Raw genomic sequence first — 61259 nt, 5'->3', positions numbered from 1 at the left:
ATTTAATTTTCTTGGACACGAAAATGTTGGCCAGGAAGTACTGTATATAATATACATGAAACTACTAACCTATCTCCGCTAAATGAGTTCTGTTTATGACTTTTTTTTTCTTGTGTGAACTCTTAGCATGTCTGAGAAAGAGGATGAGAGAATGAGAGGGTGAAAAAAAGCAGAGTAAATAGAGAAGACAATTTGATGAAATACATGGTAAAAAAAAAAAGATTATAACACACCATAAACAATAGTTGGACATTAGATGTGACCTTGCATCATGAAAACATAGCTGCACAGAACTTTTCTCTCTTTTCTTTAGGCGAGTTCAAAATTACAAAAAATTGCATTGCTTTTGGTTATAATGGTCATTTTCTTTTTTAGTTTGATGTAATTGACTTCAAAGGAGTAATCCATAAATCAGTGCAGTTGATAAAAATGGAACAACTGATTTTGCACTGTGTTCATGTTTTTAATTAGTATAGACCCAAGTTTTGTGTCTGACAAGCATCAATTTCTTTTTTCTACTTTTTACAGAGCTATTGCAACTTTATAGCCATATTTTTTCAGAACCATCGTGCAAAGTACTTAGATACCATGTTGGTTTGGAACGTCTTATGTCGGTTAATCATACAAATACCACTTTGACGCTATTCCCCGTGTTATCTTGCACATTCTCATTCATAGTCTGCCCTACAACCACAAACACAGCGATTTTTCTTCTGTTTTTCTTTTTGATGATGATTGGCTACATTGTGCATTAGAAAGGAAACTAAGAGGACCTAATGTAAATCACATTGGCATCTTTTTTTTTTCTCTCTCTATTTAAATTTTCTTCCTCTGACTCGAGTGAACTGATGAGTGATTGAAGAAAAAACTTTGTTGGTTGTAGTGCCCTTATGACTTGAAACAAAGCAATTTAGCTTTAGGCTTCCATGTATTCTAATATAAATGATTTTACCGCATGAACGACTGCATGAACAATATTTGAAGAGTTTGTTTGCAAAAACCGATAAGTCCATTTTTGACGATTTTGAAGTATGGTCTCTGTCATAAAGTACAAAATAATACCTTTTAAATGACATATTGGTCACTACATATAAAGGTACATTTTTAAAGTTATGGTCAAAAGAAGCAAAAATGTTCTTATTATTCTTTTTATTTTTCTTGATCTTTAATGGCAAATATCTCCATTTGACAAATATGGACTTATCGGTTTTTGCAAACAAGCTCCTCATTTTATTCTTTGCAAAAGAGAAAATAGAAATATAAGGAGAGGGCAGTGTCAATTCTCAGACCCTTTTTTGTTATTGGAACCTGCAAGAACGTACCACATATGATTGTACACATGGCTCAGTTTGGAAAGCTATCTAACAAACAGAAAAAAGACACTTAAAAGACTAATCAAAAGAAAAGGCAAAATAAGCAATGCATGCACAAATAAACGCACATTGGAACCTTCAAGGAGATAAACACTGGAAGGAGGGAAGGAAGAAGAAAGGAAAGAGAGAAAGAAGGAATTGAGTAATGAAGGGAGAAATTATGAATGAATATTTAAATGAAAGAGTGAGTGAGTGAACGACTGAATGAGTGGATGGCTGAATGAATGGATGGATGAATGAATGAACGACCGTCAGAACGAATGAATGAATGAACAAATGAATAACGTAAATAAGTTAAATTAATGATGAATAAATGTAAGGATGAACAGATAAATAAACGAGTGGAGAACTTATTATAGATATTAAAAGAGTTATGAACAAATAGATGGATGCATGGACAGATGAATCCACAGAATGTGGGTGTAATAGTGAATGAATTATATCAGGTATGCCATTATAACAGAACATTAACTCTCATATAACACCCATTTTGTGTTTCTTGTGATCTATCCGGCGCAGTTCCAGTATTATTACTACAATGTAGTATAATTCTTCAGTCAGTTCATGCAGAAATCAAATTTTTTCTTGACCAACCCCACGACCGACGTGTGCGACGCTCGAGTCTACTGGAAGTGCGCCATCTTGTGGCAAGATCTCAAGCAGTCTAGGTAGATCATACTGTGTTACAAAGATGGCGAATCCCATCTACTCACAGTCTCGGCCAGACAAGCGGCCTCCGGCAGGGACAAATCCTGCCTTACCGGAGTGGGCCAAGGGCGATTATGTCCTAGAAAGATGGGTGAAGGAAGAGAGACAACGAAGGAGAAACTGGCTCATGGACCAGAAGCTCCATCCGAGTGAACCACGACCAGAATGGAGGCCTGCAAATGCACTGATGGAGCGGATCAGAAGTCCGTTCAGAAGCCTGATCGCTCCCATCGACAGGGTGACGGTAAAGACTTCAGTTAGACTCTACTGTAAAGTTGTATCTTGTTGTGTGATGGGCAATCCAATACCAACCAATCCAAGCCAAGGGACCACCCATGCCATGGCTTTGACCTTAACATGTTTGTCTCTCATTGATATTTGGGTGACGGGATTATATTTTCACATGTTTCAGCTTCTTTACGGTGATGTTGTTTTGATGCAACTTTGGCCATAAGCCATAAAGGATATTATATCACAATACTGTAAAAGTGGAAATTTTCGCGGTGTTGAAATTTTCGCGCATTTCGCGCAACCAGAAACTAGCGCGAAAATAAAAGCCCGCGAATATTTTTGCTTGCAATATGTTCCTGTGCGTGACGTCTAGATTCCGTGGAATTAAAAACACGCGAAACTCTTGTGACCCGGCCAAGCGCGAAAAATTAGTCGCGCGAAAATATCCACTTTTACAGATAGGAATAAACATTGCCAAGACTCAAGAGCATGCAAAAACATAGAAAAGGAAAAGCAGTCTGACAGAGAGTCAGAGAGCGCAAACCTTCGCCAAGCAGCGCATTTCCACCTGTACATGCATGCTGAAAATCGCTAAATTTCCCAATGTAGTAGCCCAACCAGACGCCGTGCTGTGTGGAGCAGGTTTTTACAGCGACTGGGCTGTTGCGTACTAACAAATTAGACTAGACCCTACGGATTCTAAATTCTGGTGACCAACAATAGAAGCTTTTTGTTTACATCATACAGCTTCCTGCATTCTGCACAGCACCTTGAGCAGAGCACACACTTAAGTGCGCGTGAGCAAACCTCAGATAAGTTTACAAGCGCAACTTGAACTCCCAGTTCCCTGACCGTAGGTCTGCCTACCAAAAGATGAAAAAAATCCTTCAAAAATTAATTAATAATTCCAGGATCACTACCAAAATTTAATCACTGTTCCTTTTGTGTCATTATCAACCTTTCCTGTAAGTTTCTTCCAAATCTGTTTACAACTTTATGAATTATTTTGCACACAAACAAATAAACAAGCAAACAAACAAACCAACATTCAACAAACTATGCAACGTTGGCAAAAGCATTTAACCTCTTCGGCGGAGGAAATAAAGGATACCGGTTTGTAGTCATACTTGGAAACTCACTACTCGTCATCGATGCATCACACGTAACCCGGGGGTACTGTAGTACCCCAGGGTACCATGTTGTGTAGCGCCACCTCACGTCCACTCGAGGACAGCCGCAGAGAAATGCATGCACTGTGTGTGGGTGTACATCTAGTCATTCCCATACCACTGCATGTTATACTGTGCATGCATGGCACGCTGTAATAGCAATAGCGCGTGCTTCAGTGCAGTGCAGTGCAGTGCCATGGCTGGCGCCCCCTATCTCCATCACCAAAATAATTTCCACTTTTTGGGAACCCAGGGTACAACCTTTAAAAAAGAAAAAATAGTAATTCAACAAAATGGCTGATTTTTATTTGGTACCAGGGTCCAGGTACTCCGGCATACCATTTATGTCATCATATGTGTATGCCTGTTGATGTAAATTGCAAAAGCACCTGTTCTTTTGAAACTAACTAGCAAATGTGATACAATGTATTGTTGCTGTCGAGGTATGCTGACTTTTGTATTTCTGATGCTCACTGTGTGCATAGGCATGGCCCCATAGCCTTGAGAAACTCAACTTGCAATGGAACTTCACGTCTAACGACATAATATCAGTAGAGTCTATGCACGTGTTAGAGAAAGCTCACCAAAATCTGGCAGCTTAAGCTTTTGCTCCATTATTTATTCAACAAAAAATAATTCATGCAAAAATCATATACAACAATGTAGGGTAGCACCTATATTGAATATAGATCTATTCAACTACTTTTATGGCAATGTTGATTTGATTAAATACATGTACGTCATAGAATGTCAGAAAATACAAAAATACATATCGCTATTTATAACCAACCAGAATTCGACTGCCCCCTGTCAGAATGCGGACAGGCAGTTACATAATTTATGCACATTCTACGTCATTGCACGTACAGCGCCAATGAAAATGCGCCACAGCATACCTTGTTGGCGTGAGGTTACAAGGGGCACGTATTGCGGTGGCTGTTGGTGGTCTGAATTCTGGCAAGTCAGCACTGGCATTCAACTTCTCTACATTGATTTTAGTCGTTACATCGGCGTGTACAGAGGTTTTGTTTTTCTTTTGTGCTTTTGCCGATGCCATCACATTCTGAGCTTTCCTGGATCTGGAGATTGGAGATCTAGTATCAGTAGTACCGGGGTACTAGTACACTGTTGTATGTACTGCTTGTGTACTTGCTGTGCACCACTACACAAATACCAGAATTATACTGCCCTACTTTGGCAAAAGGAAGCAAGTGACATCGAGTACAAATGCTACAAATGAAGAAAATATGTTTTTGGGTAGGCCCTTCAACATGGAAATTTGTGGTGAGAAATAATGTCGGTATTCGTTCAAGTCATATGGTGATGCATTGATGACAATTCAAAGAATTTTGATATTCCCATAGAAACTCATTAAATTATGTAACTTGCTTCCTTTTGCCAAAGTATTATAGACTTACAGCAAACATGAAAAATCTGGCAAAAGGAAGCATGTGACAATCATATCATGAGTACAAATGTGTTACTTGCTTCCTTTTACCAAAGTATTATAGATTTGTAGCAAACATAAAAAATTGGCAAAAGGAAGCAAGTGACAATCATATCATAGGATGGCACTTGCTTCCTTTTGCCACAGTATTTAGATTGTGTGCAAATATAAATAATTTGGAAAAAGGAAGCAAGTGACAATCATATCATGAGGTTGTTTACTTGTTTCCTTTTGCCAAAGTGTTTCAGATTTTTAGCAAACATGAAAAATCTGGCAAAAGGTAGGAAGTGACAATTATATCATGAGAATATGTTACAATGTACTTGCTTCCTTTTGCCAAAGTATTATAAATTTATAGCAAACATAAAAAATTGGCACAAGGAAGCAAGTGACAATCATATCAAAGGGATGTTACTTACTCCCTTTTGCCAAAGTATTTTAGATTGTGTATAAATATAAATGATATGGCAAAGGGAAGCAAGTGATAATCATATCATGAGGTTGTAATTTGCTTCCTTTTGCCAATTTTTTTTTCATGCAATTTTGTGCACTTGCTTCCTCTTGCCACCCGAATATCTCAGAAATGGGCCAAAATTGTAACTTTTGGATTTTTCAGTAAGTAAACCATACCTAGAATATGCCAAATCAATAAAAAAGTCAATATCCATAAAAATGTCACTTGCTTCCTTTTGCCAAAGTAGGGCAGTATAGTTGCAGGACCAGGTACTGCTTCATTTCGATAACTTGGCAAAAACTGTAGAACCCTGCATTTTGTCGGTAGATAACCTTGTTTGATCAATGTATATGCTTGAGATAGTTCTGCAATAAGCAGGGTGCTACATAAGCACTTGCCTGATTGCCCGGGGCAAGTGAAAATCAAATTCGGACAAGTTTATTGAACAATGAGAACAAATGCTTGCCCGAGAATTGGGTAAGCAAAAAGTTTTGAAGCCACTTTTTTTTTTTCACTTATTCCCCCCACAAACCCACAAAATCAACCATACAGAAGCTGTTTAGGCTGTTTAGTGATGCAACACACTTTATATTCATTTCAGCCAAGTACTTTCCAACTCTTATGTGAAAAAGCCCCAATGCAATGCAACGTGAACACTTCGTCGGACCAAGTTTGTTACTCCATTGTGTTTAAGCGTGCGAATCAGTGTGAGCTGTTTTATTAAGTCCTGGACTTACACATGATTTCCTGTATTATTTCTTTATATTTTGGACCTTTCTTTTTGGGCAAGTGAAATGAATGTTTAGGCAAGTGTTATGCATCAAATGTGAAAATCTGATTGCCCAACTGGGCAAGTGGTAAAATAAAGTTATGTAGCACCCTGAATAAGATTTTTTTTAAAAAGTAATTTACATGTGTATTTATTTTTTGATACATTTGTGTACTATAGACTCACCCCATTCAGTGTTCACTGCCGGCACTGAATTGGAGATCTCTAAAAGCTGAGTCAATTGAACATAATCAATTGTTTGAACTTTTCAGCACAGTAATTTTATCGATTGTCATTGCCATTGTGAAGGAGTGTCTACAAAATGTATGAGTGTATCTCCAAACATGTTTAGAATACTATTTCTCTCAAAATTGTTATGACAGTCTACATAACCAGTTATGTACAGTGTACACAGTATTTTGTTGTCTGGAAAAAAAAAATGGGTGTGATATTATAACCATTACTAAGTAACTGTTTTTTTATGTGTTTGTTTTCTTAATCATTTGACAGGGTAACCGACTCGCACCTCTGCTTTGGAAAGGGGGCATCATTTTCAAATATTTTGTCCTGCCTATGTGGGTCACGCACTACGTGATCAAGTACCATATTATGGTGAGTATACACAGTTTATTCATTGTATAGTACTCCCATGTTGTGTATTGAATCATACTACACTCCATGAATGTCCGATTTGAAACTGCTCAACTCGTAATGTGATGATCCATAAAATATGCAGTGCATGACTAAAGAAAGTTTGTCTACACATATTTTGGCTTAGACTATATTCTTTGAGCGAATGGTGGGGGAGGGATTCACGTACACTGTATAATCAGTTCCTGCAGTGTAATGAGAGTGTGGTTTGATATAACCCAACGATTAAAGGTAAATAACCAATCTTACATTCAGTCAGACTTAGCAGGAAGAGTAAAGTGAAGCACACGGAACAGTGACAGTTTCACTAATAATTCTAATAACACTGACAGTTCAGACATATTTATTGGACAGTAATCTCAATGTCAGTATGCATTGAGATGAGGGGAAGTTGTTGACATTCCCTTTCACTGTGGTTTTCAAACAGCTCTTCACTATAGTCATGTTGAAAATGAATTAGGAAGAAGAAATTATGTCATTCTTGATTATTAAAACAATTCAGCTTTAATGATTTTGCCTGAGAGAGGCAATTTATGGATGAAATTATCATATACAATACATTTTATTAACCTGTTGAGGATGGTTTGATTTTGCTACAGCACGCATTTCCCATAGACGCTTGCCCGAGTATGCTCAGGACTCGTCCTAAACGGTTAATGAGAAAGTTGTTAATTGATAACATTAACACTTCATGTATGTGAGATACTGTTTACGCCAAATATTTTGAGAGGTTTTTATTTTCACAAATTTTGCGAGGAAGGTGCTATTCGGAAAAAAAGAGTGAAAATGATTATTAACTCTGATCCGGACATGTGCATGAGCACGCATAATTATATGCCATATAATTATCTCTCTGTTCAGTACTGTACTCCATGATTGTGAATTTAACCACTCGTGAAATTGTCACCAAGTCCCAAATCGACTTTGAATTTAACTTTGCCTTCGATCGATCACAACTACAGTATATCATATGTGTAGCATATGATTTTTTGTTTCTTGTTGCATTTCAGTAAACAGATAGGCAATATAATGCGCACACCTGAAACTGCCTTAAAAATCAAGAACAAGTTGTTGAACTTACCAATGATTAATATAAAAGTGAGAGATATTTGTTGTAAAATACTCGATGTGGAGATGTTGTCATTATGATATCTGTACAGTACATTTTTTTCTGTATCATAATCTTTTATATACCAAGGTTTGTACATTGGGTTGACTTTGGCCAGTTTTCTGCAATTTTATGGCTTGTCCTAAGCATGGAAAAAACATGTATTGCAGTATCAAATTTACTGGTCTGATTTACTGCTAATTTGACATGTGTTCAAATCTTCTTATTCTGCAGACAAAGCCTGGGTTTTTTGTTGTGTCAAAGCGACCAGAGTATCCTGCGGACCCTTTGGTAAGAAGAGAAACAATGCTTCTTGTCCTTCTCAGTATAAAGCTAATTGTTCCCCAAAGTAAAGAAGGCAGTAGTGAAATGCAACTTTGACTACAATCGAAGGCTGATAGCAATTTCTGTCCCTTGAATATGTTAAATCCGATCAATTTAGGAAAATTTATTGCCATTATTATCAAGTGTCCTTCTTGCCATCGTTCTGAAAGATACAGTTATCAAATGTCAGACCTGTAACGTGTTACATTTTACCTGTCAGAGAAGCCAGATGTTACTTCTTTCCATTACATGTATTTTTATGCTGGTTTTTTTTTTTTTTTTTTGCCAAAAATACTGCAGGTTTCATAGAAAATACACATTTTCCAAGATTTGAATACTCTGCGTGTCTATTGCTGGAAAGAAAAAAAAAATACTCCATTTTGCATCAAAAATATGCCTACATTGCCTTCAGGATACTGCAATGCTGCTTACAGGATTGGCATCCCTGCTGTGTATCTGTATTGTACTCCTTGGTACAGTTCCATTTGGTTCTTGTAGACATTTTTGGGAAAATATTTTGAACATTTATGTAATTGTCCCCGCCGAACGAGTTCGAGCAGGGGACTATGAAACGGGCTCCGTACGTGTGTGTGTCCGTCCGTGCGTCCGTGCGTCCGTGCGTCCGTGTGTCCGTCCGTGTGTGCGTCCGTGTGTGATCAAAATGTTCAAAATGCTACTCCTTCGCCATTTCTAACCCGATTTTGATTCTGTTTGCTTTATATGATAGCACTACATGGGAGCTTTGAAACTTCTATACAGAATTTCAATTGTGACCTTTGACCTTGACCTTTGACCTATATTGTACATTTTGCTTCAAAATGCTACTCCTTCGCCATTTCTAACCCGATTTTGATTCCGTTTGCTTTATATGATGGCACTAGGTGAGGGCTTCAAAACTTCTACACAGAATTTTTACCTTTGACTTCTTTGACCTTTGACCTTGATTTTTGACCTATATTGTACATTTTGCTACAAAATGCTACTCCTTCGCCATTTGTAACCCGATTTCAATTCCGTTTGCTTTAAGTGATGGCACTAGGTGAGGGCTTCAAAACTTCTACACAGAATTTTTACCTTTGACTTCTTTGACCTTTGACCTTGATTTTTGACCTATATTGTACATTTTGCTACAAAATGCTACTCCTTCGCCATTTGTAACCCGATTTCAATTCCGTTTGCTTTAAGTGATGGCACTAGGTGAGGGCTTCAAAACTTCTACACAGAATTTTGACCTTTGACTTCTTTGACCTTTGACCTTGATTTTTGACCTATATTGTACATTTTGCTACAAAATGCTACTCCTTTGCCATTTGTAACCCGATTTCAATTCCGTTTGCTTTAAGTGATGGCACTAGGTGAGGGCTTCAAAACTTCTACACAGAATTTTGACCTTTGACTTCTTTGACCTTTGACCTTGATTTTTGACCTATATTGTACATTGCCTACAAAATGCTAACACTCCTTCGCCATTTCTAACCCGATTTTGATTCCGTTTGCTTTATGTGATGGCACTAGGTGAGGGCTTCAAAACTTCTACACAGAATTTTGACCTTTGACTTCTTTGACCTTTGACCTTGATTTTTGACCTATATTGTACATTTTGCTACAAAATGCTAGGGGAGAGCGGGGAGAAGTGGGACATTATTTCAAGTTCGCCGATTTTCTTCTTATATCTTTTTATAGAAGAGATGATTACACTTCCTTTCGGGCTTGCATGAAGGTTCATATGGTAGGTAACATAAAGAGCTATAAACTGGGGGTGGCACTGTTTTCAATTTTCTGCAGTTAATAAAAAGAAAAAACCTTATTTTGGGGGAGAAGTTGACCCACCCGTGGGTCAAGTGGGACAACGGCAAGGGAGAAATGGGACGGTGTTTGTAAAGTGTGACATCCTATAGAAATGTCGGAAATGCCAAAGTTGGAAGGCGTAATGAAACATTGGTAATGAAAACAGTCAAACATGCTTTAAAATGATCTTTATTTTAACAAAACAAGTTTGAACAACATGTTTGAAAATCTGAACTGTTTTACATGTAATACTATTATTAGGGACAAATGGGACACGTTGTCCCAACTGTCCCTCACATGGCATATACATGAATATGTACGACTGCTCAGTAACCACGCAGGCATTTGTCAAAAACAAGTTATATTAGTTGCATATCAATAAGGCTCACCACCAGCTTCAATTGTGTCCTTGAAATCATGAATACAAAGACAACAGGTTAATTAGCCTGATTTCAAAAAAATGTCATATTTTGGGGAAAATTTTCAATAGCAATTTATACATACTTAGAATTTGCCGAGCTGCATGGCTTTCTTAGTGTGATGTATGGTTGCTAGGGGCTTATTGTAGATATAAGCCAATCGCTGATTGGTTGAACAGTTTTTGATTCAGAGAACGTGTCCCACTTGACCCGCGTCCCAACTCACCCCGCTCTCCCCTACTCCTTTGCCATTTGTAACCCGATTTCAATTCTGTTTGCTTTAAGTGATGGCACTAGGTGAGGGCTTCAAAACTTCTACACAGAATTTTGACCTTTGACTTCTTTGACCTTGATTTTTTTACCTATATTGTACATTGGCTACAAAATGCTACTCCTTCGCCATTTCTAACCCGATTTCGATTCCGTTTGCTTTATGTGATGGCACTAGGTGAGGGCTTCAAAACTTCTACATAGAATTTTGACCTTTGACTTCTTTGACCTTTGACCTTCATCTTTTTACCTATATTGTATATTTTGCTACTAAATGCTACTTCCGGCGGGGACATATATTACGCACCGCGTAATTTCTACTTTTCCTTGTTTTCATTAGACATAAATTCAAAGCTTCAAGGGTTGCAGGGCCGATGGAGCAATTTCAAAAGTGGTGGTGGGGGGGCACTTCCGGGTTTCATGAGCCAACCGCCGCAAGCAAAAAAAGAAAGGTCTTCAGCTCATCTCTCCCCTTCCACTTCCGAGTTCTATGAGCTAACAAGCCAAAAGAAAAAAAAAAGAAGGTCTTCAGCTCATTTCTCCTCTTGCACTTCCGGGTTTCTTCAGCTGACAGGCAGCAAAAAGAAAAAAAAAAGGTCTTCAGCTCATGTTTCTCCTTCCACTTCCGTGTTTCTTCACCTGACAAGCAAAAAAAAAAAAAAAAAGAGTCTTCAGCGCAAAAACTTAACCTTACTGCGCTCACACTTCAAGATCTCTATCTATTTCGTTTTAGTTCCTCTTACGTACTTCCGGGTTAAAAAAAGTGGGGGGCCCAAAGCGATGACACCTTATGTATTCCTTTGTATGGTGCACAAAAAGTGGGGGGGGGGGGGGGGGGGGGCAAGCCCCCCTGGCCCCCAGGTTCCGCCGGCCATGGGTTGTACTTAATCTACAGAAAGTGAATTTTTCTATCGCAAATATATTTCCATCAATAATGCAAAATGTATGACTTACTACATGTAGAAGTAGTACAGTAGTACTTGTAGGGCGTTTCATGAATCATCTACCCTCATCTACTTTGGAACAGTCCAAAACATACTCTTCTTACCCTTGTATGCTTCAGACTGTTCCAAAGTTAACATCGATGGATAATTCTTGCTAACGCTCTATGTAAAAATATGCATTATCTATACCTATACAGTGTAGCAATATCTTAACCTGCACTGTTCTTTTTATACTGAAGTTAAATGACTTCGTTTTAGCCATGTGCTCTTTATAATGGTTTGCTATATTGTAGCATATATTCAACCACAAACATGTATCTGTTTCATACTAATGTTTATTTCCATTAATTCCCCCTTTTTCTCGTAGCATGGGGGAGAAAGCGGCCATCACTGAGGTCAAAAGACTGACGTCATATGTCAACACAGCGTGGTCATCACCGATCCGATGATGTTGGTTGTCACTGGACGTCAGCTCTGGGCAGCAGACTAGCAGAGATACGGGAATATTTTGTACATAAACTGTTTATGAAGATTTGTTGGGTGAATAACACACATCTACAGAACCATGGTACCTGCAGTACACTGTAGGTGGCACAACTTCAGACACTGGTTGTGGATCCCGACTGGCATTAGCAGAATGATTAATTCACAGATGACTGTATACTATAACAGTACCTTTAAACCTCAGTTCATGTACAAGTTCATAGGTCTTTCTCACTTCAAAGCAGAAAGCTTGGCCTTTATTTTGTCCTGATGTGGTGTGCAAAATATCAGTCATGTGCAGTCATGAGGATTCTTCTAAGGAAAGATCAGGAAGGTACTTCACTAGTGCCACAACTGCTTGCAGTCTCTTTGCTCTCCCAATTATAATGGTAAATGTGGTGTGTCATTTTTCCTCGGTCTACTGTACTTACCGAGCAAAAACACGTTCGTCAGATTTGGATTGAATTATTTTCGGAGTTCTCTAAAAAAAATGCCGTCATCTAACAGAAAAAGACTACAGCAAAAATTATTGTTCCCTTTAAGCCTTCTGTTCCCAGGAACAGTAGCTTTTATCAGTAACCTTCCTTGTAGTGGTATTTATAACATAACTTGCTGTACTTGTAATGAATAATTGCACTCCTTCATATATCTGTTTTGAACTCTGAATGTTCAAAGAACAAGATCTTTGCATCAGCAAAACGATACAAAACAAAATATAAATGGATAGAGATACACTGTGAGAGAGATGTCGCCCTAAGTCAGTCCAGATGAAGTGCTGCAAGCAAGGAACTGGTTCTTATGATGTGTGACATTTATCAAAGAATAAAATATGAATCTAACAAAGCTTGTTCATTTGTGTGGAAGTGCATTTTGTCCAGATGTGTCATGTTCCAATGCGTATAAAACCAGAGGAAAAGAAAAAGTACTTGTGGTACAGGTTCAGTCATGAAAACGAAAAGTCTTTTCCAAGGGTATTTAACTTTGAAAGTTGTTTGTGAGTCATGTTCCAGAGCTAGTCTTAAATTTTGTTGTCATGCATCCCACTTTAGGCGATTTGTCTTATTTTTGTGAGAGAAGTGCATATGTTGGAGGAGAATGGAAAAACAAAAAAAAAACGCAAAATGCATGCTGACTTGAATTTATTTATAATACACTGTACCTTGATTTTTGCATGTTTCCATGCATTGTCTTTTGTCAATCATATTGGTTACGCGGAAACAAGCAATTCATGCTCCGTCTATGGAAAGGCGAGTTCCATTGTCTCTTGTGCATCATAATTGTAGTTTAGCTATGATTTACAGGTGGTGTCATTGGCAGAATCTTGGTTTTGAAGGTCTTTTGTGGACATATCCAAGTAATCTGAAGAGAAAACTTATAAATGATGTTGAAGGTACAGTGTATTATGAATCAACGGTTCCATTACATTTGCTCCTGCGACAATTGCACCTATAAAATATCTGTATGCTAAGCCAGACATAAATTCACCCCACAAACATAACCCTAACCGTAATCCTCACATCAAACTAAATCTAAAACCCTATCACAACCCTAACCCTAACAGTATGTCCTTGAAAAAAGAAAAGACCAGAGCAACTGTCGCAGGAGCAAATGTGTCACCAAATCAACACAAGTTAACATTAATTTGCATTGCATAGTGAGGATACACGTACTTCATTTAAATAAATACGTAGTGGACCCATTGTACATGATGTCTCAAATACAGTGCAACAGCTGAATGCAGCAGTCTTGTCTCAAAACTCTTCACTCACACCACTCCTTTCAGTAAATATTTTCTCTACAGTATAGTACAAATGAACGACATCTTGCCCGCCAGATCCACTAACAAGTGATGTATGCCAACTATATAGGGAACCTCCCTGTAACAAGCTGCTTGGGACTAAGATTTGCATTTCCCACCAATCATTGTACATTGTAATTGAATTCGTTGTCCAGGAAAAAGACAGATTTTATGGCACTCGTAAGATTGTGCTCTGTGGAGCAATATTTTACGACAAGCTAATCACCTCAGTGTGTGGATTGGGAGAACGGAACAAATATAAAAGAGCTAGGACCAGAGATATACAGTGGACTCCCGTTATAATGAAGTCCTTGGGACTGGCACTTTCCTTTCATTATATTGAAATTTCTCTATAACCGAACAAATAATAAAAAACACAGAGCAGACAATGTTGCGACCTGAACTTTTCCTTTGTTGCAACCAGAATTTCGTTATAACCGTCCTCTTTATAACAGGACTGCACTGTACATGTACTTGTTTTAGGAACTAGAATGCTGCATTTAGAAATGAGGGAAGCGAATCAGTGTGTGTGTGTGTTTGTATGTGTGTGTGTCTTTAATTTGGCTTCCTCATAGTGTGCAGGGAACCGTACAGCACAATGAATGTACAAGTAGTCCAGCAAACTGATGGAACACAGAAACGAAACTTGTGACATACACAAATATATGTTACAAAAAATGCAAGCAAACGGGTGCGCACACATCACATGAATGCGTAAATGCAAAGAGAGAGAGAGAGTTGGAATACAGTATACACTGCATACAATATATGTACAGTCAACTTCACATCAGACCAATCCAAAGGGACTGGATAAAATTTGACTTTTAAATTTTGACATGCAAAATATTATAAGGAATACATAGTTATATCCAGTAGGGCAGAATTTTTCTATGACTTTGCCAATAGTCAATTTCTTAACTTGTGCAATCTCAACTAAGGCGAAGTTGACTGTAGAAAGATGGATATGCTGATTTTTGTTTTTTCCTAGGCTACAGATACCTTTAATCAACAGATGACACAATATGCTTTTGCTTAGAGTTTAGTACTTTATTGTGATAAATTACATTCTGACATCAATAACCTCAAGCATGTAGTCACAGACACAAATAACAGGCGTTGTTACATGTACATATTATTTACAAAGAGCTTCAATACCCGCAAGTACTAAAGGTAAGTGTGTATAACAAATGGACGGTTTACATTTATAGAGCTTTACTCCTATATATACAAGACATAAAATGTGTTAGCAAGATCTCATCAAGCGGGCTCCTCTTCATATGTCATATTTTAGTGTCGATACAGTAATGCATATGATTGCATCCTTCAGAAAAAAAAAAAAAAAACGGTATAAATTGAACAGACACAAATGCAGGCACACATCCAAATAAGTTAAAGACTCGACCCTAATCTCAACATCAAGTCGCTGATTTCAAAGCTGGCTACTGTAAAACGAGGAATGTTCGTATGCATTTTAATTTTGCGAATTTCGCGAGCGCCGAGATTCGCTGAATTAAAATGCATGCGTAAGTTCTTGTCTACGCTATATTGAATGCCAGTTGCAGTTCGCGAAAATTTCATGCCACAAAAAGGCCGTCGGCTCCAATTCGCGAAAATTTCATGCCACGAATATATCATGTTTTACAGTATGCGTGGGAGATTTTCACAATGTAAAATTTCTTGCCATCTTCCTGGAGACCACTTAAAACGGCTGTGTGAGGACATTTATGATCATTTGCCCATTCCATATGTAATAGGTTTTCTCTGCTTTGTTGGCTTTGCAACACTTGTTGGTAAGTTTGGATGAAGCTTCAAAATTTGGATATGGCACGGCAATACCACTGCTCCACAAGGATCTGTCAAAGATGCCAACATACCCAGTATTTCATATTTTTTTTGGGCGACTGTTTTCCTTTACAATGAGGCACGGCGGTGAACCTTTCAATTCAATCTGCTAATGAAGGCATGTGGAGTATGGAACAAGGAATGGGAAGACACAAATCTGAAAGACTGAAAAGAGGACTGTCTTATTCATATATTATCCTTTTCTCGCCCCCAAAATATATATCTGGCACAACATATCACAATATCAATACCGAATTGGATCGCCACACACACCAAGCTGCCTTGATATTGAATGCTGGGGCAAATAAATGTGTGTATGGTGTCTTAATGTGCCTCCTTTCTACAATTTCACAGCAGCTGTGATTTCATTTTGTTCACACATCCTCATTTTTTGGTAGTGGCAAAACACATTTTTTTTTTCATATATTCAACAATAGCCTTTCTCTTTTTGTTTGGTTTTGTTATTCCTCTGTAAGCTGACATTGTAGAGAAATATAAAGGGGCCAAAAGAACCACACAAGTGCAAATCAATAATTTGAACAATGGGGAACAATATGGAAAAAGAAGAAAAAGAAGAACAAAAAAAAAAAAGAAAGAAAGAAGAAAATCCATGACTTTCCAAGGGTTCTACCACAAGATTGTCCCCATCAATTGTGTTTGAAGTACTACACCCTCACCACCTTCCACCCCCCCCCCCCCAAAAAAAAAGAGAGAAAAAACAAAAACAAAAACGAAAAACATGTTCCCAGGTTCCTAGTATAGAAATGGTGGATTAATTCATCATCATTTTGAAATAATGTTTGCTTCTCTCCAAACATATTAGCATAATCGAAAATACATGGAGGCACTGACAAAAAGTGGTTTGTGTAATAGATCCTGTTCATGTACGACAAAAGTAAAATTGTTCCAGGAAGAGGCAAATGAACAGGAACCACAACAGTCACACTTGTAATGACAAGGCAAAGGTCTTCACATTTACAGGATGCAGAGTGAAAGTGTATCGTTTTGGTCCTCTTTGATGAAAGACGTCTCTACAACCACCAACATGAGGTGGCCTGACGGAGGTGGCATTCTCTATGTGACTCGAGAAATGCTCCAGTGGCTGAGAAGATATATAACCATTAAAATCTCCTCTCCTGACCCTCCCCCCCCCCCCTCTCTTTGTGGCTGCACGGTTCCACCTACGTCCTAAGCTGCCCTGCCAGCGTCTGCTCCAGCAGTTGCTTCAATTTCTCCGTCTGCAATGCCAAATGAGAAAGAAGAAACATTACACTCGTCAAACAATATCAAAGATAAGTATGTTATTTTTGTGTTATCTACTTTTAATTTTTTAAAGAGTGTATATCGTATCATATTTGTTATACATAGATATCTCGTATGAGACAAAGTGACTGCTTTTACAGCACATCTAGAACTATTTGCTATTGCTTGAGTAGTGCTGCTTTTTTTTTTGTTGCTTTTTTCTTCTTTTTTCTCTCTTTCCCGATGATTGTTCTTATTTACATGTTCATGTATGTATTGATTTGTTTTTTATTCCAATAAAACACATAAAAAAAGAAGAAAAAAAACCTAAAAAACCAATATCAAAGATAATTGGCTTTGAAGACATTGCTTTCCCACTAACGTACCTTCTGAAACTTTCCAGTACAATTTATTAACACGAAAGCTTGTCATCATCTAAGATAATGAAACTTATCCACTGAATTTCTGTAAAAGAATTGGAAGTTACTGGTCATTTCAAAGACATGAACAGTACCACATGTAAATGACAAAAATAATACAAATGACTAAAAATATGGCCTAGTGAAACAAGAACATTATGACTGACACCCTACTTTGCTCCTCCAATCAAAAAGGAAGCCATTGTGGCATCTATATTGTTCAATTTCAGCTTTCTTGAGAGGGAGAGTATAAAAAAAATGGGGAATTCCTATTGCCATATATTCTGCAAATTTGGACTTGTGGGACAATTATATAAGAGGTTGAATATGGGATCGAGAACAGCAGTGACAGCATGAGAATTAAAGTGAAAACTAAGTTTCGGGAAGTGCTTGAGAACCCGTCTAGTACCATTTCATTTTTTCTTGCAATATATCAAAAGAGTCCACTGAGAAACTTACCTGGCTGACGCGGTTTGCCGGAATGATGAGTCGGTTTGGAGTATTTTTAGAAAAATAATAATAGTAGGAAAACCAACCTTTTATTCCAGAAGGCTCCAGACTAACTCGGTCTCGGGAAAAATTCGACCCTACTTAAGACAATTCACACGCAGTTTGTGATCGCCACATTCTACTGGCCACTGCATAATACCAAATGAGGCCTAACTGAATGGACAGGAAAGTGCGTGCTAACGTAATCCTGTACAAACAAAACAAAAATGACAGCGCGCTGTCCTCAGTTGCTGAGACGCGCGGTCTTTGGAGTTTTTGTTGTTGTTTATCAAGCGCCTTTGATTGTTTTAGAGGTGCTTGATCGGCGCACACTAATTTTGCATGCGCGCAAAAGAGGTTTTTGATGCGCCCGTTGTAACAACTCGGACCATTACTGCGAGTAGCCAGAACACGAAGCGCTAGTTTATACAGGCCGCTCCCATAGGACAACACTGTACAATCACAGGGACAACCATTACAACTCATCCCGCCGTCAAGCAAAGCGAAGCTGAGTTATCCCCGAGTCCGAGTTTAGCCTGACCCCGTTCGGGTAAGTACTGAGACTGAACCTTTTTGGTAAATATTTCGCATTTTCGTCGTTACCCATCAAATATCTCGTCATAACATCGTTATCCTGCACATTTCCTAAGCATACTTTCACATTTGGGAGCGAAATTTGACAACTTTTGCAGGCGTACCAGAACTTTGTTTGGGCTTTAAGTCTCACCTCTTTTCAGGAAAATAGTTTATGATTCTTCTTTTTTTTTTTTAATTTAGGAGATGATATACAGCATATCTATTTACGGGAGGCAATATTTTGATAATGGCATCAGCCACCTTGTCTGCCAAATATGCACATATGCAATAATAAAAACCTATTGAATTAGCCTTACTTGGTCTTCTTCCACAGGGGGCATGCACCGTAGCTGGAACACTGACACCTGTCCTTCACTGTCACCAACAAGGATGCACTGGAATGTAAATAACAGGACATCATGCGACATGATCGAGATGTTTCCTCCAAGAAAAAGTAAAGGTGGAAAGAACGGAATGTGTGACATCACTGGCAAAGCTCAGAGAAGGCACTCACTTTCTATTAATTGTGAAAACAACAACTATACATGTACTCTACTTCTGTTACTATACCCATTAACTTCCTTTGAGTTGGATACTTCAGGCATTTTCTGATGTGACAGGAACTTTCACTAAAATCCAAAATCACAGCCTATTTCATCTTCAAATTCCCTCCAAAGTTTACCAAAATTTGTTTGATGATGCAGTGCATTCGGTTCCAACATAGCATAAGTCAAACTTCAGCTCAAACATCCTTTGCACTTTATCAAGAGAAATGGGAGTACATTACTCCCATTTCCCTTGATAAAAGGCAAAGGATGTTTGAGCTGAAGTTTGTCGTATGCTTGAATTTCCATTTTTTTCCGACCCCCTTTCTGCCTCAGATTCGCTCATATGCACAACATGTAAAGAAAGATAAAGAACACACAGAACATTGGGAATAACGATGGAAAGGAATGTACATTGGAATGGAAAAAGATGCCAAAACATGGCACATTATACCAATTTAGAACAACAGTAATGCAGTCATAGGCTTCTAATTCACATCATATGGATGCATGACAATCATTGTTCTGGATACTTACATCCGAGTTGCTGGCAAACACGAGACACGAAAGCTTGACACCCGGTGCTGGAACATTAACTATTATGGGATCCAGTCTGCAAAGACAGAAAATAAAATTCTATCTTCTTCAAATTCTCATCTTCTACATTGAATTTACATTTACTAGAAATACTCCCAAATGCAATTACCTTGAAATTTTCACAAATTGGAGTCGATGGCATTTTTGCTGCATGAAATTTTTGCAAATTGTCACTGGCATTCGGAGCATTTAGTTTTGACAAGTACTTTCGCGCACATTTTAATTTTGCGAATCTTGGCTCTCATGAAATTAAAATGTACATGGGACTTTCCACTTTAAAGTACTGTGATGGAATACTTGATTAATGTAAATTGTATACAGTACTTACACAGATTACCTGCATGTGCCATATTTCAGAAATGTGTACAGTCATTTTGTGGAATACATTCTTCACAGTTTCTTTACATTGCTTTCTTCTCATTGTCTTCATGAAACCCTGGGGGCATCAGTGCACTAACCTTGATTTAATTAAATTCAGTTCAAGTCATAGGTTATTTAATTCATGTCCATGAAGAATAATTAAGAAGAAGTTTAATAGCAAACAAGGTATGAAATGCAATTATTACAACATAAGTGTTAAAACTTGCATGGGGCTACTAAAATATACTAGTAACAATGAATAATCAAGACTATACTCATATCTCTTGGGGACACTATAAGTGCATTTCGGTCATATCGCCTTACGTGTTCACACTCAGATCCCAGATCTCAACAGCGCCCTCATTGACGCAGCCAAAAACAGTCGGTGACGAAGGAGACCAGCACACGTCCATGACAGCTTTCTGTGGAGGAGTGATCAGGTTTCATTTAGAGCAAACTACATGTGGTACCAGCTTCACAACAATTAACTTACATTTTTCTCTGATTGCTGTTATTAATCATGATCTCTTGATCGACTTGTACAGTTCAAAGCAGACTAAGTTATATACTGGAATATCCAAGCATAAGTGCATGGAAGAAAAAAAAAAATGCAGCAAAGCTTTAGTCCTTTGTCATATTTATACCAGAGGGAAAATCAAACAACATGGGTGAACAGATGTGCAAAAGGAATTGATATGTAATTACCAAATACATTGACAAATCCTAGACAGAGAGACATAAGTGATTATCGTAAATGAATTACAATCACATTTGATTTGTAACATGCTGGACCCACGTAAGAGAACTTGCATACAGTTTTCAGCATTCAAAGCCTGCATCATGTTTCTTGATAATACATTATTCTTCCCCTCTTTCTTGACTTGATGTTCAACTTCTCATTATCTACCTTCCTATTTTTCTATCAATCCATCTAATTGTATCTATCTATCCATTTATTTACCCTTCTGTTTATCTAATTTATTTTTCTATCCATCTATCTATTCATCTATCTATCTATCTATCTATCTATCTATCTATCTATCTATCTATCTATCTATCTATCTTTCTTTCTTTCTTTCTTTCTTTCTATCTATCTATCTATCTATCCCCTCTTTACACTCCTTCCCAAGACCTCAATCCCCCTACCGTTGATGAAAAGAAGTTGAGGACAGGTTGGAGTCTGTCCTGCATCCAGAGTCTCAGGCTCCAGTCTGCGCTGCAACTCAGGAAGATGTCGTTGAGAAACGGTGACCACCGGATCTTGTATATCGGACCCTGTTGACCCAATCAAACAAAACATGATCAATGATATAATCTACTGGTCAGCTAAACAGGCCCATGTTGCTTGTGCTTCCTTTAAATCCCCCTTCTAACACTTGACATAAGATATGGTCAACCAGAAATCATGTATGCAAACTATGGCCAACCAGAAATACAACCATACTGCCTTGTGCACAAACCATGGCCAAGTAGAAATACATTCATGCTGCTTTCTGTCGTGGTTCAAATCCTCTCAGTGCAGTGCTCTCTCGAATATAACATATCATCAGTTATTACTTTTATAAGTAAATGTGCCGTGTACTTGAACCACACAGCTTCTGTGTTGGCTAAGATACTGAGGACATTTTTTGTGAATTTAGTTTTTTTCCCCCCTCCCATAAAAGCAATAGTAATATAGGCACATAAAAGTATATATCATCAGGAAAACTGGCACATAGAAGGTAGCCCATTTAGCTGAACCACATATTTGTATCAAAGAGATTTCAATTAATTGCTTCAACAATTCTGTAGACAATACAATCATCATTGGCTCAATTGCAGGGTATATGGACAAACACATACTGTGCATAAATATGCAAAGTCCATACCTGTAGATCTTTATTGTCACCAAAATAACGATTCAAGCTAAATGTTGATGTTATTTTTGGCCTCTGATTTTGATGTGGCAGGTGTAGCAGAATTAAACGAGCATACCGAAGAACGAACATCATGCAAGTGAAATACAGAGGAAGAAGGAAGGCTGAATGCTTACCGTGTGGCCCTGGTATGTGTCGAGATACTGTTCATTGTAGGAGCAAGAGCACTTGTGGATGAGGCCGTCTTCAGTCCCAGCTAGATATCTGGTACGTGGAGGAAGAGTGATTGAAGGAGATTAGCAACAGGTGTGTGTACAGTGCCATTCATGTACTGTATGCCTTTGGAGAGGAATTTTCATATGGACAGACTCTTTGCTGGATTGCTGCAAAAAGAACTACAGATGGCGCTGATATGGTTTCTCGTCTGAACCTACCCTCTATTAGATGAAGACACAATTAGTAAAGCAGAGGGGTGAACAAAAGCTCTCATCTGTCTACACTTGCAACAAAGTAGCATATATCTAAGATGACTAGAGTATGTATTTCGAAAACCTTTAACTGCTGAAAGCACACCAGAAAAACAAACAAAAAAGACGAAAGCCATATTTCCCCCTCATTCCACTGCCTCTCTATGACCATGATCTGAGCGATGGTTTTCTTCTCAAGAAGACAAACAAAAATCAAGCATCTCAAACTAATGAACTAACTAAAGGAAAGACAGACAAATAGACAGCTATAAATACAGACGAACAAACACGCCAAATCCTGAATTTCTTTCATTCATTAAATTCTAGGCAAAAAACCCCCAATGGACAGAAAAAAAAAAAAATCACTTTTTCATGCTCTAGTCCTCCGATACCTCAGAACTCATGCTAAAGATCATGCTTACATGTTGGAGTCCTTGGGGTAGAAGTCGAAGGAGAGTCCGGCCGCCTGCCTTGAGATGAATGCCTCTCCTTTCTCCTTCGTGTCCTTGCTCGGAGTGCTCGGTGTGGCTGCCTTCTTGGTTGCCTTGGCAACTTTCTTCAGCTTCATCAGCTCTGCACTCTCAAAGCCCTGGGATACACACAGATGATGTGTCAACAGTAAGTATAACTCTGATATTTTCAACAGCAGTGGGATGTAGCTCAAAATTAAAATGTATACTCTTGCACGTTTTTATACCTGGAGACATGAAGCAGTGTTTGGCTTTTCAATCTGAAGTAAAAATCTGTGTGCATACAAAACAGCAAAGGAAATTACGGTCTTGATATGGTCTCAATATTCTGGACTGTAAAGTGTATGTTATTTGCAAGAGACACAAATGCAATAGAGTGTTAACAGTTGTGATATGATGCATGACACATAAACAATAGTTTGCCAAATTTAGTAGCATAGCATTCAGAGCCGTATGTGTGAAAGTAACCAAAATTTTTATCACTGGATGCAGTTTCCAACCTTTTGCTTGCATGTTGATGCTCACCACAATACTGTAAAACAAGGAATGTTTGCATGCATTTTAATTTTGTGAATTTCGTGAGCAAAGATTCGCAAAATTAAAATGCACGCGAAAGTTCTTGTCTACACTATATGCATTGAATGTTAGAGTCAACTCGTGAAAATTTCATGCTGCGAAAAAGGCTGTCGGCTCCAATTCGCTAAAATTTCATGCCTCGAAAATATTGTATTTTACAGTAAATATGTGCAAATCTGTTCCATCACTTAGAGGTTACTAGTTTCAAGTCACTTTAAAGCTGGTAAAGGCTTTCCTTTTTTTCAATACATCAAATATTAATATGGCTGTGTCTCAGAAATATGTTTCTCCGTGATGATGGTTCCGAACCCACCTTTCTGATTTGCCACTGGGTGACACGCCCATCCGTCGATATGGAAACGAGGACCTCGATGCGCTCATCACTGGACGACCCCCTCTCTTTGTCCACCCATTGTAGCTGCCAGACAGGGGCTGCATGTTTGGCGTGACTTTCACTGGAGGACACATAGAATCGGGGGTGACAAGATCTCAGATTGGATACAGGGTACTCCCATTGGAACAAACACGGTTACAACAAAATTTCATATCTTGATACATACCGCACTGTTGTTTCTACTTTTTGAAATTTACTCTCCATATCAGATCTTTTTTAAAAGTCATCTTTATTACATTTTCTTTCTTTTCATAGACCAATACGAATAGAAAGGAAAAGCAGAGAATTACTGCAAATTGTTCAGTGATAAATCTATAAGGAGATAGCATCTCAATGCAGTTCCTGTCATATTTATGTTCAGAGAGACATGCTAAGATATAATGTAAATAACAAACTTCCAAAATGACTGCTCCAGGAGTTCCATGATCAACACCTTCTATATATCATACATTAGGTAAGAAGGGAATCAATACATTATATGAGTCTGGGCATTAAGATTTATGCTTGCAAGTAACATCACTGCCACAATACAATGAATGACAATTTCAGAACCAAAAATATTCCACTCAAATATATCCAACTCTCGCTCTCCCTCTCCCTCCCTTGTGCGATCCATGAAAATCTTTATTTGCAAAGGCCACAAAGTCATTATTTGCATCATGCCAATTGACTTACAAAAGCCCAAAGATGTAACTATGACATATGCCTTTCTAAATTTGTTCAGGAGTTTCATCATACAAAGGATGACCAAAAATAGAAAAATGGATATGTACTTGAGTTTTCATGCAAACAGAAAGAGTGCAGCAAAGTGTCATTTAAGTTAATAAAAAATGTACAAGTAACTTACTAGCTGTCCAGGATGGGTTCATCACTTGAACTTCTCACATTGTATATTGCCACTGTACCATTGTAGAGCCCAACCTGAATAAGAGAAGAAATATACATACTTTACAATACACACATTTATCTAAGGGTTTTAATTTGTTTCTTTCATCATAAGTTTAATTAGTAGAGATGTTTGTGTTTTTGTTTGCATTTCTTTTTTAGTGGGGAAACTAAAACTACCTAAATACTCATCATGAAAAAGATAATGACGGTATAATGATGAACTTTGCATTCTTTACATAACACTTGCACTCTGCACAGAGCAGAATCGAAGAGGAAGTGCTGAATGTGTATGCATAACTGTCAGGGTAGGTTCCATCTTTCCTTTTTATATCTCCAGATAGTTTCTTTTAATATGTAATGTGTGTCAATATATCAAGGTACATAAGGTAACCACAATTGTGAGATGTTTAGGAATATGTTTCTTTGCTTAACATGTTTATATCTGTTCAAAGCATTCTTCTTTACAATGCTGACACTCTGTGTCCTATGCCATTTTGCTTGACACATTGAGGACAGACTAATTTTGCTACAACACGCATTTCCCATAGACACTTGCTCGAGTATACTCGGGACTTATCCTGAACGGGTTAACACTTCCACAAATCACAACCATGCTTCCTTCTAGCCAACAGGCCAAGCCATGTGTTGTCGAACTTACCGCTAGCAGGTTTGGATTGGATGCTGAGAAATCCATAGCTGTCACTCCTGCCTCACAGTTGAACACCCTCTCTGGATACTAAAAAGGTGGGAGAGACCATATTGACATAACATTTCTTTGGTACGGTATAAATGCATCATTATCATATGTTGATATTAATCAACTTGATACAAGGGTGACATCATGATCTTAGAATTCAGCTGATTGTATTCCAGTGACCCTTATTGTGCTTTGTTTACTGATCAGTGGCGGATCCAGTGAAGGGCACGCCGGGCACGCGCCCCTCTTTGTTTTTGGTTAAAACAAAAGAAATAAAAAGAAAAAAATGGCGGGGGGGCGAGTGCTCCCCTTTAATTTTGCAAAGGTCCCCCCCCTTTACGGAATTCCTGGATCCACCCCTACTAATTGACATACATTGAGTACTTTTCTTTGCTGATTAGCACAGATGTCAGCAAACTAACAGTCAATGGAGATTATCTAATTTCCGAGGCAAGCTTCGTGCATTATGCTGCTCTAAATACGAGCAAAGTGTCTAACCAACTAAGAAATAAAGAAAGGTTGTTTGCATCACTGTGTACATGAGCTGATTGTGAGCTGGTTTATCTGGGGTTGTCCAATACAACACACATGTTTGAGATATGAGCCAGAGACAAAGTGGTTGATTACTTTTTGTGAGGGGTGCATGTTATAGTTTGTGGTTGCAAGCTTTTAAGTTACAACAAAAAAGTAACATTAATTTGACTTTTGGGTATAAATATGTGAGTGCTGGCAACATATAGTATATTGATTTCTATTGTGTGTGTGTGTGTGTGTGTGTGTGTGTGTGTGTGTATGTGTTGAACTTATTTCTAAAGGCATCTTTGTTGCTAACATTGTGATTCCCCTAAATGTGTAAAAATATTCCACACTGCTTTATGATCGCAATATTCCTATCGTAAATCTAAATGTCTTGTGAAGTGTTTGCTTTAAATCAGGCATGTGAGAAATTACATTTGACCAATGTGGCAGGGCTTATGTCATCAACTTAGAAATATAAGGATGGAAAATGTGATAAACACTGTGTATTTACGCATATTATCTTACCTCTGGGTTCTTGAGCGACCAGCAGCAAGCTAACCCACCCTTCTGTTCTGTAAAGCCAAACTGACCATAGCCACATGCTAGCAAATCCTGTCAGAGCAAATTTACATGGATGTTAATTGAATGAATGAAAGAGAATATTACAACAGATGTTAATAGGATTGGAGGATGTTTTGGCCATGAACGCCTTATCTTAATGATTGAAAACAAATGAATACATAAATTAATAAATATTGACACTCACATAACATAGGAGGGGCAACTATGGAAGCAACCTAATTTTGGGCCACATTCAGGCCATACAAAAGAAGAGGTTCCTTCATAAGGGAAAAGACCAATTCAGCAATACTCTTTCAAACTTCTGGAAACAAGACCATAATAGGAAAGTCCTGAGAGCATTCATATGGAAAAAGCATTATTTAGCTATGCCATTACGAATGTCTGAAATCAGAACTCTTGATAAGAAAAGGAGGGATTACTCAAAATAAACAGATTAATATGCAAAAGAACAGGTCCTAAACAAAGCTGGGATTACCTCCTTTCTGGCTATCCAGCACTGGCTCGACCCTGTTGACTGACAAAAGTGAAAAGACGAATATCAACTCACTGGGTTGTTCTTGTTCCATGCCATACAGCTCACATTTCTGCCCTTGGTCAGTGAACACGAGTAGGCCCAGAGACGGTCCAGGTTGGGCCCCAGCTGGGTCAGGTTGACCTGGTTGGCGGCGGAGGCAGGCGGCTGGGCGGGTGTGGCTACTGTGGTAGGGGCGGAGACCTGGCTCTCTGTCTCCTCTGGCTCAGCCTTGTCAATATCTGCAAAGAAGAATCACAGAGAGCTTCATCCAAGTGTCCAACAATTCATATGTATCATTAAATATATCATTTCTATCTACAATGCTGTATCCATCTCAGCATTCAGCAATCACTTTAGCTCCTGATCAAATACTTTGTTCATTTATGATTCCATCCATCCAGGCATCTATCATTTCATTGTTTCATTTATCCAATTAATTTCCACTACCTATCTACATACAAGGGTTAACTGAATATTCATACCTGAAAATACAAGGTATTTATATAATGTTCATTTATTTATCTATCCATCTGCTATCCATTCTATAAGTCTGTTTAGCAATTTGCCATGTTTGTTTGCTCAGGTCCGCTTGTCTGTTCATCCATTTATCCATTCTTCCCTCTATCTGCCAAGCTACTTCTATTGCACATCAGTTCAGCAGGTGATACTCAACCTTACTGTCATGCTATCCATCAATTAGTCTTTCATCTACTTATCCATCTTTCCATCGTTCTCTTTCCTGCCTATCTATCCGTCTTTCTATCATCCTATCTATCAATCAATCTGCTGTAATCACAGACTGCCGCAGCAGGTGCCACACACCTGGATAGATGGGCAGATCTCGATACGCCGCCTGCTTGTGCTGCAGAGTGTTGAGTGTGATGACTCGCTCCATGATGAACAGATCCCTCTTCAGCTCCTCCAGCTGTGGACAGTGGTGGCATGAGGACAGGAAGTGGCAAAGGATGACGGGAAGGAGGAAGAGAAGATGGAATGGGGGAGTAGGGAGAAAAAGCAAACAAAAAGTGAAGAGTGGGTAAAGGGAGAACAGAAATGGGAGATGTCCGAAGTAGGAGACAAATTTGAGAGGAGAGGAACACGAACACAATAAGAAAATGTAAAGACAAAGGATGGAAATTCAAGAGAGAAACAATTGAATGGTGGAAAAAAAAAGAGATAAAATGGTGAGAGAAATAAACGGATGAAAAAGAAAGATTAGCATTGATTCAAAATATCATCTGAAGAACTTATATTTCTCTTTACATGAGATATATGCTAAGCTTATCCCAATTTCAGACCTTTTTTGCAGTCACCATTCCAATAAGATAGCCTAAAATATCACTTGTACAGTTATGACCGAGAGATTGATAATGTTGCAATCCAAACAGATATCAAGTCCACAATATATCTTCTCCTCCATGTACCTTGGATCCACATTATCACACTGCTATCAATATTAGGTCAACAACAAAGCAACAACATTCAACCAAAAGTTTAAATCAAAAGACCATAAATATTTCTGGTGATGAAAGCAGGGAAGCAATTACTCCTTGCAATTTGTCTGTATTGCATGGACGAGCTAAACCAAAACCAAAACTGCTGAACACATTGCAGGCTATGAAAAGAAGGGTTCCTACTTTTTTGTTTCTCTTGGTTTTATTTACAGTCCAATATTCTATAAAGGTTTTGTTGTTCCTTTCTTTTCTATCAAGGGGTTGCCCGATTAATCTGAAAACTATCTATGCTGAACCCTGGTCATTGTTAGGTGGTTTGTTATTGTCTTCTTTGATGGATACAGGGAAGTGGTTCTTTTGAGTGTAATGCAACAACTCACATTAATGATCTCCTCAAAAGACAGCCCTCTGGATTCGGTGGCATCCTTGCTTTCTTCTGTCAGCTCTCCTAGTTCTGATTCAGCCATCGATGCATTCACTGTGCTGGCTTTCACATCTGAATAGAAAACAGAGAAGAAGATATAACTTTATGTGTGCAATATCTAAAGGCACCATTAGGACACCTCTCAAGTGCCAATTTTCCGAACTATGAGCTTAACAGACGGTGAGTTCGCCTGTTGCACAGACATTTTTCATGGTCTTTGGGGCCATATTTTAGAACAATGTAATACATACAATACAGCATAACACAATACAATAAACACACTGGCATAGTTGGCATTATTGAGTACTGTGCAACATGTTGTCATGTATAAAGATGCTAACTAAGGGGATAAAATCTGATTTCAGTAATCCAGCAATATCACTCTTTCGCATGGCTATGGGTCCCAATGTGGCCAGATAAATTAGGCTGGCCTGTACAATATGTGCATAAACACTTTCAGGAGCATTATAAATTACCAAGAGACTGCAGTTGGGAATCTAACTCCCATTTGATGGATCAAAATGATTACAAAGGATGAATGAGAGGGAGAGTTAGGAGAAACTATGTACCTCCTTCCTTTGATTTGTTCGTCTGCGTAGCACCCTCCTCTGGAACAGTGCTGACTCCTGGCTTGGAAGCCTTGGGCTTCTCTACCGAAGCCTTCTTCTGGTCCTCGTCCTCCTTCAACTCCTCATCTTCACAAGCAATGATTATAAAACATCACAACATTTCACATTGGCCTCAAAGAATACAAGACTTTGGAACAAGACTATCACGATATGTATTTGACTCCATCCCAACAGCTTTATTTATTCATTTATTTATTTCATATAATATTATCATTATCATTATTATTATTTTTTATCTTTTATTTTTTTTGATGCTGTCATCACTTTCTTGTACACAAATTTCATGAAGTTGGCTTTGGAGATGCGGTGAAGAGCTGTGGAGCACATTGATACATTCACTTCATCTGCTTAAGAACCACTTAACTGATGTTGAGTCTCTAGAGAGATATCATGGAATGTAGTGTCTAGTTACACACAGTACAACTTTTGATATCACCTAAACAAAACAAGAGTGTCTTAATAAAATACATGTAGAAACATATAAAGTCATTCAATGGAATGTTACATGTACCTATGCAAAAGTGAAAATGGGAAATCCCATGGCCACTCATATATTTCTCAATGATCAACTTTTTTATTTAATTATCATACAATGAGATATGACTTTTTTTTTTCAGATTGTACAGTTTTGTGATCTTTTATAAGATCCACTTCCTAACCAGAACAAACTAGAAATGCCGCTACAGCGACTGGTTATACCCCCGCCAAACAACATTTCATAAGCTTTGGTCAAAAAACTGAGGAAGTAGTTAAATCCACAAGATCTTTCCTTGATCTTCTGCCATTAATATGCCGTTACCATGGCAACGTACTTTCGGGTACTGTTGAAAAATGCGTCTTGCACATCTACAACCAAAGGCACACATCTGTACCAAGTTTCATGGAAATTGGGCAAAAACTGAGGAAGTAGTTTGCAACACAAAATTTTCCATCATTTTGGCTCATAATATGTGAGCTGTTACCATGGCAACATACTTTTTGTCACTGTCAAGAAATGTGTCATGCTGACCTATATCCTAAGACAAACATTCAATATGAATTCCATGAGAATTGGAAGAACACTGATGAAGCAGTTTTGCCATGAAGCATTTTGCCCTATATTTTACCAATAACATGCCGTTACCATGGCAACGCACTTTTTGCCACTGCGGAAATATGTGTCTTGCACATTAACATATTCAGATGAACATCTGTACCTAATTTCATAAAAATTGATCAAAAACTGTGGGAGGAGTTCGCGACGCAAGATTTGTACCCATTTTTGCCCATAATATGCCGTTACCATGGCAACGTACTTTTGGGTACTGTCAAAAAATACGTCTTGCACATCTACAACCCAAGGCACACATCTGTGCCAAGTTTTATGGGAATCGGTTGAAAACTGAGGAAGTAGTTCGCGACGCAAGATTTGCAACGGACCGACCGCCCGACCGCCCGACCGTCCGCTGATTCCTATATACCCCCTTCAAACTTCGTTTGGCGGGGGTATAAATATTAGAGAGGCTAAAACATACTACATCCAGAGGTTTTCCTCTCAAACCTACCTTTTTCCTTGTTTTCAAGATCTTGATATGTGTCGTACATCTCCCAATTTGTGACTGTACTGTCTTTGTCCTGTGAAAAAAAAACCAAACAAACAACAGCAAAATAAATCTATTGACTTTCCTTTGCTCCAATAAGAAATTCAACAACAAGAGTCGATGGTCAAATGAATCAGATAAGCCATCTACATATAATTCAGCCAGAGATTGACTCTGTTGAAGTTTGCCAGCCACTTTACTATATCAAAGCTCTTCAAAACATAACATGGCAGTGTCAGATCAGCAGGAATTGCAGAATGATAAGCTCATTCTCTTCAGTCTGGCCACAGCATTCTTCCATTGGATATTTAGAAAGGTATAATAAGTGTACAGTATGTCCCCATCTTCAGTAGATTACGAATATAATGTGAGATGCGAGCCATGAAAGTACGGTCAATGAAAACTATTCACATGTTAGTTAAATGGACAATGGCAACATGTTACTGTTAGAGCCGACATAAATGTCTCCACGCTTCATTAAGAAGCCAAAACTTCAGTACGTATTTGAAGAGAGTGACTTATTACAGATAAAATGAACACTTTATTGTCTCGTCTGCAATCTGAACTTTACATGCAACTGCACAACGGAAATGGGTCAGTGTGTCTTCAGTGACTCCCAGTCAGGTGGCTTTATCAAAGGAATATATCTGAAAAAAAAAAATCATGAATAAACATAGCCTGACAAATGTATCAACCTTCCTTTGTTTGTTTATTTGTTTGACATCATCTTACCTACTACCGGAATATCATTTTCTACTGACAATCATTTTGTGAAAAGACTTTGGTGATCATCATTTTTTGCTCTACTCTGCACTTCTCTTACTGTTAACATTCATCAAGTATTTGTCAACAGCCAGCACAGCCCCTGGAAAGCTTAGCACAGAGGATGTGTGTTAGCTTTATGGACACTCACCACATAATTGACCCTTGAGGTCTGGATTTCCTTGTTCTTGGGAAGATCGTTGAAGGTCTGCATGCCTCGTTCAGCATATCTATCATTACCATCACGACTCTTGCACAGCTGTTGGAGGAAGGATAGCTCATTGATATGTTATGACATCACCACAATTGTTATAGCTCTCCTGCCAGTCATATTTCAATGACATTTTTATCAACGATGCACATTACAGAAGTTTAAAGCAAATAAATCTGTATGTATTAAACAATACTTCAAGATATCTTTTCTGTCAAATGTCATACATGTGTAAGACATGAATCTTGTAGTGGTGGCAGCTTTGTGTATCCTGTTTTTATCCATGCTCCTTTTTTTCTCGTAAAGTGTTTGAAATTTGTTCTGTTTGATTAAATGTGATAGGTTGTGGGGATGTTCAATTATGCTAAGAGAAGCGTATTATATGTTTTAAGTTTTTGGTGAATCTTGGGATTCTGAACACGTACGTCGTATGTTTTATGTCAAATTGTATTTCAGATGAAAGTCCTGCAGTTTGTGATTATGTTCCTGTTTAATGTTTTAATGTATTTACATGTATACGCAAAAAGAATTCCCAGATAGGACGATAAAGATGAAACTGAAATTGAAATTCCTATCACTTGTTGAGGCCAAGGATCACACTTAATTGTATACAGAGGATGCTAACCTCATAAACAGCAGTGAAGTATTCTGAACGATGAAAAGGCATATTTTTGGTGGAAAAACGGTACTTTTACAGGATTCTTGCAATAGACATGTGGGTACCGTAACAGAATTTGGGAACATAGTATTTTCTATTAAAACCTGTAGTATCTTTGCAAATGCAGTACAAAATACTGCACAAACAAGTAGCAATTGGCATCTCTGGTATACCAATAGATGAATAAGGCAGACAGTATCTAGCTCTGAGGGTTACTGTACGAGCTGAAATTTTCGCGGTGGTTTTATTTTTGCGAATTTCGCGAATCGCCTTTGAAACGCGAAAATAACAACGCGCAAATACTTACGTGCAGTTAGACCGTCGCAACCGCGAAATTAACAACACGCGAAAATGTTCTCCAAGTAGCAATTCGCGAAAATATCTGTACGCGAAAATTTCAGCTCGTACAGTACTTACATTTGGAGTGTAATCTACATTCTATCAAATGGTATCATGTACACACCAACATACACACAAGTATCTGAGCAACAAATAGGAGCTAACAATCATTGTCATGCAATTCGGTGGATTCCAAATAAGGTGCACCACCTATCGGTTGTAGCGGACAGGCCAATTTTCAACTTTGGGGTCGACATCGCGCTATGCAGCTAGAGCTACGCTGCAGCGCAGCAGAGAGAAGCTGCATGCGCAATGCACTGTTTACAGTACAATAACATAACTGTACTGGCCTAGCGCCTGGCGATCGGTATACGCGGTAACTAGAGGTACGCGTTACGGTCGCCACAAAGCACAGCGGACTTTAAAAAATGGCCCAAGGTCTGAGGCGAAAATGGCGAATGCGAGTCGATGAACTGAAGAAATACCTGAATGATCGTGGCATATCTCCCGTGCAGTCAGGTTTAGAACAGCAGGTAAGTAACAATTTGGCATGTGAGATGCCTTTTTTTTCCAACCAGCTTTGGTGTCTTTTGCCAAAGAAATAAGTCAAAAGCCAAGCCTGCATTTTGGAGTGTACATACGTCGCGTCGAACATGCAACACAGAAAAGCCAGTTTGCTGCTAATACCATACCGTATCGATCTATCTCTCGATCTCGCAATTGATATCCGGCCGGGCCAGCACGCCCGGGTGCCCGCCCACCCGACGCGGCCGGCTGAGATGAGCTGAGCTGCGCTGCTGCATGTGCATATAATGCGAGTAATTTTGATGTCGACTTTTTCCCATAAGGCATTGCGGATTTCGGCCTGTCCGCTACAACCGATAGGTGGCGCACTGTATATGGAATCCACCGAATTAGCTCACAATCTAGAAAGACATTTCAGGACTGTTTTACATTACACACTACATTACACCATGAACTATCTAGGGTGTGGCTACCTCTTTGTATTTCTCATTCCTGGTCTTGACGTCTGCTGCCTCGTCAACATCCGCTGAGACGCTGACCCCGGGCAGGTCCAGGAGCCAGATGGTCGGGGTCTCGGTCAGACAGATGGAGACCACTTTCTCCAGGTCCTCCTCTGTGAGATCCTCTTTTGTCTCCTCCCGCCTGGTCTGGATGTCTTCACCAAGGAAGATTAGGATAAGCAAAGTGAGAAAATAATGTAAGCTGTTCTTAGATGTTACAGATAGGAAACATTGACCAAAGAAGACATGGAAGAGACAGGTGGAGGAGAAGCTTTGGAAGGTTTACTTGAGGAAGGAGGATGCCCCAATTCAGGCTAGGTGGCGAGATGGTGTGAGAGGAGCAGTTGCTGCTACAGTGAGGTAAATCCAGCCATCCCTGTTATTAGGAATAGATCATAACTGGATGATGGAGCAAGAAAAATCTCAGGAAAATTCAGATGGGTTACTCCTGGAAAGTCACACTTCTTGGTCTTGTTGCTCTCAGACACAGCAAGTCGAAAACATAAGCTACATCAAGGCATGAACAAGACATGAAGTCATGTTGAAAACTGACAGCTTTGATTTGACCCTTTCATTTTCATAGAGACTGGGAATTATGGACGCACATCTGTGGAGCACAATCCAGCATTTGTTCACCCAAGTACTCAGAATAGCACATGACAAAGGATCCATCATTGTTACTGACTTCTGGTAATGTGTCACTCACCTTCAAGCCCACTCAAGATGTCTTTCATAGTGGTGGGCTCAGCGATCTCGTCAGTGAAGGATTCGGTGTTGGACTGACTGGATGCACGTGACAAGCTAGCACCGAATACAGATCTGAATGGAACAAAACAAAACTGTGTCACGTAATCCATCGACAAATGAGCAAAACGAGCACTAGTCACACCACGATGGTGCCCAGGTGAGTGTTTTTGCGATCTCTGAATACAAACCAACAAGAGGAATATCCTAACACTGCATCGTGGTTGACGGATAGTATGTCCTAAACTTTAATTCATTTTTTCCTCCCAACGGTAAATTCGCAGAGAGAGCCATATTATTTTCAACTATAACTTGACAAACAACTAGGCACAAGTTTTTGTTTAATTTCAACTTATAGGTATGCAATTAAAATGCAAACACAAGGCAACATAAAAGTGCTCAAATCAATTTCTTAAATCTATCAACTAATGGAAAGTGGCAGTTTACAATATTGTAGAACTGCCAATATTTCCCCATCAAAATCATTAAAGGGAAGATAAACCCCAAGAACAATGTGGATTGAGTGAAAGCAGCAGCATTAGTAGAACACATCAGTGAAAGTTTGAAGAAAATCGGACAATCGATGCAAAAGTTATGAATTTTTAAAGTTTTGATGTTAGAATCGCTGGATGAGGAGACTACGAGAGGTTATGACGTATGAGTGGACAATACCAAGAAAATCTAAAGAAAATTCTGCAAAAATCAATTTTTCATGAAAATTACAAATTCCATCAACTTGATATTGATATATGTTAAGGGTAGCAATTATTCCCCCTGCTTTCTGAAAGCGGTTGGTCCATTGTTTTTTCATAATTCTAGAAAAGTTAATTTTTGTTGAATTTCCTTTATATTTTCTTTGTATTGTTGTCCACTCATACGTCATATCCTCTAGTAGTCTCCTCATCCAGCGGTTCCAACACCAAAACTTTAAAAATTCATAACTTTTGCATCGATTATCCGATTTTCCTCAAACTTTTACTGATGTGTTTTACTAATGTTGCTTCTTTCACTCAATCCACATTGTTCTTTGGGTTTACCTTCCCTTTAAGGTTCAAAAGAGCAATCTGAAAGGTACTTGTGTGGTCATACATGTACATCTCAAATTGGCAAAAATATTTCCCAAATCAGGGAGGTCTTTACATTCTCTGAGCGTAACTTCAAGAAATTTTTCAGACTGCAGACTCAGGGAGTACCTGAAAGCTCTAGCTGCATTGTATGGCCAATCAGTGTAAGATCAACTACAACTTTCGAATATTCGGCTAAATATATTCAAATCCATTCCGATCATTTGCTCTGCCTCGCTGAGTGATTGATCAACCCCAAAAATCAGAAAATCACGGAGGAAAACTAGAAGATATACAGGCAGGGTTCATGTCCCCTGGTCAAAGCGCCATGCTGCAAATCTAGCAGGACCTTTAAAAGGTCATGCTCGTAAAGTTGTTACAGATCAAATGCATGATTTTAAGAAGGTTAAAAAAAAGAAGAAGAATCAATAGTGTGGAGGTTTGTTTACCTTGTAAAAGGTCCAGCAAAGCTCGTTGTCCCAGTTTGATAAATTGATGCTTGTGACATGAGATCAGTGGGCTGAAAGATTGATAGGGAAATGTCCTAATTACCTTACAATACTATAATCATGAGGCAGCATTGGCAAACTAGCAAATATCATTCCAAGTTTGAGAGATATCATAAGGCATATATATGTTCTCATGATGATGACAGCAGTATAAACTTTTCAGCACAAAAGGCAATTAAAGAGATGGTATAGTTTTGGCTGAGATGGGGTTTGGCTTTTAACTTTTTGCGAGATTATTGAAAACCACTTATATTCAAAGCGGTTCTAATAAAAGGGGGGTCCAACCTTTCATTAGGAGCACTTTGTTTTTACTCTGGTTTGGATATCTCAGCCATTTCAAAAACAGTTCTTATCAAATACATTTCGAATTCCTCTTGGAATTATATTCTCTTTAATATCTTGTAAGTGGTTTCTGACTATCTCGCAAAAAAAGTTGAGATCTGAATTTCCATCTAAACCAAAACTACACTAGCCCTACAGGTCTACTGGTAGATCGCTGGTACGTAGCACTTGTACTGTACATGAAGGGAAACTGATATCTGCTGTGTGTCTACAATGAAAAGAGTGCAATCTTACAGCTAGCTTGTTATCTACTAGCCAAATCTTCAGAGAATGAATCAACAATGTATGCTGAAGTGCTATCCCTATACAAACCTAGCACTTTATCGAGAAACAGTTGTGAGTGTAAAAAAGGTAGGCTTCAAAATGGTAGCGCAAGACTATTATCCACAATTAAAAAAAGTATCATAAGAAATGGATAATATGCTACCTGCAATACAAGCTCTTATCATATGAAAGGATTCTCACTGATGGAAAGTGAAGGGGCTAACTAAGAGTCAAAGAGAACACAGTGCTCAGTATATTGGATAATGCTATGAAATCTTGGTGTGGATATTTGAGATGAACTCATGGTGGCCATTTACACCTCTTGGTAAGATGTGTAATCCAGAAAGGTCATGTGGGGTTACATTAACCCTATTCCCACCGGCATTTCGCGTGATTATTCCGCAACGCGTGATGCTCTCGCCGTGACATTTCATGACTTTTTTCTTTCAAGTATCATGCCACTTTTGAGACCAAATTTGTTGCTCCCAGGCATACCGTTTTGAAGCCACGCCCCTTTGAAAAAAATTTGTCGACCCAAAAATTGCTCAAAAACATGATTTTGTGTACAAATCCAATGTAAATTGTGTTTTTGCAATTAATTCACATAATAATAAATATTTTTACTTTTAATGGATGATAATGATTTATTTTAGCCTGATTATGCTTTAAGAAGTTTCTGTGACTAATTTTGATGAAAAAAACAAGAAAAACAAAAAGTAAAAAACAAGGAAATACATAAGAAATTCAATAAACACTAAAATACATAAGAAATAATTATGAATCTGAATTTTTGCTTCAATATTACTGTTGAGGATATTGAAAGGAATATATTCACCAAAAATTAGAAGTCTTGGGGTGGTATTCTGAAATCCTTCCTAGGAAGAAATTTCTTCCTAAGTCAGGATTTTTTCCTAAGTGGTATTCTGAAAATCTTCCTAAGTTTCTTCCTAGGTAGACTTAGGAAGAAACTTAGGAAGGGGGCGGGAATATGCAAATTTCTGACTTAGGAAGAAGTTGGTATTCTAGAATGCACTTAGGAAAGAATTTTAGGAAAATATTTAGGAAAGCTCCACCCCTGTCCTAAGTACGTTGTTAAGAATAGCAAACTGCAAGCATCGTGATAGGCGCGCTTGTCAGTCATTGCGCGCACATGTACTTTGATGCGCGAAATGAGCGTGAGAAAGGGGACGTGCCGCGCACTCGTGTTTTTGACCCTACGTCACAGTAATATGCGATTGTCATTGGCAGACATTGGTTAATTCCTTATGATACGGCATTTCGTATTGGCTTAGGAAAGGACGTGGGCGGGGATAAGGATGGCCTAATTTGCATTAAGAAGTGCCTAGGAAGAAATTTCAGAATACCAATTTTGTCTTTCCTAGGCACTTCCTAAGTTTCCGACTTAGGAAGAAACTTAGGAAGAAACTTAGGAAGATTTTCAGAATACCACCCTTGGAGCTTAATTTTTTGATTGATAGGCAAAAAATTATTTTTGCATAAATTAGCATAAATTAATTACCAGTAATATAAAATACATGCGGAGTAATCAAAATCTGAAAAATCTAACTATACAGTCTTGTAGATTACATTGGCCTCTACCTTGCTGCAAATTTTCGCAAGATCGCACGATCCACGAGCGAGATCTGAAGGGGGGGATTTGTACCCAACTTTTGACCCTTTTGTAAGTTTAAAGAAGAAGTGAAATCTAACACTTTCACTTGACCTTTGACCTTTTGGCCCTTGACTTTTGACAAGAAACTTCCCAGAGAATCTGTATTGGGTAATAAATGCACACACTAAGTTTCAAGAAAAAAAATCCTGCTGGCATTGCATAGATAAGAGGGAAATAATGGCATTTAGATGAGTGGACCTCGACCTTTGACCCCTGACTTTTGACCCATGACCCCTAAGTTGATCACTGCCTGTCAGTAAAGCTGTACATGCATATATACTAAGTTCCATGAAGATACCTTGAAATATCTGTGAGATATGGACAAAAAAGTGAAATTTTAACATTTTCACTTGACCTTTGACCCTTGACCTTTGACCTCATGACTCAAAACTCTCTCTGGGGAATCTTTATTTGGTAGTTCATGTATACACCAAGTTTCAAGAAAATACCTCCAGGCATTGCAGAGATATAGGGGAAATAGTATAATTCTGAGCATTTGACCTTGACCTTTGACCTTTGACCTCGAGCATGTGCACCCAAAAGTTGATAGGCACAACTTCGCTCACTCATACATATACATGCCAAGTTTCATTAGGATACCTCTAACAGTTTTTTAGATACGCCGTCCACAAAATTGATTACGGACGGACGGACGGAAGGATGGACGGACGGACAACCCGAAAACATAATGCCTCCGGCGACACTTCGTGGCGGAGGCACAAAAAACCCAGTGGGATTAGGGTTAATGACAGGGCCCTGTGGACGACAAGTGTTGATTCTGAGGCAGCTGTCCTAGGTTGTAAATCAAATTGCACACAGATCATTTACCGTTCCCTGGGTGGACTCTCCAGCGTTGAACAGCTTGCTCTGCTGTTGCTTGACTGAGTTGGGGTCAACAACAAGGAGTGGCTGTGGAGTGACATCTGATCCATCATCATCGACCACCTGATCAAAGACGGAAACAGTAATGGGGGGGGGGGGAGAGAGGGAGGGATTCTTTAGGTTTGGTAAAGTCATGTGATGAGTGAAAGGTACTGACTCAGTTTGGGATAATGTCTAAAAGAAAAAAGAAGCATATAATTCTAAAATTACATCATATAACATTGATTACTAGAGTACATAGAAGAAGAATATAAATCCAGTAAGAACTTGACAATCAAATGCAAGAAAAAGCAGGCATTTGAACAGACCTCTCCAAATGCAAAATACATATATGTACTATAATGATTTGTTTTTTGCTGGCATGGTTTCTACTTTTGGCAAACTTTCCTGACTTCCATCAAAACTTTTTTTTTGCAAGTGTCGATTAGGATAAAGAACAGCATTTAAGTGTTATCTGATATCAAACTGTCTGACTGGTTCAACAGTGATATAATGTACAAGACTTCTTTGCCAGTCTCGTCATTTCATTTGCATTGTAAAGACTTTCTCGCAATATCTTAGGACTGTGTGGCTCACTTCTTAATCTTTGCTATAACTGTCAAACTGATTAATCTCCTTTTAACATTCCTTGAGAATACCGGTATACACTGCAAGATATGAACTGCATGATTGATATGAGTATGTATGCCTTTTCCACAATAGGCCTACTTTTAAAACTACATTTTCTTGTCATTTCACAAAGACACAATTGCATACAGGGTTCATGCATACAACCTCACAGTACAGCTCTGCATCTGTTTTCTTGATCTGAAAGATGGTTCCAAGGCCAAGGATGATGCAATGATGGTTAAAAAAAAAAAAAAAAAAAAAGAGGGGGGGGGGTGGGTTGTCTGAGCTTAGGTACTTAAACTTGAGGTTACAATGGATGCCAGTATTTCACTATCTTTGTATGAAGTCACTTAAAGGTTTTTCATTCCATATTTTGAGCTTCAAATATGACACAAACCTGTATGTTCAGGATCTTTCCACCAAGCCTGTGGTGCTCAGTCTTGCTGTCAATGCCCACTTGGCTCTTTCTGCTTGAGCTGAGGGTTGTGCGTGACCCAACACCTAGAGTCACATTGCGTTCCTTGCCAATGCGATTCTGACTGGTGGACCCACTGATTTTGCTGCGATTTGCTGCATTAGACCCTCCTCCGCCAGGAATCTTGAGCATGCTGGTGATTAAAGAAAAATTCATATCACACAAAACTGTGTCACTCTTTTAATGGACTGCTGCCTAACGGTTATTAGGGGCCCTGAAATCCAAATACATGTTGATTTGTGTTGATTTATGATACCCTCAACATCACTTTTGCGGTGAAACGAATATCTAGAAACATTCCATATATTTTTAATGATTTTTTCCGTCTATTTTTCTTCAGATTACTTGGGAATGCCCACAAAATATCCTTCCAAACCAATATTCCTCAGATGACCTCATCTGTCAATCATTGCTAAAGTACGGTACTGAAATGTTTAACAAAAGACATTGGAATGCACCTTCCTCTTGACTCAGCATAACTTGCATGTTCCCTCTCCATGTCTTTTGTAGTCACATTAATATCACAGAAACATGCAAGTTACGCTGAGTTACGCATGTAAATTAACATGCGCTTCTCATCATGACATGTCATTGTCAGAAATTAGACCAAGTAACTTTGTTAGGTTTGTTAGGACCTAACTGTTAACAAGTTAGGGCTTAGGCCTGTTAACGTTTAATAATTTATATAGACCTAGATTCTAGTCTTAGAATCAAGGCCTAAATACTCCTGGTATGGTAAAAGTTCTAAGATATAAAATTTAGACCACTAATAATAAGTAACATATTCAGGTATATGCAACTGTAGCGTCAGTTCTGGTTCTAGTAGAGCTCTAGATCGACCAGTTCTTGCATTAACATGATTAAATTACTCTCGGACACCGGAGCTCTGTACTCACCCTGGCCCAGTTTTTCCTTTTCCAGCGCCTGTTGACATTTTGAATCTGGTGTGGAAAGGTTCGTTTTCGATGGCTATTCTCCACCAATCAATTAATGTTGAGCTCGGCCCTTGAGCACCAGCTTTGCTGACATAAGAAAACTTAATCTAGTAGTTGCAGTTGATCATAGCTCAATTTCTTGTAATGTAGACGGAGAAATAACTTTCTCGCTCGTTGCCGACGCCGTTGGCGTTGGGGAGGCAGGATGTTCGAAATTTGAACGCCTGCTTCCTATTTCTACACTGTTAGTGTTACACAGACACAGTGAGGGGAAAATAACACTTTCTCTAGGCACAAAATACAAATATGTCCCCTGTATGATATGATTTTCAATGTTCAACGCCGGCGAACATGAAATTGATTAGCGTTGAATCTCCTGTGACCCATCAGTCCCACATGTTACAATCTGTGTGAGATGACACTTCTCCACGTCCAAACCCGATCCACAGCATTATAGCATAGCACAATAAATGACTGGAGCAGAGATCAGCCGAAGCCGACGGAGTTGCCATGGGATTGATAGGATCGAAAGGTGTACGTAACACGACTTGTGATTGGTCCTAGAAGATAAGTAAGTCGTATTCGTATAAACTTCAAATTGTTTTGTAAGGTTGTAGATTGATAAAAAGGATGTGGAAGGCATCAAATTATATTTTAGAATATTCTTAGTTCCTTTTTAATTGAAATATCTGATTTTATCCTTGTAATGTCATTTTTCTATTGAAAACGACTGCTATTCAACTGACCAATTACGATACAGATAATGTACAGGCCCTAATGAGAACATCCGGGACTTTTTAGCTATTACGTCAGCAGCCGGTAGAGGTCGACGTTATCCCATAATACTGTGTTATCATGGCGGAGGTAAGTCACCGAAAAATCTCTAAATTTACGAGTAAAATTTGACCTTTCATTGAGGACAAATAAGTGTGAAAGAGTTGGAAGCAGATTATTGGTATTTATTCTGTCAGCCTATGAGACTAAAAGTTGCTTATGTCCGTTCAAATATTGACTACTGTGGAGTGAAAGAAGTAATGTTTTGTGGCAAGTAACGCGTAACCCTGCAGGCTAGTGTTTCCCCACGTACTACATGTATACTCTATGTACTGCGCTGATGTATCGGCGCGCAGGATTGATCGACCAATCGGAAGAGATGGCATCGACGTCTCATGTTGTAGGGCGGTGCATGAACATGTATCACTGCGGAGAATCCTATGATAGGGCCATATGACTCTGTGCAGCTCCCGAAACTCCGGGGGCAGTGTGGTCGAAGGACCGTTGAGTTGGGAAGTTGAGAGTTGCCGAGGGCCTATCTAGCGGTTCACGGAATCGTAGTTCATGACGTCCCTGTACAAATGTGCTTTGATTTCCCTTATAAACTATAATGTAAATGCAAAATTATGATCTTATAAATGATATGTGGGGTCCTAGAGATCTAATGAAATACGATGAAGTGTAGATTCCGTAAGCCGTATCAACATCAGCGACAGAGCAGAGGGCAATTGTGCAGTTAATGACGTAACAAAACTGTAGGACTAAAAAAGTAATGTTTACAGACAAAAGTAGTCAAATGTTAAAGGTCTATGTCCAGTTCAAGAATAAGCGCTCTTTGGCAAGGAGTAGAAAGTCATCACTAGCACTTGCACAGTTCGCTGTCTGTGCTGGAAACGCGCATTCATTATCACTATCAGACACAAAGATGTCGTAATACCATATCGTCTGCTATTATGTTATCATAATCATGAGTTACTGACTGTTCAGTAATCCCCTACCCTCCTTAGTAGCAAGCCAAATGATTTTTCATTCTTTGATTTTAATTTTAATTTTATTTATAGAGGAAAGTAAATATAGTGTCATGTTCGTGTATATGCCTCAAAAACAGTATTGCAGCCCATTTTCTAAAATTGATATGCAGTCTTCTGGTCCTATCTGTTGCCAACTGTGAAATATCATGTTTATCATGGAAGGTATCATTGAATGTATGCTAATTTTGACACACCAGCTATACGGCTTCATTTCCATTCCACAAGTTTTCAGTGTCAAGATTGTGCTTTCCGGAAATGTCTGTATTGGTATGACTTCTTGTATACTATGCATTTGATGGTATTATTGAACAAATTGTCATGGATTTTATTGTAATTAATGTGAAAAAGAAGTAACATCACACAAAGTAACTTGATTACATTTATATTTCCTCCTCTCCAGCCGGCAACAAGCGACTCGAGTCCCGGTAAGCAAAAAAACAAATCAAAACAAAACAAAACCAAAAAAATAAGAAATGATAAATAGGATAATGAAAATGAATAAAACACAAAATGAAGATATATTAATAAATAAGTCAGTAAATGAATAAATGAATCAGTAAATAAGAAAGAAAAACTATTTGCTATTGAATTAACCAATGCAGATGGTTATTGTTGATGAAAGATTAGTTCCACATTTTTATGTAATGCATGTATACATAAAACATAGGAAACGGTGAAAATTTGAAAAGTTCACAAGTGTTCATTTTCCTCAAAAAACTTGTACTTGTGAATGGTAACACTTTAAGGGTACAAAGTCTTGTTTTTATATGTATATTTCTTAAAATCTTTTATAATCTTGATATTCTACTTTACCTATATTCTTGTTTTTCCTGTTGTACATCATAAATGAAACTTGTATTGACTAAGTTTTACTGGAATTTGTAGGAAGCAGAACCAGTAAAAAAAAAAAAATTCCCAATACCAAATGCTTTGCCAAAATGAGGCTCTCTCCACTGTTTTGATGTAATATAGAGGAAGTGTGTACTTCGAAGAAACTTGTGGTTTCCAATATCTTATGAACTTTTTTCTTGAAATATGCTTTATTTGCTTGCTAATGAAAGAGGGGATATTGAATTCCTTGTGTGGGCTTACATTGCTCTCACCATTCTGCACTTCATGTAAACTGAACACATTTATTTTCCATGTCAAAACTGAATTTTTGATGAACATTTTTTTTTTCAATCTGACTGCTCAGAAAATGATCGTGACTTTGATGTCACGGCCGAAATGATGGTCCATGACTACGATGACGAGAGAACGCTTGAGGAAGAGGAGCAAAATGAGAGTGGGGAGAGTTTTAGCAACAATGAGCTGGATGAACTAGCGCAGGTGAGCATTTGCTTTATGGCACCTTGCTATGTTCCCTGAAGAGGGAAGCCATCTCGGCAACAATTTTTGTTTTTCTTGATATGGAAGTCATGAAAAAAAACACACAAAAAAAACCCAGTACATTGCTGCTGTATTCAGATGAAAAACTTTCAAGTAGAGTTTTAAAGAATATGATGAATGTTGAATATGACTATATGTATTCATCGTATCTGGTATCCAGTCTGTGAGTTAAGTCAATTGTCAAGATCAGTGGCAGATCCAGAGGGGGGTGTACCAGGCGCGCGCCCCCTCTTTATTTTTTGTTGAAACAAAAGAAATAAAAAGAAAAAAATGAGATGAAACCCGGAAGCAGCACCAAAAATATTCTTTGCCCCCCTTTTACAAAATTTCTGGATCTGCCCCTGAAGATGGCAGTGGCTCTTCAGCATTTCTGTTTGAAAACTCAGTGATTTCATGAGTTTGTCCTCACTTATAAAAGAAAGAATAAAGTTAAAGATTTGAGGAAAACTTCAGGATAATGAAACGATTGGGCTGAATGTTCGATGTAAAATTGTGTGTGCGCAAGACAAAGTGATACATGTAGCTGCTTCGCAGGGTTTATTATATCCAATGAGCCTTTTGAATATTGAGTGGGTGATGTTTTTATGTAAACTTTACTGATATGAAATTCTCAAATCAATGCCACAAAGGGTATACCATTGTATAATTAACCAGCAAATGATGAATGAATTTGGGCATATTATGACAAAAATCACAATAGTGTACCTTCTCCTAACCTTTTACAAACAGTAATTTGTAGCAAAACCTATGCACACACAAAAAAAATCATATAAAAAGACCTCAACTGAGTTTTACAAGTACTCTTAAAATTATTGCTGTGATTTTCTGCCCATCAACATCTGATCCATTTATATTTGATGTCTTATTCTACTTGGCCATTTTCTTCTGAGGAGATAGAAGAAATAACTTGTTAACTATGCATCGCTAGATTGTCACATTCGTCTCTGACTTTGTGCCTGCAGGATGCTGAGATTCCAATGGATGACCTCTTAGCCATGTACCTGCCACCCGAAGGGGGTGTGGCTAATGATGATGAGGAAGAGGAAGAAGAGGAAGAAGAGGAGGAGGATGACCTCACCAATGGAGAAGAAGACTTAACTAATGGCGAGACGGAGGAGTCATTACCAAGTGATGTGTACCAGGGGTCCAGGGATTCTACGCCAGGTCGCACGCATACCCAGAGATTGCTCAGATGTGAGTTGAATGTTGGAATTCTTTTCTGCCCATCTTTAGTAACATCTTCTTGTCTCATGGCCAGTTCGGCCGTGAGTTAAATGCCGTTTGAATTCTTTCCCGTGTCCATCTTCATTTACATCTCCTTGTCTCGTGGTCAGTTTGGCCGACACAGTGCTGTACGGTTGTGTTTACCAACTGATGACAGCTAAGAGGTTCAACTGAGACTAGAACGTCTGCCGGTTCTTTTTGTTATTTTTTTTTTAGTCTTGTAAAGACTTTCATATGCATTGCTGTATGTGCAGGTACGAATGTATGTCAGTGAGAGAAGTATGTGTCTTTGGCATTGTTATCCAGCTGCTTGTGTGTCTAAGTGTGGAGATGACTGTGCCACAGGGGTTGTGTAATTCATTTTACACAGTGGGTTGTGTAAAGTGACAGATAAGGCAAAATGTCAAATATGTGTAAACAAAGGTCTCGGCAAAGTTATGGACATACTTCTGTTCAGATGCATCATTTTTGTGCCCTATTAGTCTTCTATAAAGTGCTAGTGTTTTTCTGGAGTTGTCATAGTTTTTTCACATCTTATGTAGATCACATGTTTCAAATCTATTATGAAGGATGTTTTTAGCATACATTATGTCTGATTTGTGGCATTGGTAATAGAAGAGTTACAGTTTTTTAACATGTGTAAACAAGAACTTTCATTCATGCCAGATAAAGCAGGAGTAATAGTGCGTGAATTATGCTCCTGTTTGTTTGTATAGTCTTTTTTTTTTTCACTTTCGTATCGTTATGGCTTTGTGAGATGAGCAGGCTGCTCTGTGAAACTTCGGATTTCTCAAAATCACAAAGACAAAAAATTACTCTGATTCTAATTGTGGGAATTTTTAAAGGGAATAGAACAGTATTGGTGGAGATGAGAATTGGGCTTTTAACTTTTTGTGAGATACCAAGAAAGCACGTAGGAAATAGTACAGAGCATACCATTTTAAGAGGAATTCAAAGTTTATTTGATAAAAATCAGGTTTGGAATGACTGAAACATCAAAAAAAAAAAAAAAAGTAAAACAAAGCGATCGTAATAAAATTTGGGTGCCACACTTTAATTGAATCGCTCTGTTTTGGATATCTCAGCCATTTCAAAACCAATTTTCATCAAATAAATGTTGAATTCCTCATGGAATTACATGCTCTTTCATATTTCATAAGAGGTTTCTCATCTCACCAAATAATGTTAGAAACCTGAAATTAGGTCTCAAACAAAACTAAACAATCCCTTTAACAAGATCGTATTGGGCAGACATACATGTACTAGTACGTTGTGTGTTGAGTGATTTGAAATAAACTGTATTTTATTTGTTGTTGCAGTTTTGTGAAACAAGACAATGAAATTCTTGCTAGACTGTCGAGCTGTAGAGAGATTGACTAGATGTGGGAGATCATGCATTTTAAATAGTAAATTATATTTATTTGATTGCAGCGAGTGCCAATCCAGACGAAGAATCAGAGTCAGGCTCCGAGGATTCTGATTACGTTCCGCCTGATGATTGGAAGAAGGTCAGTTTTATTGAAACAGTGTAACCATTTTTATCATGAGGTGTATCCATGAATTTGAGCTTGTGCTTGCATTTGTGATTCAGCTTTCCTGTTAGAATTGCATGCTATCTGTATAGTTTATTAGATTTTGTACAGCTGGAAAATGTAATGAAGAGATGAAGGACTATGTCACTCTCCTTTGCTAGCTAACCAATATTCTGAGATTTATTCTTTATCACAAGTTGTTATTTCACCACTATCATTGAATAATATCTGAGTGGATTATATCATCATGACATTCCTTTCTGCAGTATTTTATGTTCAGTTAGTTGTAAATTGTTGAGTGAAGTGTGCTCTGGCCTTTGCAGTTATTTCTATCCATTTCATTAGTGTGTGCAGTGCATCAAGTTAAGACCTGCCCAACAACATACTGTGGTACAGCAGTTCATTTTATTCCTCAATATAGCAGGGTTCGAAATTGGCGATGGTCCGCTGGCCATTGGCCACCCAAAATCATGTCGGACTAGCTAAAAATCATAAAATTCTGAAGTAACTAGTCCGTCTGGCTAGCCAAAATATTGCTTCAGTGTCAAAATTGATTCTAAGTAGTCCGCCTGGCTAGTTTAAAAAAAAGTTAAGTGCGACCCCTGTATAGGCTTAAATCCTTGGATAGATTTGTATTTGATGTCTGTCAGGGATTACCACACAAATGACTCCATATTAATGATAGGCGAGAATCTTTAATTTTTCATGGCTTTTTGTTGTGTCAATGATTCACACGAATAGGATCTGTTCTTCCATTTTCCTGTGTAGTGTATAAGTGTTGGGCATGACTTCCAAGCCATTGTGCCTGAGGGACTAAGCCCTTACGACGATGCTCCAGGTGAGATTCCAGTAACCATGGTGATTCATTTAAGCTTAGCATTGCAAGGCGGGTGGAGTCAGGAAGTCATGCTGGAGCCATGAGTGACTGTACAATTGAATTGGTCTTTTATTGGATGCTGTTTAGATTCGTATTAAGAATTTATGTTGGTGAAATGATTGATATGCTAATGTCTGAAAAACAGCACTTCTGATAATCATAAAACTTGCGTCGCACATGGTACTGTGTAAGCGATGTACAGTGTAAATAGTATTGAATTGGAATTTACATATTAGATTTGAAAATGCAATGTTAGATTCCTTGATTTGATTAATTTAGTTGAACAAGTTACATTACATTTTGTTCTGTTCTAATGCCTGAGGATAGTGTATGTACAAGTGTATCTGGTCTGTATGTGTGTATTCCTGTTAGTGTGAATTTATCAACCATTTGCTCTTTGTGTGCCTAAGTAATGTCCTGTTGCTCACACAATTTAACACGCAGTGTACGAGAATGAGGACAGACTATTATGGGATCCCAACAAGCTGCAGGCAGCTGATGTAGAACGCTTCCTAGACCATGTCCACCAACCTCTTCCCGGCGTGCAGGGACTAAAGGCCCTTCCCACCGGCTGCCACATCAGGGATGATGAAAGGGTATGTACCCACTACAGAGGCCTCCTCGCATCCAGAATTCTCTACCTGTACAGGGAAATCTTGTTCTAATAAGTTGCTTCGGACTACTGAAATATCCGTACTAAATCTGGTATCTTCTTATATCAGGGATAAAAACTAAAGATCAGAAACTTATTCATTACATCAGCTTGAAAATGAAATTTATTGTTGTTTGTTTATACTCCCTGGAGGTTTTTGCACAATACTGAAAGAAGGAAGTACAGTAGTGGACTGTAATAACTAGAGTGAAATTAATTGAATTGAACCTTGGAAGGAAACTTTTATTACAAAGTTCTAATATCTTAAATGTATTCACAGAAGAGTGGCATCAATCTCATTCCCTCAGAAACTTTCACGCAATTAGTTAATTATTTCAGGCTAAGCCAATTTCAGTGAACTCCATTTGTAATACAACCTGTATCACAATAAGACACAAATATATACATGTGTTTCAACATCTCTGCAATATAATTCACCCATGTTTTTAGTTAAGTACTAGTTAAGCACGGCACAAAAGTCACAAAAATTCTGTAAAAAGTATTCCACATTTACAGTATGCATATTTTAGATGTAATTATTTTTATCTTTGTCACTGAAGTGTTTTTTTTGTTGTTTTTTCAGCTTCACATTAGATTTTGGTGACGAGAATTTGACTTGCTGTACACTGAATGGCGTGTACCTCCAAGTATTATGTAGAAGGAAAATATGATTGATTAATGGCATCTCTGCCTTGCTCCTTTCAGGCACTGTACATCCTTCTGCAGTGTGGGCACAACGTGGAGGAGGCCCTCAGGAGACATCGGATGCAGATGGCTCCGCCCGCCGATGAGATGAGCCTATGGTCAGAGGAAGAGTGTCGCAACTTTGAGAGCGGCCTCCGCACTTACGGCAAGAACTTCCACCTTATACACCAACACAAGGTAATGCCAATTATTTGATATTCAGCTGCTCAGCAAAATCTGTCAAGTCCCTTGAATATCCTGGATGCTCCAAATCAATACAGGGGACTCCTGTTATAAAATGCCCTTGGGACCAGCAGTTGTCTTGTTATATCGAAATTTGTTATATCCGAAATGAATTTGGCATCGTAGACATTACTGATTATAATTCTGGGACCTGAATTTTTACTTCCATGTAACAAAATTTCATCATAACTATGTTGGTTCTAACAGAAGAGCTCCGTATTCAAAGCATTCATGCACTGTACCCAAGACTCGACCTATACATGGTGGACTGCATATCATTCCCCAGAAGTGTATTTCCACTTATCTGTTTCCAGACAAAATAATTGTCATTAATGATCTCCAAGCACCGGAGTACTGGAAAGTCTTGAGCCCAGATCCATTCAATTTTTTTTTTCACAAAGGCAATTTTATCATATCTACCAGTTAGTCCTTGTTTGTTCATGAGAAACACTTGTTAATTTCTAAAGAATAAAAAGCCATGTTGGTCAGCTATTTCTAAATGTGCAAACATTTGTTATAGTAAAGTGTGAGGCCTTTATGAAAGATGAATGAAAATAACCAATTCAGTAAATTTCACTCCAGTTTGTCTACGTGTTTTGCTGCAAGGTTGGTAGTAACATGGTATGCCAATATGGTTTAACGTACTATACAAATGCATGTTTTAAGTTATTAGTCCTAATCCTGTAACTGTATGTTGAATTGCATGCCTGATACAGCTCCACTTTCCACAATCATTGTAAACCCTGTGACTCTCTTAGGTCAGAACGAGATCGGTTGGTGAGTTGGTCCAATTCTACTACCTCTGGAAGAAGACAGCGCGGCACGACATGTTCGCCAATCAAAGCCGACTAGTGAAGAAGAAGTATCACTTGCATCCAGGCATTACGTAGGTTGACTTCTCTTTCTCTCTCTACTCCGCTTGTGCCAGGCTTGGTGTAGGTTTTCCTGGCATTGTTTCCGCTTTTCTGAGCAGTTGTTGCTTGTTCTCTACTGGTCTGTTCTCGCCAAGTCGATAGAGAATTCGTACTCAGAGAGTCAATTACTTTTCTGTTTTGTTTTTTAGTTTAGTTTTTTTTTTTTCCATAATGGTTGTTGACTACTTCGTGAAAGTATAGGGAGCTGGCTGCATGTAGGAAAAGCTGGCTGTCATTTTTTTATGCCTCCGCAACGAAGTGGCCGGAGGCATTATGTTTTCGGGTCGTCCGTCCGTCCGTCCGTCCGTCCGTCCGTCTGTCCGTCCGTCCGTCCGTCCGTCCGTCCGTCCGTCCGTCCGTACGTACGTCCGTCCGTCCCGTTTTGTTTTTGTCAATATCTCAAGAACCGTGTGATGGTTTTACATCAAACTTTGTATGAGGGTATATCCTTGGGGGATAATACTTTGTGTGGATTTTAGGGTCACAGGGTCAAAGGTCAGGTTATTTTGTGAAGAAAAAAAATTGAAATTTCATGTTTTTCTCCATATATCTCGCAAATGGTTCAAGGTATCTTCATGGAACTTAGTATATATGCTTGTACTGATGGGCAGTGATTATCTAGGGAAGTTAAGGGTCATGGGTCAAAGGTCAGGGGGTCAAAGGTCAAGGTCAACTCCTCAAAATATCACTACTTTCCTTAAAATGCAATATGTCTGAAGGTTTTTTTTTAAAAACTTGATGGATGGCATGTATTACCCAATATATATTTTTGGGGAAGTTTCTTGCCTAATGGTCAAAGGTCAAAAGGTAAAAGGTCAAGTGAAAGTGCTAAATTGCACTTTTTCCTCCATATCTCGAAAGTAACTCAAGGTATCATCATGAAACTTACATATTTATGCATGTTCAACCTAACAGTGATTCTCTTTGGAACTGTGAGGTCAAAGGTCAAAGGCCAGGTTTAGATAATGCTATTTTCCCATTTGATACTGAAATTATACTTTTTCTCAATACCTTGAAAATTACTCAATGCATAAACTTATAAAAGGGTCAAAAGTCAAGTAAAAATCATCAGTTCCCCAAATACCTGCACTCTGACATTTTAATCATTCATCCAATTGAACCTAGTTCTAGGAAAGTGAACATTCAGCACATTTGTGTCAAACCTGTCATTTTAATATTTTGCCAATTGTGTGAAACTGTCATCACACATTGTCAAGACATTGTACTATAGACCTATTAGGAGAACCATGCATTATGGCGGAGGCATATCAGTAGCCGTAGCGATATATCTAGTTTTTTCATTATACAAGTTGTTGACTACTTGGTGGAAGGATTGGAAGCTACCTGGATGTCGGAAAAGCTTTAAATGTTAATTTTCAAACAGTTGCGTGTAATGATTTGCATGGGCAAAACATTTAGTTCTGATGATAGCATCTATATCATTCACGATGACATTGCCCCTCTCATTAGCACGTGTTGGAGCCTTTTAGTTACGGATTTAGCATTGGGTGATTGAAATTTGGATGCATATCTTTCAACCGTGAGTTCTGAGCAGAAATCAGCAAGTTTACATGTCAGAAGGATTCCAAATGAAAAGGGAAACATTACACCAGTGATGACATCAAAAGTCTTAAGGCCCTTGACCTGGCATCCAATTCAATTTAAAGGTCCTGTTTACCTTTGGGAACAGTAATTTAAACAATTTTCAAGATATGACATTTAATGCATATGTGTAGATCTGCTGTACCACAAAACATCTTATCATATAAAATTTTCGACATCAAACCTAAAATATAAGGAGATATCTGTATTTTTCTCGATAAACCATAATTGTAGACGGTTCAGTCTGGAAACATTCCTATTATAATTATTGTTCACATTTTGTATATTTAACAATACTCGCTACCAATTTAAATTTTTACAGTGGTTGTTTCTATCCCTAACTCACATTTTAGAACTATTTTAAAGCACTAATGCTGGGTTTTTGTTTCATCTGCAAATGGTAAATTATGCCTTTAAACTAGAAAAGCACTTGGAGAGTGCAGACCTCTGCCAAGCAGCTCATTTCCACCCAAAGACGCATGCTGAAAATCGCCCTTATTTCCCAATGATAAAGAAACCTTTCTGTTGTGTCTCAATGTCTACCTCATCGGCAGCTTACTGCACACTGCACCTCGAGTGCATGCCCAGTTCGCATTTGCACATATCAAATACATGCAGCTTGAACTCCCTCTTTTGTTGACCTTATTTGCCAGTGGATAATCCTTCCAACAACAAAAAAAAATTTGTTGAAGTATCCCGGATCCAGGCGTTTATCTGGATCATTACCAAAATTTAATCATCTGTTCCTTGTGTCGTCATCAGTTTCCCATATATGTTTCATCCAAATTTGTTCACAACATTTTAAGTTATTTTGCAAACAGACAGACAGATTTACCAACACCGACTAAAACATAACCTCCTAAGCAGAGGTCTTGAAAAAGAAAATTGAGTACTTTAAAAAACAACAACAACTTAAGTATGGCAAAGTTGTGTGGTACCTCAGTGTGTACGGAAAAATTATTTGCCTGTCTGTCTGAAAGCAGTTTGGCATATTAGAATGCTAATAGTAAACCCCAACCCCTCTTTCTCTCCCTTTCCACCACACCCAAAGGGATTACATGGACCGGTTCCTTGATGACATGGACAACAGCATGAGCCCTCCGCCCGCTCAGTCCCTCTTGGATCGGAGCCGGATCAACAAGCCCCCCAACCAAGTGACCATGTTGGCGCTGAACGGTGTGCCAGATCTGCAGAACTGTTCCCCCGAGCTGGGCGTGCTTGCCAGTGGAGACCTGCCAAGCGAGGCATCGGCCTCTGTTAACTATGCAAGCACGCGCACCCTACCCATCACCTCAGACGACGGAGTCCCGCCCACCAAGAAACAGAAACTGAAGGAGAGCAATGACCTCCTAGTCCTGGAGAATCTCAAGACTTTCATTGCCAGCAACGGGGGCATGAATCTGCCCAACTCTGCCGAGCTGGTCGCGCCAATCGATTCCCCTCCCGCGTCGTCGCCCCTCACGCATAACTTGCAGAACGTTGACCCCAGTCTAAGAGCCTACCACCAGCCTGCCTCCTCGGTAGCTGCAATCAGCGGTGGCTTTAAGGGCACTGACGCGATATCAGCGAGAGACAAGTTTGGTGCAGTTGTGAATCAATGATAATGAGTTGCGGTGGATCGCTTAGCAACGTGCTGCAGTATTCTGTGTGACAATATGTATATAGTGTCAGAGAGATGCAAACTATTCAACAGATATTAAGTTTTTTTTTACCATTATAGCATCTTTTTGTATGTTTGTAAAAAAAAAGAAAGAATGAGTATATGTGAACCTTCCCGTTACCATGATGATATTTACTTCTCCAGCGCGAAAATAGTGATGGAAGACGCAAGATGTGCAAACTACCATATGGATGAACACAGGTCTCCTGTAGCTCTTTTGCAAGCTTTCAAAGAGTATGGCTTTTACAAAACACTCGGTTAGTGAGCCTTTGTTTTGCTTTGTTTTACTTGTGCACCACATGAGTTTATTTTCTAGCGTCTTTTGTTGAAACCTTTGCAGGAATTTACAAAAGCATTATCAGATGCCACCTTCACCGCACAAGAAACTGATACGTAAAATGCATGGCATAGTGATGTAAGAATTTCTATTTTGATATATTAAGTAACCACTTTAAGCTCTCCTGAGGCTCAAGTAAGCTAGTGTGATCATTCATTGTCCAGCACGCATTGTGTATCTTTGGGGCCAAAATGGGGGCCAGTTTTTACTTTTTCACCTTCTTCTTGAAAGTGTGTGGTCAAATTTGTCACCAAACATGGCATGTATTATTGCTCGGGTGATGAAATATATATTTGCACCAATAGGCGCAGTGCCTTTCTTTGGGCCCATGAGACCACAGAGCCCCCTGATTAGAGAATCTTTACAAAATCTTCTACGAAACCAAAACATGTTCAGAACACATGGTAACTACATAAGTGCGTGTTTGTGCCCTCCTGGGGCAATTACCAAATTAGGGACTAATTCTTTCACCTTCTCATTTTTTTTTTTTTTTTTCAAAAATGTGTGGCCAGATTTTCACCAAACTTGGGTGGTGCCAAACAGGCGCCATGCTACACTTGGGGCCCCCAGGGCGCCCCAAAGTGAGAGATGTTAAGAAAAATAAAAATTCTCCACAACTAGATATGATAGAGTCAATAGTATGAGTGAATACATCAAGTGTGCTTTCTAATTTTTTGTGACAGATTCAGGAGTGGCAGCTAGGGCCAAATATGGGGCCAGTTTTTGCATTTTAATCTTTTTGAAAACGTACAATTTTCTCTCTCGTGTTATTTTTATTATTAGTGTGATGCAATATGCAAATGGCACCATGCCCCCTGGAGCCCCCCCCCCCCCCCCCCCCCCCCCAAGGTACATATGTGTTTGCTATGTTCTTTTAAGGTAATAGTCTGGAAGAATGTATTAAAGGTGAACTTGCGATACTCGGGTGAGCACTAGACCCACTTGGTCTCTTGCTCCCTACATTATTAGAATGTTTCCATCATTTTGGGCTATTTTCAAAGCTGTATATCGTTGAAAGAGAATTTATTTCTTCTTGGGCAACATGAAACAGTTTTTTGTAGTCCATTCCAACTTCCTTTCGCAAAGGAGAATTTGCAGGTGGGACATTTTATGAAATGGTTTAGTTTTTATTGGCATATTTCACTGATTGAGCAGAATACACTCATCAGCCTGTATTATTAGCACTTGGTAAACCAGTGTACCTGTGCAACAGTGATCACTTTACACTTTCTACGAGTTCAGCCTAGACTGACGCAGGATAACAAGGTATTAGATAGAGTGTTGTCTGGACCAATAACTGAGATGTTGAGTAGTTTTGTTGTAAACTTACGTCTATATACTGTACTTGTGAATTGAAATCCCCCATTTCATTATTACTGCAATCTTGCTTTTCCAATCTTTTTGTCATGTAAAAAATATAGTTTGTATTTTCCTTTTCCACTATTCTATGATACAAACAAACAAGCAAACAAACAGATGTGTGTCAGGCTTTCATGTGAAGGGCAGAACATGTGACTCCCCTCAAAACAATTCTCAGTCCATTTATTAACTCAACTTTACTGGTACAGTGGAGCCTCATGATAGCGAGGTGGGATGAAGTGAGATACCCCGATACGAGACAATTTTGCATGTCCCATTCCTTTTATATTCTTGTGTTTTCTTCCTGATATTACAAGATACTTGTTATTTGATATAACAAGATACTTGTTATAACGAGGAGATTTCATTGGTCCTAAGCATCCTTGTACCTAATCACTGGAAAGTCCCAGATAATTTGATTTACTCTGTGAATCTTTATGTCTTGTCAGTTCTTTTCATCACCCTGTGGTAGTCTTGCAATAACTTCTGAAGTGACAACGAAAGAGTTCGGCCGAAAGTTATTCATTTGACACATTTTGTTCAATTTTCGTCGGTTCCTTTTTATTCAATATCAGGGAAAATAAGCTGCAATAGTGTTGTCCAAAAGTTTGTGTACATTTTTTTGCCAAGACCGCAGTTGATGCCTTCATCATTGTTTGTATGAGATAGGAAATGGACATGCCTAATGACAGTGCATTGTTGGGGTCCAAGTCAGTGGCTTGATTACCTGTTTAGCCTCACAGTCCTGCACTGTCGCGCAGTGTAGATTTGTCCTTTGTTTTACATGAATGCATGGATGGGAGTTTGGTTTGCAGCGACATGTGTAGCTGTCAGATAGGATCTGTAGACTTGGTCATGGTCTTGTGGTTGTATTGCAGTGATGACTGGTTTGATTGGAGGGTGGTAGGAGTGTACAGCATAGTATGAAAAGACAGTGTGTATCCAAGCTGTGATTGCCAGGACTCGGTGGCTACTATTCAGCATGCTGCAGAAATTATAGACTGTATTGTGATGTCATCACTCCTTTGCTGCAGTAGTATCCACTAAAGACGAGTATTGACCGATTCTGTGACGCGCTATGTGTATTTTTGGCATGGGCAGCGCCATTACTCGGTGTCTCAGCCGACCCCCCCTTCCCACTCCCCACCCCTCTCCCTACATTAGCACGCGCGCAGAATGAAAAACTGCCTTAGCCAATGGGCGTCTCATACTGAGTGCGCGAATGCTTGCTTAGTGCGCGAACCTTTGTTACAAGTGCGTGATAAACATGTTGCCCGGGGTGGGGGAGAGCAGGGGGGGGGGGGGGGGGGGGGGGGGGGGGTCGGCTGAGACACCCACTATGGCTGCGCCCAGTGCCATGAAATGTCTGCTGCCCTCAACGAACCCGAATCGGTCAATACCTTAGCATGAAGATTCTGCACTATTACATGATAATAGTTGCCTGTCAGTGTAACTGCAAAGCAGTGCTTGTCTTCGCTTGCAAACATTCTTGATCTTTTACCTGCAGTCAGTTGCAACTTGTTGTGACAGGCAGTGGGCATTTGAACTATTTCAGTGTAAGTGTAAATGTTATTGAGAATCGTAGTGACCAATGTGGACATGACAGTAGATAGTCACTTGGAGTAACGGTCTAGTCAGAGTGTTGCTCTTATGTAGACAGAAGAGATGTTATGTATTTGGTATCAATTGCTGAATGATGCCGAAAGAACTTTGTGCATTCGTGTATTTTACATCTGTTGTAGTCTTTGCAAGCTAAAACTTTCTGTGCCCCCCAGCATTGTGTAAAACTTGCATCAATCAGCTAAGTTTACTGTGACCAGTCGGTCCGGTGCCCGAAGAAAACTCCACCTCCCTTAGAATGTGTGTACTCTGGGATCTTGTACAGTGAAAGCTTGCTACATTTTGCAGAAGTGATGCCATTTCTGTCAAGCTTGCAAGTGAAGTGCACCATGCATTATTTCCCGGCTTCAGCTTTTGGCCCATGAAATGATGCATCTATGAAGTAGTGGTCATAGCGTATGATTTATTACCATTCTCAAACAATCATTTTAATTTGTGGTCAATATGAAATATTCCAGGGCATCAACATCATACAGAGCCTATTCCATGTGTCCAGCTATTCTCTTTTCTTCTCTGGACTCGTTTTATTTAATGCTGAAAGCAAAAATTGAGACTGTGGCTTGGTGATTGTGCTTTTATTGGCAAAGTCTAATGAACTTATATCTACTTGGTATGAAATATTGTGGCCTTGACAACTCGAATCACTTCCATTTTCAAGCTATTGCCGTTTTGTTTGGAGCAGATAGCGTACATGTCATAAAACTTGCACAGTTCACAATATTGAAAGTAGGAAGGTGATCCTTTTTTTTTTTTTTTTTAACTTGAACTAAATGTTAAAAATGTTGAGTTACGAGTGTACTGCACCAAAGTTTGATTTTCTGATTGGTTGTATAGTTATGTTTGATTTACAGTTCAACAAGTTCAATCATTCTTATGTTCAGTTTAGACATGTGTCAATTTTCCTCAAGATCTGGTCTATACATTTCTTTTCTTTTTTTGTATATATTCTGGTAGCATGTTGTATGCTTTATATGACCTACAGAAGAAAGAGTAAGAAGGATGTATGTAAATATACTCAGCAAGCGTATTTCATTGTGTATTTTTAATTCAGGTACATTTGTAGAAGATGACATAGTGACAACGGTGAACAGAGGAGGGAAATGTTTGTAGATCTGTGTAGGCTTATGTCACTGATCTTTCCAAATGAAATGCAACATCAAATTCAACTTATTTTTGTATGATAGCTGCTTAAAAGTAAAAAACAACTACTGTAAAAGTGGATATTTTCGCACATGTAATTTTTCGTGCTCGGCTGGGTAAGATGAGTTTAGCGTGTTTTAGATTCCGTGGTATCAAGACATCAACAACTGGCACATACAGCAAACAAAAACATTTGAGTGCTTTTATTTTCATGCTAGTTTCTGGTTGTACGAAATGTGCAAAAATTTCAGCACTGCGAAAATTTTCACTTTTACAGTATTAAGGTTCTTTGAAATCTTGAAAAGGAAAACAGATTTTAAGGTGGTGCTACTAGATTATAGTTATATGATTTTTCATTTAAGCAGTCTGTAAATTTTGTACATAAACACATAAAAACCTTTAAAAAAATTAAATAAGAGATATGCCGAGTTAGCATAGTATAGGAAGACCGAGGAAGTGGGCATGGTAAAGTTCTTTGTCGGTATAGCTGAGTGGGATTGAAAGAAGATAGTGAAAATTCACAAAAGATATGCCCTCAGAATACTGCAATTCTGTGTACAAGGTTGACATCCCTGCATCACACATAGTTGGCTTGCAAAACTTCTTTTTTTCTTTTAATGATGTGTAATTATGTTCATGAGATGACATGTCCTTTGTATGCAGAGGTCAGCTGTGCGAACCCCCTCAAGTTGTTCTTGGCATGGGGCCAAACATTTGTTGTAGCTTGAGTGATCATGCGACTTGGTAATCCGAGAGCAGTTTAGATTATCAAAGTGATGATGTCACCAGTCTTTTGTTAGAGCTTGGGTTGGAACCAGGTGCGAGCATGGTTACCAACTATAACATTCGCAGATATTTGAGCCAGGTGAGGTTGTTTAGAACCAGTTTTTAAGGCAATGAATGGCCGTGACATCACACTTTGGTACTCTACTGCACTAGCCTTGGACAGTTGGAAATTTGAAAGCAATGAACTGAAAGAATGGGTTGTAACACAGGATTTCAAGATCAGACTAAAAAGTGACTGAGCAAGAATTTCTCTAACTGTCAAATGAAATCATCAGCATCATGTATAGAGATTCTGCTTTGCCCCAACTGAAATATAAAAGATGCTTCTATCAACTCATTATTATCAGGTGTGTGGCAAGGTATTCCTGTCACTCTTAAAGAGGTGGTATGAAGGGTTGGTTTTTTTTTTTGGGGGGGGGGGAGGGGGGATGGATTTCATTTTTAAATCCTCTAGTATAGCTGTGGTAAACCAATGATAAGAATTCCCTGCAATTTTCTTTTTCCCTTAAAAATGTCATCGGAGAAATTTCATGCCAGTGTGGAAGAGTACGTCAAGTTAAAGGGAGCGTATAGTTTTGGTTGAGACCTAACTTTAGGTTTCTAACACTTTTTGGTAAGATAATGAGAAACTTCTTGTAAAATGTAAAAGAACATGTAATTTCAAGAGGAATTCAACATTTATTTGATAAAAATTGGTTTTGGAGTGGCTGAGATATCCAAAACAGAGTGATCCTAATAAAAGATGGGACCCACCTTTTATTTCGATCGCTTTGTCTTACTTTATGAATGTCTGAGCCATTTCAAAACTGATTTTCATCAAATCAACTTTGAATTCCTCTTAGAATGGTATGCTCTGTCATAATTCATGAGTGGTTTTCTGGAATCTTGCAAGAAGTTAAAAGCCCAATCCTCGTCTCCACCAATACTATACAATCCCTTCAATCTATTGTTGGAAGATGAAATGTTCAGTTCTTTGGTTACTGCAATGTTGTAAACAAAGATAATCTCATTTTGTTCGGACCATTGTATGTTCTTGTGCCCTCATGAGACTGTGGTCCTCATCGTTTCCCTGTAAAAGCTGCAATTTTGAATGTCCTTTTGGTAAAGAATTCAGGGGACTTACAAATATTCAGTCATATCAGATCAAATTGAGCCAGTTTTCTTTCCAGTCTGGTCCTGATCTAGTTGTTGCATGTATGTGACTTCACTGTGGTTTCAAAAGCTATGAGAGGTTGAGGACGTTGCCATTACGATGATGTATACAGTAATGGGGCTGATACAAATAAAAAGTAATGACAGACTTCCTCAGAGCATGTTGTGTGCATTGATATATTTGATGTGACCTGGCATTTTCTTAAATATATATGACTTGACGAATATTAAGAAGATGTCTGTCTGTTTATGCTATAGAATTCTCCAACATTTCCCCCTATTATCGGGTAAGCTGTCTTGTTACAGCATCAATCCAACATCTTGTTTCATGTACTATACAACCTAGTATTTAATATCTTATTTTCTTAAGCTTTCTGTAGTGATCCTGCTCGAGTTTTTGACTCTTCTTTTCAGGAATACACCCTGTGTTGTGAAGAAATCATGTTGCATATTTTTTACCAAAGCTGTGCAAGTGTATACGTGGAAGATCGATGATGTGATAGGCCAGTGACTTCGTGTGAAGAGCTCTTTGATCAAAATGTTTTACAGACTCGCAGCAAATTTTAATCACCAGACAAAAACAACCAAATAAGAGATGTTGTTTGGATTAATCTGAGAGTATTATCAGTAAATCTTAAGCGTGATATCTGTTTTTGAGATGTTCACCTACCTTTTAAAGACTCAAAATCGCCCAGAATTTCCTGCCTCCCTCATTTCAGGTGTTGATTTAGTTGTT

The 61259-nt window shown here is 38.6% G+C and overlaps 3 protein-coding genes across 3 annotated transcripts; 2 read left to right on the top strand and 1 right to left on the bottom strand.

The window, feature by feature from the left end:
* Positions 1-2057: 2057 nt before the first annotated feature.
* LOC139727920 (NADH dehydrogenase [ubiquinone] 1 beta subcomplex subunit 6-like) lies at positions 2058-12647 on the top strand. The gene is made up of 4 exons (XM_071638892.1): positions 2058-2325; positions 6662-6763; positions 8145-8201; positions 12023-12647. Exons 1-4 carry the CDS (start codon positions 2065-2067, stop codon positions 12047-12049), a joined length of 447 nt encoding a protein of 148 aa, XP_071494993.1. The 5' UTR covers positions 2058-2064; the 3' UTR covers positions 12050-12647.
* A 4312-nt stretch (positions 12648-16959) lies between these two features.
* LOC139727919 (dynein axonemal intermediate chain 4-like) lies at positions 16960-41594 on the bottom strand. The gene is made up of 23 exons (XM_071638891.1): positions 41509-41594; positions 40535-40745; positions 39475-39591; positions 36309-36379; positions 34758-34870; positions 34025-34206; positions 31970-32077; positions 31021-31090; positions 29417-29542; positions 28804-28919; positions 27792-27894; positions 27003-27208; positions 26399-26485; positions 25316-25393; positions 24617-24690; positions 23689-23830; positions 22752-22918; positions 22039-22126; positions 21153-21281; positions 20331-20428; positions 19587-19662; positions 18822-18899; positions 16960-17016 (listed from the first exon to the last, which is right to left on the bottom strand). The coding sequence occupies exons 1-23, from the start codon at positions 41544-41546 to the stop codon at positions 16960-16962; spliced, it is 2535 nt and encodes an 844-aa protein (XP_071494992.1). The 5' UTR covers positions 41547-41594.
* Positions 41595-42398: 804 nt separating this feature from the next.
* Positions 42399-55281, top strand: LOC139727917 (mesoderm induction early response protein 1-like). Its single transcript, XM_071638890.1, has 10 exons — positions 42399-42411; positions 43753-43777; positions 44548-44681; positions 45704-45935; positions 47397-47473; positions 48266-48335; positions 48819-48970; positions 49732-49908; positions 50712-50839; positions 53521-55281. The coding sequence occupies exons 1-10, from the start codon at positions 42403-42405 to the stop codon at positions 54068-54070; spliced, it is 1554 nt and encodes a 517-aa protein (XP_071494991.1). The 5' UTR covers positions 42399-42402; the 3' UTR covers positions 54071-55281.
* The last annotated feature ends 5978 nt before the right edge of the window (positions 55282-61259 follow it).

The sequence above is a fragment of the Diadema antillarum genome, unplaced genomic scaffold (genome assembly GCF_040938485.1).
Source record: "Diadema antillarum isolate AM-2024a unplaced genomic scaffold, OU_Dant_1.0 seq00000160_RagTag, whole genome shotgun sequence".
NCBI lineage: Eukaryota > Metazoa > Echinodermata > Echinoidea > Diadematoida > Diadematidae > Diadema > Diadema antillarum.
The sequence above is the reverse complement of the archived record's forward strand: the minus strand, read 5'-3'. Positions and strand labels throughout refer to the sequence as shown.

Coding starts and splice junctions, on each gene's coding strand:
- LOC139727917 (XM_071638890.1), top strand. Junction 43,778..44,547: donor AACAAGCGACTCGAGTCCCG/GTAAGCAAAAAA, acceptor CTGACTGCTCAG/AAAATGATCGTGACTTTGAT. Junction 44,682..45,703: donor AGCTGGATGAACTAGCGCAG/GTGAGCATTTGC, acceptor TTGTGCCTGCAG/GATGCTGAGATTCCAATGGA.
- LOC139727920 (XM_071638892.1), top strand. CDS start 2,065: ATGGCGAATCCCATCTACTCACAGTCTCGGCCAGACAAGCGGCCTCCG. Junction 2,326..6,661: donor CTCCCATCGACAGGGTGACG/GTAAAGACTTCA, acceptor ATCATTTGACAG/GGTAACCGACTCGCACCTCT. Junction 6,764..8,144: donor TGATCAAGTACCATATTATG/GTGAGTATACAC, acceptor CTTATTCTGCAG/ACAAAGCCTGGGTTTTTTGT.
- LOC139727919 (XM_071638891.1), bottom strand. CDS start 41,546: ATGTCAACAGGCGCTGGAAAAGGAAAAACTGGGCCAGG. Junction 28,920..29,416: donor GAACAAATCAAAGGAAGGAG/GTACATAGTTTC, acceptor TTTTCTATTCAG/ATGTGAAAGCCAGCACAGTG. Junction 20,429..21,152: donor TCAACTTCTTTTCATCAACG/GTAGGGGGATTG, acceptor ACTCCTCCACAG/AAAGCTGTCATGGACGTGTG.